This window comes from Diceros bicornis, chromosome 1, assembly GCF_020826845.1.
Source record: "Diceros bicornis minor isolate mBicDic1 chromosome 1, mDicBic1.mat.cur, whole genome shotgun sequence".
In the NCBI taxonomy this organism is placed as follows: Eukaryota; Metazoa; Chordata; class Mammalia; order Perissodactyla; family Rhinocerotidae; genus Diceros; species Diceros bicornis.
Genome location: NC_080740.1, coordinates 93,719,690 through 93,791,778, shown reverse-complemented (window position 1 = coordinate 93,791,778; position 72,089 = coordinate 93,719,690). Strand labels below are relative to the sequence as shown.

Sequence of the window (72,089 nt, the reverse complement as noted above, 5' to 3'; positions counted from 1 at the left end):
AGGCACATGAAAAGATGTTCGACATCACTAAATCATCAGGGAAAATGGAAATCAAAACTACATTGAGATATCACCTTACACCCGTTAGAATGGCTATAATCACCAAGACAAAAAATAACATATGTTGGAGAGGATGTGGAGAAAGGGAACTCTTATACACTGCTGGTGGGAATGCAAACTGGTGCAGCCACTATGGAAAATAGTATGGAGATTTCTCAAAAAATTACGAATAGAAATACCATATGACCCAGCTATCCCACTACTGGGTATTTATCCAAAGAACTTGAAATCAGCAATTCAAAGAGATTTATGCACCCCTATGTTCATTGCAGCATTATTCACAATAGCCAAGATGTGGAAGCAACCCAAGTGCCCATCGACTGTTGATTGGATAAAGAAGATTGTGGTATATATATACAATGGAATACTACTCAGCCATACAAAAAGATAAAATCGTCCCATTTGCAACAACATGAATGGACCTTGAGGGTATTATGTTAAGCAAAATAAGCCAGACAAAGACAAACACCACGTGATTTCACTCATATTTGGAGATAAACTAACACATGGACAAAGAGAACAGATTAGTGGTTACCAGAGGGGAAGGAGGTTGGGGGGTAGGCATAAGGGGTAAAGAGGCACGTTTATATGGTGACTGACTAATGATAGTGTACAACTGAAATTTCACAATGTTATAAACTATTATGATCTCAATAAAAAAAATTCAAATCTCAAAAAAAAGAAAGGGCCCTGCATATGTATATACTCTAAAGATAATAAACAACACAATCTAAAACAATCAATGGGTCAAAGAAGAACTCACAAGGGAAATAAGCAAATAACTTGAGACAAATGAAAATTAAAACACAACATACTGAAATTTATGGGATGCAGTCAAAGCAATGTTCAGAGAAAAAGTATAGCTGTAAATACCTACATTATAAAAGAAAAAAGATCTTGAATAAATAACCTAACCTTACGTCTTAAGAGTCTGGAACAAAAGAGCAAACTAAATCCAAATGTAATAGATGTCAGACAATAATAAAAATTACTGCATAGATCAGCCAAAGAGAGAATAGAAAAACAATACAGAAAAATAACAAATTAGAAAGTTGATTCTTTGAAAATATCAACAAAATTGAGAAACTTTTAGTTACACTATGTTGAAAATTACTAAATCAGACTTGAATTACTAAAATCAGAAATGAAAGTGGGGACATTACTATAAATCTTATTGAAATAAAAAGGATTATAAGAGGATATGATAAAAATTGTAGACAAATAAAGCAGGTAACCTAAATTAAATAAATAAATTTCTAGAAACATACAAACTACCAAAACTAACTCAAGAAGAAATAGAAAACCTAAATAGGCTTATAAGATGTAAAGAAACTGAATCAGTAATTCAAACAAAAGGAAAAAATCTCTAAAAAAGTCCAAGAAAAGCCCAGGACCAGATGGCCTCATTGGTGAAGTAATGGAGAAATTCTACAAAACATTTACGATAAATTAACGTTGATCTTTTTCAAACTCTTGCAAAAAAAAAATATCAAAAGCAGACTAAAACTTCCCAGAAAAACTATAGACCAATATCTCTTATGAATATAGATACAAAATACTCAACAAAACACTAGTAAACTGAATCCAGCAGCATCTTGAAAGGATTTTACACCATTACTTATTGAGATTTATCCTAGGATGGTTCAACTTGAAAAAATCAACCTGTGTAATACACCACATATATAAAATGAATGGAAAAAACACAGACATCTCAAATGTTGCAGAAAATGCCTTTGACAAAATACAAAATCCTTACAAGATATTCAACAAATTAGCACTTGAAAAGAGCATCCTCAACATGATAAAGGGGATTTACGAAAAACCCACAGCAAATACTGTAGTCAATGGTTAAAGATTGAAAGCTTTCCACTAAAATCATGAGAAGAGAAGAGTGCCCACTTTCACCACTGCCATTAAACATTATGCTGAAGGTTCTGGTTAGAGTAATCAGGCAAAAAATAAATAAACAGTGTCCAAACTGGAAAGGAGGATTTAATAAAACTATTTCTATTCATAGTTGACATAATCCTAGCTACACAAAATCCTAAATAATCCACACACCCAAAATAATCTGATTACCCTCATAAACAAATTCAGCAAAGTGGCAGGATACAAGATCAACTTTTAAAAAGTAGTATTTTTATACACTAGCAATCAACAATCCCAAAAGGGAATTAAGATAACAATTCCAAATACATAGCATAAACAAGAATTAAATACTTTGGAATATATTTAACCAATGAAGACTCGTACAACAAAACTACAAATATTGTTGAAATAAATCAAAGATCTAAATAAATGGAAAGACATCCCGTGTTCATAAGCAGGAAGACAATATTAAGATGGCAATAATACCCAACATGATAAAAATCAACATAATCACTATCAAAGTTCAAAAACTATTTTTTGCAGAAATAGAAAAGCTGATCCTCAAATTTGTATGGAATTTCAAGGGGACCTCAATCCACAACAATCTTGAAAAAGAAGAAAAATATTGGAGGACTAATTCTTTTTTATTTCAAAACATACTACAAAGCAACAGCAATCCAGTCATTGTAGTTCTCACATAAACATAGACACATAGATAAATGGATCATAATTGAAAGTCAAGAAATAACCCTATACTTCTATGGTCAATTGATTTTAAATTTTTTAATTGTAGCAAAACTCAAGTAATGTAACATTTGTCATCTACACCATTTTTAAGTGTAGAATTCAGTAATGTTAAGTATATTTACACTGTTGTAAAACAGATCTCTAGAACTATTTATCTTGCAAAACTTAAACTCTACTCATTGAACAACAATCTCCCATTACTCCATGCCTCTAGCCCTGGCAATCACCATTCTACTTGCTGTTTCTATGAGTTTGACTACTTTAGATACGTCATATAAGTGAAATCATATGGTATTCATCTTTTATGACTGGTTTATTTCACATAGCATAACGTCCTTAAGGTTCATCCATGTTGTAGCATGTGACAGAATTTCCTTACTCTTGAAGGCTGAATAACGTTCCACTGATTGTATAGACCCCATTTTGTTTATCCATTCATCTATTGATGGAAGTTAAGGTTGCTTACACCTCTTGGCTTTTGTGAATAGTGCTGCTATGAATATGGGTGTGCAAATACTTCTTTGATATTCTGCTTTCAATTCTTTTAGATATATACCCAGAAGTGGGATTGCTGGATCATATGATAATTATATTTTAAATTTTTTTGAGGAACCTACATACTGTTTTCCATAGTGGCTACACCATTTTACATTCCCACCAACAGTGCAGAAGTGTTCCAATTTCTCCACATCCTCCCCCAACACTTGCTATTTTCTGTTTTTTTTGTTTAAATAATGAAAAAAATAATAATTAAATGTTTTTTAATAATGACTGGGCATAAGGTGATATCACATTGTGGTTTTGATCTCCATTTCTCTAATGATTGGTGATACTGAGCATCTTTTCGCATGCTGTTGGCCATTTGTGTTGGGTTATTTGTTTCTTTGTTGTTGAGTTTAGGAGTTCTTTAAATATTCTGGATATTAATTTCTTATCAGACTATGATTTGCAATTATCTCCTGATCAATTGGTTGCCTTTTCACTCTGATTGTATTCCTTGATACACAGAACTTTTCAGTTTGATGTAGTCCCATTTGTCTATTTTTGCTTTTGTTGCCTATGCTTTTGGTGTCATATCCAAAAATTCATTGCCAAATCCAATGTAATGAAGCTTCTCTCCTATATTTTCTTCTAGGAGTTTTATAGCTTTAGGTCATACATTTAGGTCTTTTTAAAACATTTTAATTTATTTTTTGTATATGATGGAAGGTAAGGGTCCAACTCATTCTTTGGCATGTAGATATAAAGTTTTCCCAACACCATTTGTTGAAGAGACTGATTTTTCCCTGTTGTGTGGTCTTGGCACCCTTATTGAAGGTAATTTGACCATATACATGAGGCCTTATTTCTAGGCTTGTTATTCTGTTCCATTGGTCTATACATCTGTCATTATTCTGGTACTCCACTGTTTTGATTACTGTAGCTTTGTAGTATGCTTTGAAATTAGAGTGTGAGGCTACAACTTTGTTCTTTCTCAAGATTGTTTTGACTCTTCAGGGCCACTTGTATTCCATATGAATCTTAGGATGGATCTCTATTCCTACAAAAAAAATACCATTGGGATTTTTTAACTTATTTTTTATATTGAAGTAACATTGGTTTATAACATTATATAAATTTCAGGTGTACATAATGATATTTTGATTTCTGTGTAGACTACATCATGTTCACCACCCAAAGACTAATTACCATCCATCACCACACATATATGCCCTGACACCCCATTCCCCCTCTTCCATCCCCCCTTCCCCTCTGGTAACCACCAATCTAATTTCTGTATCTATGTGTTTGTTTGTTGTTGTTGTTGTTGTTGTTTTTAACTTCTACTTATGAGTGAGATCATACAGTATTTGACTTTCTCCATCTGACTTATTTTACTTAGCATAATACCCTCAAGGTCCATCCATGTTGTCACAAATGGCTGGATTTCATCCCTTTTTAGAGCTGAGTAGTACTCCGTTGTGTATATATATATACACCATATCTTCTTTATCTATGCATCCCTTGATGGGCACTTAGGTTGTTTCCAAATCTTGGCTATTGTGAATAATGCTGCAGTGAACACAGGGGTGCACGTATCTTTACACATTCATGTTTTCATGTTCTTTGAATAAATACCCAGCAGTGAAATAGCTGGATCATATGGTAATTCTATTCTTAATTTTTTGAGGAATCTCCATACTGTTTTCCATAGTGGCTGCACCAGTTTGCACTCCCACCAGCGGTGTATGACAGTTCCCTTTTCTCCATATCCTCTCCAATACCTATTTCTTGTCTTGTTAGTTATAGCCATTCTGACAGACATGAGGTGATATCTCATTGTACTTTTCATTTGCGTTTCCCTAATAATTAGTGATGTTGAACATATTTTCATGTGTCTGTTGGCGATCTGTATACCTTCTTTGGAAAAATGTCTGTTCGGATCTTTTGCCCATTTTTTAATTGGGTTGTTTGTTTCTTTGTTGTTGAGAAGTATGAGTTTTTAATATATTTTGGATATTAGCCCCTTATTGGATACATGATTTGCAAATATCTTCTCCCAATCAGTAGGTTGTCTTTTCATTTTGTTGATGGTTTCCTTTACCTTGCAGAAGCCTTTTAGTCTGATGTAGTCCCATTTATTTTTTCTTTTGTTTCCCTTGCCTGAGGAGACATATCCAAAAAGATATTGCTAAGACTGATGTCAAAGAGCATACTGCCTATATTTTCTTCTAGTTTTATGGTTTCAGGTCTTACATTCAAGTCTTTAATCCATTTTGAGTTAATTTTTCTGTATGGCGTAAGATAGTGGTCTACTTTCATTCTTTCGCATGTGGCTGTTCAGTTTTCCCAGCACCATTTATTGAAGAGATTTTCCATTGTCCATTGTATGTTCTTGGCCTCTTTGTCAAAAATTAGCTGTCCGTAAATGTGTGGGTTTATTTCTGGGCTCTCAATTCTGTCCCATTGACCTATGTGTCTGTTTTTCTGCCAGTATCATGCTATTTTCATTACTATAGCTTTCTAATATACTTTGAAATCAGGGAATGTGATACCTCTCGCTTTGTTCTTTTTTCTCAGGATGACTTTGACTATTTGGGGTCTTTTGTTCTTTTTTTTTTTTTTGGTGAGGAGGACCAGCCCTGAACTAACATCCAATGCCAATCCTCCTCTTTTTTGCTGAGGAAGACTGGTCCTGGGCTAACATCCGTGCCCATCTTCCTCTACTTTATATGGGACTCCGCCACAGCATGGCTTAACAAGAGGTGCGTCGGTGAGCGCCCAGGATCCAAACTGGTGAACCCCGGGCCACCACAGCAGAGTGCGCGCACTTAACTGCTTGCGCCACCGTGCCGGCCCCTGGAGTCTTTTGTTCTTCATACAAATTTTAGGATCCTTTGTTCTATTTCTATGAAAAATGTTGTTGAGATTTTTCATAGTGATGACATTGAAACTGTAGATTGCTTTAAATAATAGACATTTTAACTGTTAATTTATCCATCTATGAGCACAAAACATCTTTCCATTTTTTGTGTGTCTTCTTCAATATTTTTCAACAATGTCTTATAGTTTTCAGTGTACAGGTCTTTCATCTCCTTGGTTAAATTTATTCCCAGGTACTTTATTCTTTTTGTTGAAATTGTAAATGGGATTATATTCTTAATTTCCCTTTCTGCTAGGTCATTATTAGTGTATAGAAATGCAACTGATTTTTGTATGCTGATTTTGTACCCTGAAACTTTACTGTATTTGTTTATAATTTTGAGTAGGTTTTTTTTGGTAGATTCTTAAGGTTTTCTGTATATAAAATCATGTCATCTGCAAATAGTGACAGTTTTACTTCTTCCTTTCCAATTTGAATACCTTTTATTTCTTGTTCTTGCCTACTTGCTTTAGCTAAGACTTCTGATACTATGTTGAGTAAGATACTCAACATAGTCTGATACTATGTTGGCAAGAGTGGGCATCCTTATCTTGTTCCTGTTCTTAAAGAGATAGCTTTTAGTTTTTCAGTATTGTGTATGTTAGCTGTGTGTTTGTCATATATGGCCTTTATTACATTGAGGTACTTTCCTTATATATCTATTTTATTCCGAGTTTTTAACATAAATGAATGCTGAATTTTGTCAAATGCTTTCTCTGCATCTATTGAGATGATCATATGATTTTTCTTCTTCATTTTTTTACTGTGGTGTATCATCTGATTGATTTGTGGAGGTTAAACCACCCCTGTATCCTTGGAATAAATCCCACTTGATCATGGTGTATTTTTTTTAACATATTGCTGTATTCTGTTTGCCAATATTTTGTTGAAGATTTTTGCATCTATGTTCATCAGCAATATTTGCCTGTAATTTTTGTTTTTTTGCATTGTCCTTGTCTTGTTTTGGTATCAGGGTAATATTGGCCTCACACAATGAATTAGGAAGTGTTCCCTCCTTTTCAATTTTTTGGAAGAATTTGAGAAGGGTAGGTACTAAATTTTTTTTGAATATTTGGTAGAATTCACCAGAGAAGCTGTCTGGTCCAGGACTTTTGTTTTAGGGGAGGTTTTGGATTACTGTTTTGATCTCCTTACTAGTGATTGGTCTATCAGATTCTCTATTTCTTCTTGATTCAGTTTTGTAAGATTGAATAATTATGAATTTATGCATTTCTTCTGGGTTATCCAATTTTCTGGCATATAGCTTTTCACAGTATTCTCTTATAATCCTTTGTATTTCTGTGGTATCCATTGTAATTTCTCCTCTTTCATTTCTGATTTCATTTTTTTCACCCTTCTCTTTTTCTTAGTGTGTCTAGCTAAAGGTTCATCAATTTTGTTGATCTTTTCAAAGAACCAGTTCTTAGTTTCATTGATCTTTTCTATTGTGTTTTTAGTCTCTATTTTATTTACTTTTGCTCTGATTTTTATTATTTCCTTCCTCTACTGACTTTGGGCTTTGTTCTTCCTTTTTCTAATTCTTTTAGGTATAAAGTTAGTTTGTTTATTTGAGATTTTTCTTGTTTCTTCAGGTAGTGCTATATTGCTATAAACTTCCCTCCTAGTACCACTTTTGCTGCATCCCATAAATTTTGGTATGTTGTGTTTTCATTTTCATCTTCATTTGTCTCCAAGTATTTTTTTATTTCTCCTTTGATTTCTTCATTGATCCAACAGTTGTTTAGTAGCATGTTGTTTAGTCTCCACATATTTGTGACTTTTTCTGATTTCTTCTTGTAGTTGATTTCTAGTTCCATAGCATTGTGACTGAAAAAGATGTTCGATATTATTTCAGTCTTCTTAAATTTATATAGACTTCTTTTGTTTCCCAACATATGGTCTATCTTTGAGACTGTTCCACGTGCACTTGTGAAGAATGTGTATTCTGCTGCTTTTGTATGGAATATTCTACATATATCTATTAAGTCCATCTGGTCTAATGTTTCTTTTAAGAACTGATGTTTCCTTGTTGCCTTTCTGTGTGGATCATCCATCCATTGATGTAAGTGGGGTTTTTAAGTCCCCTACTGTTATTGTGTTTCTGTCAATTTCTCCCTTTTGGTCTGCTAATAGTTGCTTTATAGATTTTGGTGTTCCCATGTTAGGTGTAGATATATTAATAAATGTTATGTCTTCTTGATGGATTGTTCCCTTTATCATTATATAATGCCCATCTTTGTCTCTTGTTATCTTTTTTTGCTTGAAGTCTATTTTATCTGATATAAGTATGGCTACACCTGATTTCTTTTGGTTGTCATTTGCTTGGAGTATCGTCTTCCATCCTTTCACTCTGAGCCTATGTTTATCTTTAGAACTGAGATGCTGCCCCGGAGGCAGCATATAGTTGGGTCTTGTTCTTTAATCCATCCAGCCACTCTGTGTCCTTTGGTGAATTCAATCCATTTACATTTACGGTGATTATTGATATATGAGGACTTAATGCTGCCATTTTATCGTTTGTTTTCTGGTTATTTCCATTGTTTCTATTTCTTTGTGTTTCTTTCTGCCATTTCAGCTTGGTAGTTTTCTGTGATGTGTTTCTCAGTTTCCTCTTTTTTATCTTTTTCTTTTACATGTCTCTTTTATGTGTCATGAATTTTTGTTTCGTGGTTAGCATGATGTTTGTATAAAAGGTCTTACAGATAGTCCTTTTTTCTGCTCATACTATCTTATGTTCATTTGCCTATTTGACTTTCATCCTTTTCTTCTCCTTATATGTTTTTGTTGTCACAAATCATCCCTTTATGTATTATAAGTTTGTGACCAAATCAAAATGGTTACAGTTACTTTTAATGCTTCCTTTCCCTTTAACTTTTATGTTATAATTAATTGTCTACTAACCTAGCCTGATAGAGTTGCAATTTTCTGATTCTGTCTATTTATTACCTTACTGAAAGCTTTGTATATCTTTGCCTTTTCATTTCTGCTCCTTTCAACATTTTCAACATATCTTCTAAGGCGGGTCTGGTGGCAATGAATTCCCTCAGCTTTTGTTTATCTCAGAAAGCCTTTAATTCTCCTTCATATCTGAAGGATAACTTTGCTTGATAGAGTATTCTTGGCTAACTCTTTTTTTGTCTTTGAATATTTTTAACATATCATTTCACTCTCTCCTGGCCTGTAGAGTTTCTGCTGAGAAATCTTCTAATAGACTAATGGGGATTCCCTTGCAGGTTATTGTTTTTTTCCCCTGGATGCCTTTAACATTCTTTCTTTGTCATTGACTTTTGAAAGTTTTATTATCATATGTCTTGGAGAAGGTCTTTTTGCATTGAGGTAATTGGGTATTCTATTAGATTCATGGATTTGTATATCCAGTTCCTTCCCCAGGTTTGGGAAGTTCTCAGCTATTATTTATTTAAATAAGCTCTCAGCTCCCTTCTTTTTGTCTTCTCCTTCTGGGATACCCATTATCCTTATGTTGCCTTTTCCAAGGGGGTTGGATAATTCTCATAGAATTTCTACATTTTTTAAAAATCTTAGTTCTCTCTCCTCTTCTGCCTGAATCATATCTAAGTTTCTATCTTTGAGGTCTCCAATTCTCTCTTCCACGTGGTCTGCTCTATTTCCAATGCATTCTAATGCATTCTTCATCTCATTTATTGAGTTCTTTAGTCCCAGAATTTTGGAGGGATTCTTTTTTTTAGAGGGTTAATCTCTTTTGTAAAGTATTTCCTCTGTTCACTGATTTTATTCCTGACCTCAATGAACTGCATTTCTGAGTTTTCTCGTATCTTGTTGAGTTTCTTCATGACCTCTATTTTGAGTTGTTTATCAATTAGATCAGAGTCTTCTATGACTTTATGTTTGGTTTCTGGAGAATTGTTATTTTCTTTGTGTGATGCCGTGTTACTGTGGCTTTTCATGGTACTTGCTGACTTATTCCTCTTCTGGTGCATTTGTTGTAGTAAACACTTTTCTTATTTAGGTATAGCTTTGATTGTTTTGATTCAAACTATTCAACCAATTGGAGATTAGAGGTCTTTCTTTTGATTTTCAGTAGGTGGCACTATAGCACTAGTTTTTCGTTTCTTCTACATTAGCTGCCTCTGGCTATATTAGAGAACAGGCATGTTCAACCCTCTACTGCCTCTGTTCTGGGTTTTGCCAATACTCTCCTCATTTCCACCTGCACCTCTGGGGGTCACTGATGCCTTGCTGTTGCTGGTGTCACTGCAGTCGCTGGCTTTACCACTGGGGATACAGGGATGGCTGACACATTCACAGCATCCAGGATCACCTGGATGGGAAGCTCTGCTGCCTTGGCAGCGGAAGGGTTGGTGAAGAGGGAGCCGGATTTGTGTGGCACCACCTCCGTTGTTGCCTGTTACCTTGTGGCCACAGGTGCCACTGTGGTTGAGATGTCAGAGTCATGTGCAGGCCTCTGCTGTTGCTATCAGGCTCTGAGCCACAGTCAGGGACCGGGGATCATGGGGCTTCACATCTGCTGTTGCTCCAGTCTCAGTGGCCACAGGTGCTGCCATGGGTGGCTGGCCAGAGTCATACATATGCCTCTATCTGCTGCCCACCAGATTCTCTGGGGCTAGAGGCAGCTGGGTCAGTTGCTTCAGCCAGGGGCCCAGGGGCCCAAGCAGCACCTCTGCTGTTCCCCATTTTGCCTCCTGTATGTGCTCCAATCCACCCACCTTCATATACCAATGTGTGCATCTCTCTGGCATCTTGGTGTGTTGGGCAACGTAGCCTTTGTTAATTATGGATGTTTTACTCGCTGTAGGTTGAAGGGGAGAGAAAAAGGGATCCTTTCACACTGCCATGAGGATGATGTCTACAATGGGATTTTTTTTTTCTTTTTCAAATTTTTCATTGTTATTATATAGAAATGCAACTGATTTTTGAGTGCTGATTTTGTACTCTGCAACAATATTGAATTTGCTTATTAGTTCTAAGAGCTTTTTTTGTGTGGAATTTAGGCTTTTGTACCTATAACAAAATGTCATCTGCAAATAGAGATAATTTTACTACTTCCTTTACAATTTGGATGTCTTTCATTTATTTTTGTTGCCTAGTTGCACTGGCTTGGACTTCCAGTACTATGTTGAATAGATTGAACAAGAGTAGGCATTCTTGCCTTCTTCCTGATTTTAGAGGAAAATTTTTCTGTTTTTTTCCCATTTAGTATGATGTTAGCTGTGGGATTTTCTTTTCATTTTTAATTTATTTCTAATTTATTTGTATCGAGATATAATTGATATATTACACTGTGTAAGTTTAAGGTGTACAACATGTTGATTTGATACATTTATATATTTCAATACCATTGTAGTATCACCTAACACCTCTATCACATATGGCCTTTATTATGTTGAGGTAGTTTTCTTCTAATCCTAGTTTTTTGAGTTTAGGGGTATTTTAATCAAAGGTTGTTGAAGTTTCTCAAATGCTTTTTCTGTATCAATTGAGATGATCACGTGGTTTCGTCCTTCATTCACTTGATATGATGTATTACATTGACTAATTTTTGTATGCTGAACAATTCTGGTGTGAAAACACCACCTCATGTTTTCCTCCACCCAAGAAGAAAGTCCTCCACCCAGGACCTAGGACAGTGGGAGCCCTCAGTTCTTCACTGAACCATTATGGAATGGAGTTTCCACCCTGCTGAGCTGGGAGGAGAGGAAGAATGTGATCTTGGTTCAAATACCACAAACTCTCACTTCCCCCACCCCCAAATTTTTGTAGATTTTCTTGAATAGATGTTTCTTCATTTGTTGTTTACCCTTAAGATCATTTCAAGAAATTTTAAATGCTTGTTTTGTTTTGTGAGGAAGAATAGCCCTGAGCTAACATCCGATGCCAATCCTCCTCTCTTTTTTGCTGAGAAAGATTGGCCCTGGGCTAACATCCTTGCCCATCTTCCTCTACTTTATATGGGACGCCACCACAGCATGGCTTGACAAGCAGTGCGTCGGTGCGGGCCCGGGATCCGAGCCTGTGAACCCCGGGCCACCAAAGAAGCCGAGCATGCAGACGTAACTGCTACACCACCAGGCCAGCCCTTAAATGCTTGTTTTTTTAAGAAATAATTTTCACCAGTTTCACTGGGGAGTGAGTAAACAGAGCTCTTCACACTGTCATGTCAAAGGTTGATTCTCCTTATCAGTTGTTTCTTATCTGCAGTTATACACATTTATTGAGTTTTTAAACCTGTTTAATGTGCTTTTTAATAATAGAATTTTAATTTGATCTTTCTTATCATTTTGATTTTTTTCCAAAGTTCATACTATGGACTTTTAAATTCTCCTCCATTTATTCAATGGTGTTATTTTGAACTCTGTGAATGACATGTGCGTTACCTTGTTCCCCCACCTCTGTTTTTTCTTTATTTCATAGATGACCTTGCCCTGTCTTCTAGGTTATGTTCCCTTGAGGGCTGAACATAGTGAATAAAATGCCATGAAGGTTATCTGAGGCCTAGGCTGATGTTATATCTGCTTTACATTTGCTCCTGGAAGATGGCAAGAGATTTTAGTAATCTTGCTGTGATGGTTAAATTTTATGTGTCAACTTGGCCGAACTGTTTGCTCAAACACTAGTCTAGATGTTGCTGTGATAGTATTATATAGATGTGCTTATCATTTACCACTAGTTGACTTTAAGCAAAGAAGTTTCCCTCAATATTGTGGGCAGGCCTCATCTAATCAGTTGAAGGCTTTAAGAGCAAAACTAAAATTTCTTGACAAAAAAGGAATTCTGTCTCAAGGCTGTAACATAGAAATCCTGCCTGAGTTTCCAGCCACTAGGTGAGCTCTGTGGAATTTAGACTCAGGACTGTGACATCAAATCTTACCTTAATTTCAAGCCTGCCACTTGCCCTACAGATATCAGACATGCTGGCTCCCACAATCACATGAGGAAATTCCTTAAAATGAACCTCTTTATATATATATACACAGGTATAGGTATTGGGGTCTATGTTTCTATCCTATTGGTTCTGTCTCTCTGGAGAACTCTGACTGATACTCAACATAATCCTGTTTAGGAGAATGAGATGAATCAGTGCTTGACATCAGTGCCTGGGAGGGCTGGTTCGTATCCAGTTTGCGTGGTTGACCAGGGCCTGCACACCCTGCATGAGCCCTGAACTCTGCTTTTGGTTCCTTGGTTTTGTGAGGTTGTTAAGAGATCTACAAAGCTTCTTGGCCTCCTAGCATCTCTGTAGCAACTAGACAACATCTCCGGGAGAAACACAGCACAAAACATGGGCACACTCCTCGGGCTTTACTTCTCCCACATCTTGGCCCTTCATCTTTTCCTGCCTTAAAGCAGGTTTTTCTATAGTTATCCAACTTTTGTAGTGTTACAAGTGGGAAGGCTGTCTAAATGACACCTTCCAACATTACCAGAAGCAGAAATCCATGTGTGTAGCTTTTTTAACTGCTGATTTGATGACTTTACTTACTCAGGAATTCTCTTTTCTGTCTCTGTTTTGTTTAATGTCTATTTTTACTTGCACCATCTTAGAATCACTTATTCTATATTATTAGTCAAAGTAAACCCTTTAGACGTTCTTCTTTCTCTTTTCCATAATTTTTTTCTCTGATGTTATTTATTCACTTTCGCACTTTTTTAAGCATTTTTATTTCTTAAATTGCTTTAATTTGGATGCCTATTTTATTAACTTTTCAAACTTCTCTCGTACTATACGCTTTTCGGGTAATAAATTGTCTTCCACTTATGCATCGAGCTGCATTTCTCAATTTTGCTAGGTAGTCTTTCATTATTATTTAAGAATGAATAATGTATCATTTCTCATATATTTTATTTTACCAATAAGGTATTTTAAAATGTATTTTCCGGGCCGGCCTATGGCTTAGTGGTTAAGTGCACGTGCTCTGCTGCCTGCGGCCCAAGTTCGCATCCCGGGCTTGCACTGACGCACCGCTTCTCCAGCCATGCCCACATACAGCAACTAGAAGGATGTGCAACTATCACATACAACTATCTACTAGGGATTTGGGGAAAAAAAAGGAGGAGGATTGGCAATAGATGTTATCTCAGAGCCGGTCTTCATCAGCAAATAGAGGAGGATTAGCATGGATGTTAGCTCAGGGCTGATCTGCCTCAGAAAATAAATAAATAAATAAATAAAATGTATTTTCCAATTTTGTAAAAAGTTGCAGCTTTTCATGTTTTGTTTTAAATTGCTACTTTATTTTCATAAATGCCAGAGAATGTAATCTGTGTGACAACACTTCTGATTATTTCTTTAGAATTGTTTATGTCCTCCGTCACTCAGGGCAATTTTCTAAATGTTCTAAATGTCCACATGAACAAGTGTGCATTCTCTAATTTTGGGTTGAAAATAATTTTTAATATGTACTTTAAAATTTTTAGTTGTATTGTTCTTTGGTATAGATACTATTGTGCATATTTTTTTTTCTGATTGATGCATCAATTATTGAGAGAATTGTGGATAATGTCCCATTAAAATCATGAATACACTCACTTCTGTTTATAATTTCCCCACTTGTATATTTGGGGTTATTTTAATTTTACAAAATTTTAGGGCAGATACTTCTCAGTTAACTTAAACTTTTATCATTATTGTAGTACCCTCTCCATCACAAGTACAAGTTTTTCTCTGACCTTATACATATACTTAACAACTTTTTAATTAGTATTTCCCTATTGTAACTTTTTCTCTTTAGTTTCAACCTTTGAGTGCCCTCACATTAGTTGTTTCTATTATAAAAGAATGTAGCTGAATTTTGTTACCTCACCAGTCAATCTTTGTTCTCTGGTTCCAATATCCATCCAGTTTTCTCTTTCCCAAGGAGCTACGACACACAAGGTCTGCGCTGTAAGATGTGCACACGTTCTGAGAGCAGCTGCCCTTTCAGCATTAAGCTTACTCCCTTTTTATTCATCAGAAATTCACCTTACACTAGATTGAGCATCGTTCTTAATGAAAAAATATTTTTAAATATTTTATTGAGAATTGTAGCTGTTTTCTAGCACAATTTTTCAGGTTTTCTAACATATCATACTGTGATATATGAGAATTGTGAAATATTCTTTATGAAAGCACAAAACTACAAAGATAAAAATATTTTGCTATTGACACAAAAAATATACCTTCAAAAACGGAATGGAAATTGAAGAAATAACTCTAACGATGCAAATAGACATGAAGCTGCACATATAGAAAGTCAAGTGTGGGTTTCATGAAGTAGATGAGGATGCCTGATACACTTGTGGTTGGGAGTCCTGATTATTGTTCATGGGATGAGGGAAGCATGGTTAGATTCACACTTTCACCACCCACCACCAGATATAATTACACACAGAGTAAACTCAGGTATTGACCTCAAGGTCTGAAGTATACAACAGTGCAGATATAGATCTTTTGGTCTAATGAAGGATCTTCTAGCACAATCCCTGGCAAGTGTAGTTGCTGTAATTGAACTGATGGATATATCACATTAGGAAGATCTCTTAAAATAGGGCCATCCAAATAATCATACTGAATTTTTGAGAGTTTTTTTTGAGAATATTTTGGGAATTGCGTATGAACTTTTTTTTGTTTAATTTTTTGTTTATTGCAGTAACATTGGTTTATAACATTGTATAAGTTCCAGGTGTACATCATTATACTTCTATTTCTGCATAGATTACATCATGTTCACCACCCAAATACTAATTACAAACCATCACCACACACTTGTGCCGAATTATCCCTTTTGCCCTCCTCCCTCTCCCCTTCCCCTCTGGTAACCACCAATCCAATCTCTGTCTCTATGTGTTTGTTTGTTGTTGTTATTATCTACTACTTAATGATGGAAATCATATGGTATTTGACCTTCTCCCTCTGACTTGTTTCACTTTGCATAATACCCTCAATGTCCATCCATATGTTCACAAATGGCTGGATTTCATCATTTCTTATGGCTGAATAGTATTCCATTGTGTATATATACCACATCTTCTTTATCCATTCATCCCTGGATGGGCACTTAGGTTGCTTCCAAGTCTTGGCTATTGTGAATAACACTGCAATGAACACAGGGGTGCATGTATCTCTACACATTGGTGTTTTCAAGTTCTTTGGTTAAATACCCAGCAGTGGAATAGCTGGATCATATGGTAGTTCTATTCTTAATTTTTTGAGGAATCTCCATACTGTTTTCCATAGTGGCTGCACCAGATTGCACTCCCACCAGCAGTGTGTGAGAGTTCCCTTACCTTACACCATACGCAAAAATTAACTCAAAATGGATTAAAGACTTGAATGTAAGACCTGAAACTATGAAACTTTTAGAAGAAAACATAGGCAGTACACTCTTCGACATCGGTCTTAGCAGCATCTTTTCAAGCACCATGTCTGACCGGGCAAGGGAAACAATAGAAAAAATAAACAAATGGGACTACATCAAACTAAAAAGCTTCTGCACAGTGAAGGAAACCATCAACAAAATGAAAAGAGTATGAACTTTTGAGAATCATTGTAGGAAAGGTAAAAGAGTGCCACATCTAGGACAACTGTCTTGAACACATTTTACTCCATAAGCCTGGTCATTTATCTCAGTATGTTCACTAAGCTGGATGGTTTGAAGAAATGTCCAAAGTAAAAATTATTAATGCTCTTTCAAAATTTTACCTCATTAAAATTATGAGGTAGGAAATTCTAATCACATGCCCTTTGTGTCAGAGCAATATGTGAAGGCATTCAAGCCTTTGTGGAAAATAGTGTGTGGAGAGGACTTTCTCATCTTTGCAAAGGCACAGTTGGGAAACATCATCTGTTATTATTTTTGATCAGCACAAAAGGACAGATTGCTGGATAACAAGAGGAGAGAAAAATAGTGATGTTCTCCAACCCTAGTACATCATGTCTGTAACTTATATAAATGTTAAGGCAGCAGTTGGCCCAGTAAAAGAAAACAAAGCGGCTCACCAGTGCCAGGATTGTGTGGGTGGCCTTGGTGTAAAGGGAGGGTTGTGGGCAGAGGCTGGTCCTGTGGACATGCTGGACTGTCTTGCAACGTGTGAAGAGGAGCGTTACCCTGTACATGCAGGTCCAGATCATGAGGAACACACAGAGGAAATCTTGTGCAACCATGCCCCCTAGAGAGGCAGCTACCTGAAGCTTATCAGTTTCTTATGCTACAGTATGTCAGAGAATACTTGTTCAACTTCAGTGGTGTTGTAGGGGGCCACAATGGTTATGACGACCTGGATGTAAATCAGCATGTCGGTGATCCAGAAAAAAAAGGCAGGAAAAATGTATTTGGAGATTTTGGGTTTGAGCCATGCCCACCTAGAGTTGCTGGGAGTGATAATCATGGCCTGAAACACACTCAGGAAAAAAGTTGTACAGAGGGAAAGACCCCGGGAGACTCTGTACATGTACAACACTGCCTTACAAGCAATGTCATCCAGAAAATTTCTGATATGAAAGGAATTTATAATTTCTGGAATCTCACTGAGAAGAATTGTCATGACATGAGCTAAAGTTAAATGGATGAATATCAAGTCTATAGGCTTCTTTGTGTGGGGCTGAAATAAGAAGGTATTGATGTATAACACGTGTAGCAATGTATTCCCAAGAAAACCAAATTGAGAGAGAAAAAATAGTCCCAAAATAGTATCATTTGAAGCTATTGTTTTCATTGACTTATACTTTGGATAGACTCCTGCACAGCCTGAAAAGGAACACAACATAGTCTGTAAGCCTGACAGAAACAATGGGACTTTATAGAGCACACACGAGTTCTGATCATTCTCATCAATAGAGTGTGCAAACGCTCTGTAACAATACTCAGAAAATTCAGACTTAGTTCTAGAGGCATATGTCGAGGATTACTGAAGTCACTTTAGAGGAATCTTGGTGTTGTCGGGGGAAGAGGGAGAATCTCCCTCTGCCCTTTCCCTTAAGGTTCTTCTGGCTGGCCAAATAATCAACAAGACAGGTTAGCAGGAGAAAATAATACCAAGTTTAATAACATGTATACATGGGAGAAAGCAGGGACACTGCGTTTCTCAACACAATAGCAGAAATTTTCATCTTAAATACCATCTTCTTCTAAAGACAAAGGAGGATGTTGGGGGTGGGGGGTGTCAGTTACAGGAGATTACCACTAAAGCACTGTAAACAAGGGTAAGGTTATTATGCAGATTTAAGACCTCACCTTCCACATTGATAAGTTTCTAGAAATGAGGTCATCCCCCCTCTTCCCAAGACAGAGAGGGAGATACCTTTACAAATGGAGATTTCCCTTATAAATGTAAATGTTTGTCTGGCAACTCCTCGCAGGGCCATCCAGAGAATGTGGCCAGAGAGACAGAATTTCTGATAAGATGGGCTTGTTGGTGCCTTTCCTATTGTAACATCTATTTTACATTATATTACAGCCATCAGATGGAAGATCTGTTCCAGGAAGGAGCCACCATGTCAAATTCTTTAGGCAGTTAGTGGGGGAGGTCAAATGTCCTTCAGAGAAAACAATCAAGGTAAAGAGATATATTTCAGGGTGGCCAAATTTTGATCTCCCACAATATACTTGAATATTATTAAAATAGAAAAGTTTTCAAAATATTTTTAGACTGAAAAAAATTAATAGGTGACTGAAGAAAAGTAGTTAATTTGGAAAGAAGAGCAAAGGTATCTAAATACTGGAAGGTGGCAAGACAAAAAACTGAATAAATGATTTAGAATTGAAAGAATTGAATAAGAATAAGGCAATAAAATATTAAGGTGATAGAGGAGACAAAAATACACATATTAGGGATGAAGAGAAGAGGAAAACATGAATTAAAAACCTATTTGTGAAGGCAGAACCAATCCAAATAAAAGATACATGAGTCTAAGAGCAGAAGAGGTAGAGAAAACAATGATAGCGTGTTTAACGTTACATTAATAAGGTGAATAAAATGAGCAGTAGGAAACTAACAATGATTAACACAAAATATAAGAAATAAAACAATAGTAGGAATTTCACAGGTGTAAGAGTTTACACTGAAGAGAGGAAACTGACTGGGCCAGAGAAGGATGACATGAAAGGAAACAAAGTATATAAAACAAGGAGAGAAACAAAAGTATCCCCCACCCTGGGTAAAGCTAGAGCTCCCTGGGCTGAGCTACCAGCCATTAGCAAAGCCCCCAGGTCTTCAAGCTTTTCTGCTTACTCCCAGCAACTTCTGGAACTACCTGGACCTTAATTCTCCCCAGTTCCTGACCCCAAAGCTGGGGACTGTGTCCACAGCCCTCTGAGGGCAGCTGGCTCTCTTCACCACTTCACACAGGCGGCCCTGGAGCCCCGGGAGAGCTCTCTTCTGCTGTGCTTGCCATTTCCAAGCCAGTGTCTGCCTCCCGAAGGTGATGTCACAAGACCCTTCAGGGGACCTCATGTTTACATGCAATGCTTTCAAAGAAATGACCCCTCCCGGGTCTTAGATTGACATAAATGCTTTATCATTATTTTAAATAGCTGTAAAGAATGTTAACTCGGACATGGTGTGATTATTCACCTGCTACATAAAATATTTTTATGTCTCTCATAATTCAAGCTTGTGAAATATGAAATAAATACTTTATATCATTCCTTTCAGTCGTTGAACACAGTTCCATTCTATATTTCCCATTAAAGGTTGACCTAACGGAATATATTTTATACCAGACAGTCATTATTGATCACTCTATATTGCTCTTCTGCAGACGATATATATACTATTTATATAGACTTTTATATATGTATAAAATCCAATTTTTATATAATTATATATTATGTAATTTTAAAATATACTTGTAATTTTATATATACATATATTATGTAATTTTATATATATGTAATTTTTATTTGTCTATGACACTGAATTAAACTGTTGCTTTTGAAATGACTCCTCATTAATATTGTTTGTAGCACACACTTGATAAACACAATATAAATTTATACAAACTTGTATAAATAAGAATCATAGAAGCAAATTTTATTAGAAATGCACCTTAAAGAAAAACTGTTTATTTTTAAGATTAGTTTATGAACCTGAACTTGAAAATACTACATTGTATAGAAAATATTATATATATATGAAGTTTGAAATGAATTGAAATTTTTACAGCAAATTTTCTTGATTTTTTAACAGTTTCTAATTGTATGCCAGACAATATTGGTCCATAAAATTATTTTTAATGATTTATTAATGTGATCATCCAAAGAGATTTAGAAGAATTGTACATAAAAGGAAAAATATACAGGAAAGAATCAGAGTGAAAATAAACTTACCAAAATTTTTTTATTTTAGAAATTAGAACATATGCCACAGGAAACAATACATATGAATGACACTAAAAGATGGTTAGTAATATGTGAAAAGGCATTTTGGCATTTTGGAAGAATGAAAAAATGTTACAGAAAACTATGTTAAAGAATGTAAAGAAATGATAGAAGAGAATAAAATATAGACATTTAAGATAATGGAATGGAGGAACAGAAGAAAGAAAAGAAGAGTCAAAAGTGGAGGACAAGAGGAAAAGCAGGAAAGAATTCAAGAGGAAATTAGAAATAAGAGTTTCAAAAGCAATAAAAATTTAATGGCAGAGAAATGAGAACAATCAGAGAAGGTGGAAGATTAGTAAGGATATAAACAATTATAAAAAGGTTAATAAATTAAAAATAAAACAAATGTCAATATAAGAAGTGAAGTTGAAGATTGTAAAGTGAAAGAAAAATTAAATAATTTTAATGAGAGCAATGAGAATTATAGATGAAGTGAAATAAAAGGGAGAAGACAGCAGAACAAAAGGAGCAACAGAAGAGAGGAGAGACACGGAATAGAAAATAAATGATAAGAAAAAAAAGGATAGATGAGTGTGGATGTAGGAACAGGGAGAGAGGAGATTTACATTTAAGTAGAAGCAAAGTGTTTAGCATAAAAAGAATTTGAAAGAAAAAAGGATTGGGAAAAGTAAATTCTTGCCAAGAATGGCCAGTTCTCTCCCTTCATGCAAGAGCTGCAGACAGGGAGGGGACTAACTGGGTCTCAGCCGGGGTGTTCAGGGGACTCCTTGGACGAGCCTCAGCTGGATGCTAGTGCCTGGATGCCGTGTTATAGGAGGGGTGGGTTGCTTCATCTCCTTGAACTGCAAACCAGTTTGTGCACACAGAACTTTCTGATTTGTCCAGAGGAATAACAAATTACTCTCTTAGTTGTAGAGGGTTCTTTTAATAAATTTAGAAATATTTTTAATTAAAGTCACCACCTGAGATCATGAACAACTCTTCCTAAATTGTGTAAGAAGTGATTCTACAGAGTTCTACTACAGTGGAGGAGAAAGTAAACTTAGAGTATTAATTGTTTTCAGTTACTAGAAAACAAAAGAGGTTTTTATTGTTTTAGTCAGAGTACACCCATCCAGAGAGTAATTTCTTTCTTCTAAGGCTTCTGTCAATCCATAATTTATGTTGGAGCGTCCATGTCTCTGTTGATTTAATTAAAAAGGAATATAAATACTAGATCTGGGGGTAGTAAACCAAAGTTGAATTTTTAATTGAATACCTAATACATAGTAAGTACTGTAACAAATACAACTTGATAATTTAAGCTATTTTATCTATGGTTTTTGTTTGTTTTCAGATTTATTTCAGTTGTCAAAATATCATATTTTGTAATAAACCAATCAGCCAGAAAAACAAAACAAAGCTGTACCACATGTAGTGTCCAGGCCAATGAGATAAGTGCTGACTTCAGATTTTTTTGTACGAAAATCTCAGCAGCACTGGGGCCGGCCCCATGGCATAGCAGTTAAGTGCACATGCTCCGCTGCTGGCAGCCTGGGTTCAGATCCTGGGCGCGCACCGTTGCACCACTTGTCAGGCCATGCTGTGGCGGCGTCCCACATAAAGTAGAGGAAGATCCACACAGATGTTAGCTCAGGGTCAGTCTTCTTCAGCAAAAAAAAAAAGAGGAGGATTGGCATGGATGTTAGCTCAGGGCAGATCTTCCTCACACACACACAAAAAAACTCAGCAGAACCAATGAGTTCCCACTGAGGGTGTCAGCTGGCCAAGTTTCGGCCCCATGCTAATGCTATGACTTACGGGGAAAGGAGACGTTCTTTCCTACTCTATCCCTCCAGTATAACCACTTCTTTATAGACACAGGCACTGACCCCCAATACATCGGACCTGAAGGTACTATCTCTTACCTCAATCATTTGACAAGTATCTACCAAGTGTCCAGTTTTCAATGTCCAAGTTGTGAAAGTCATCAATAATTCACATGGCTAAATACCATCCAAAAGCTGGCACCCTTCAGCTTTTGGCCATGCATCAGTGAAAAAAGAGATGCCAATAATGCTTTAATTGAGCTCATATTTTCCAGTGAAATAAGCATAATATTTAGCATGTTAGAAAATAAGTGTAGGATAAAAAGGTTTGGTAGTGGAGGCAAGAGGATTTGTATTTTTAATGGAGTGGTCAGGAAGGGTCGAGATTTGAGCAACGACTTGAAGGAGATAAGGGAATGGGCCTCAGGCAATCTGGCAAGGAGAATTCCAGGCAGAAGGAAGGGACACATTAGCTGTTGTGGGAAAAGGGAAGGGCTCAGCAGGCCAGCTCATGCCGGTTTAGTAAGCTATTAAAAGGTTTGACTTTTATTCTGAGAGAAATTGGTGGGTATTAGGTAATTTTTGCAGATTGTGACATGATGTAACTTCTAATTTCACACAATTACTTTGGCTGCTACGTTGACAGACTGAGTTGGAACGAAGGTTTATGCAGGGGACCCATTTAAGAGGTTGTTGGAATAATCCACATGAGAGATGATGGAGTTTGAGACCGGACAGTAAGACTGGTGATGATAACAATTATTTGGATTCTGGATAATTTTTAAAATGCAGCCACCAGGTTTTCCTGACGGATTAGATGTGGAGTGTGAGTGATGAGAGAATCAAGGATGGCTCCAGGATTTTGCCTCAGTGACTTGAAGGCAGGAATCGCTGCTCTCTCAGAGGAGAAGACTGAGAAGAGCAGGTTAGGGTGGGAGATCAAGAGTGCAGGTTTGGACATGTTAAGTTTAAGATTTCTATTATAGATCCAGTGGAGCTGTCAAGTAGGCAGCTGGATATATAATTCTGGAGTTGGATGAAGAGTTTGGGCAAAGGGATTTAAATGTGGGCATAAGAGCTTGTAGTTGCTATTTAAAACTGGATGAAAGTGCCAATGAGTGACTGCGGATAGAGTTGACAAGGGATACAATGTCAAGAGGTTAGCAGAAGAGGAGGATCCAGGACAGGAGCCTGAGAAGCTGTGGCCTGTGAAGTTGGAGGAAAATAAGACATATGTCAATTCAGATGGCCAATGAATAATGTTTTTCCAAAGGAAGAAATGAGCAACAGTACATAAAAGTATGGGAATAAATACACAAATGAGAATTACATTGGGTTTAGCAACATGGAGGTTAGAGTGATTACAAGGACAGTTTTGTAATGTTGCTGAAATCCTGCGATGATGGGCTTAAAGAATGGAAGGTGAAAAATAGAGACCTGGAGCAGAGACAACCAGTCGGAGAGCTTTCCTGTATCTGTAAAGGGAAGCAGACATGTGGTATGACATCTGGAGATGATGGGGAATCCAGATAGTACATTGTGTAAGAAAGAAAAATAGCATAAATAAAATAATGTTTATAATCACATGCCAAAGGTGAAGTATAGAGAGAAATGATGACAAGCTGAGAGAGTGGAGAATTGTTATAACTCTGTCCCGAGTAGAAGAAGGTGGATTAGAACAAGTCATGGCTGAAGGGATTGGCCTGTAATGCATTATTATCTCCATGCAGCAATGTTCCTCAGTGCCTTGTTTCTACTAGATTTCCTGTGTATGCTCCCCTTAACTTAGACCAGTGTCTACATGGCGATTCTCCTCTACAGACATCACAAGTCAGTCCAGCATGTCCACAGGACCAGCCTCTGTCCACAACCTCACGCAAAACCAAGGTGACCCACATGATCCTGGCAATGGTGACCTGTCTTGTTTTCTTTGATTGGCCAGAGTGATGGCTGCATTTCCATGTGTTTAGCTGATGTATATGAGACAATCCCAAGCCTGGAGAACATCCCTGGGGTTCTTTCATTTTGCTACCCAACCATCTGGGCTTGCTTGTTGATACTGAGAGAAGAATTTTCAAATGGCCTGTATCTTTTTTTTTCTTTTATAATTTTATTTATTTATTTTTTCCCCCAAAGCCCCAGTAGATAGTTGTATGTCATAGCTGCACATCTTTCTAGTTGCTGTACGTGGGATGCAGCCTCAGCATGGCCGGAGAAGCGGTGTGTTGGTGCACGCCCGGGATCTGAACCCGGGCCGCCAGCAGCAGAGCACGTGCACTTAACCGCTAAGCCACAGGGCCGGTCCTGGCCTGTACCTTTTTTTTTTTTTTTTTTTTTTTTTTTTTGTGAGGAGATCAGCCCTGAGCTAACATCCGCCAATCCTCCTCTTTTTTTCGCTGAGGAAGACGGCCCTGGGCTAACGTCGGTGCCTATCTTCCTCCACTTTATATGGGACGCCGCCACAGCATGGCTTACCAAGCAGTGCGTCGGTGCGCGCCCGGGATCCGAACCAGCGAACCCCGGGCCGCCGCAGCGGAGCGCGCGCACTTAACCGCTTGCGCCACCGGGCCGGCCCCCTGGCCTGTACCTTTTTAAAGTTGAGAATTTTCCATTCTGAAAAACAGTTCCTTAATGGGCTGAGTACCCATCAAGGCAGCCTTCTGCTGCCTTTAGGGAGTCTTTGTAGTGGTTTATTTGAGAATAAAGGAGCATATTATAGGAAATGTTTACTGCTTATTTCTATCCAACATGTACTAAAGTCAAATTCTGATAAATCATCACCAATTTACTAAAAATTCATGAAATTTACTTAAGGTGTTAAAAACAAGTTTCTATACCACAGTATTATCCTACATATTAACCACATTATGATACCATATATCATTTTTATTTACTAATAAGTATTTGTAGTGGGGTATAAGGAAATGTGTACAAGAATGTTCCTATCAATATTGTTGGAAATAACAAAAATCTGCAAGCAGCCCAAATGCCTGTCATGGGTCAACAAGATAGACTTTGTAAGAGAGTCACGTATTGGAATATTATATGCACCAGCAAAAATGAATGAACATCAACTGGATCTTACTATACTATTGAGTGGATAATTAAAAACAAGAAGAATATGCAACGAAGACTATTTTATAATATTCAAAAAAGTGACTAAATATTTAAACTAAATAATATCTTAATGGTAAAGGTATAAAAAGCAATGGAATAAAATACTGCATTCAAGAAAAACATTACCTCTAGGGTGATGTGGGAGATCAGAACTGGCCACCTCAAAATATGTCTCTTTACCTTGATTATTGTCTCTGAAAGACACTTTGACGCCCCCCCCCCCCCACTAACTGCCTAAAAGAATTTAACTCTTGGCATGGATAAACTGGGAGGGTCCTTGCTAAGCCCGTTCCAAGTAAAAGTAGAAGTTATCCTTTGTAAGAGACATTTACATTTGTAAGGGAAATCTCCATTTGTAAAAGTATCTACCTCTCTGTATCAGGAAGAAGAGGGGATCACCTCATCTCTAGAAACTTATCAATGTGGAAGGCGAGGCTGCATAATAACCTTACTACACTTTTCTGGTAATCTCCCATAACTGACTCTCCCCACCCCCAACATCCTCCTTTGTCTTTACCTAAATCTATTTAAGAAGAGGACCTCCACCATTTTGTTGAGATACTCAGTTTCCGTGAGTCTCTCCCATGTATACGTGATATAAAGCTTTGTTTGATTTTCTCCTGCTATTCAGTCTCATGTCAATTTAATTTATAGCCCAGCCAGAAAGGACCCAGAGTGGGTAGAGAACAGCCTTCCTCCTCTTCAGTGAGGTGGGAGAAAGTATGATCACAGGAGTTCCCTGGGTGATATACGATATTCTTAATGTTCTCCTTATTTGGTAGTTCATACATTTTATATATAAAATATGGATAAAGGATAAAGAATTTTAGTGTACAAAATTGTCTGCATATGAAGTCTTTCCTTTTAAAAAGGCAAAAAAAGCAGAAAGCAAAATATATGACCATTTTCAGTAATTAAATTAAAAATAAGTGTGCTAATGTTCTAATTAAAATAAAATAGATGGATAAAATGAGAAAAAACTTAATTTTTAAATTTTCTATAAGAAGCACATCTAAAAGATACTAATACAGATAGAATGAAAGAAAAATATGGAAAAAGATTACCATGAAATTTATAATAAGATCTAAACCTCAAAATAAATAAATAGTGTAACAACAGAAAAAGGGTATATTCATGAAAATGATATATAAAATTTTGTATCACTCTATAATATGCCTTCTAATAAAAATTACTCTTTAGTTTGGCTGCACTCATTCCACTAATAGTTTTCAGTATCTACTCCATACTCAGCACTGTATTAAAATTTTTTTCTTTTGGTGAGGAAGATCAGCCCTGAGCTAACATCTGTGCCAATCCTCCTCTTTTTGCTGAGGAAGACTGGCCCTAAGTTAACATCCATGCCAGTCTTCCTCCACTTTATATGGGACACCGCCACAGCATGGCCTGACAAGCGGTGCATCGGTGTGCACCCGGGATCTGAACCCAGGCCGCCAGCAGTGGAGCATGCGCACTTAACTGCTACACCATGGACCGACCCCTCAGCACTGTTTTAGATACTTGTAATATATTAGGAGAAAACAGAATTCCACTCCTCATGTAATTTATATTCTAGTGGAGTGAGAAAGTTCATAAGCAATAAGCAGGATAAATGAAAAAATATATAGTATACTAGAAAAGATAAGTTCTATAGAGAAAGTAGCACCACATAAAAGGGATCAAGAGTACTGGGGAATGGGCCCGCCTGGTGGCACAAGCAGTTAAGTGGGCACACTCTGCTGCGGTGGCCCGGGCTTTGCCAGTTCAGATCCCGGGCGCGCACCAACGCACCGCTTGACAAGCCATGCTGTGGTGGCGTCCCATATAAAGTGGAGGAAGATGGGCACGGATGTTAGCCCACGGCCAGTCTTCCTCAGCAAAAAGAGGAGGATTGGCAGATGTTAGCTCAGGGCCGATCTTCCTCACAAAAAAAAAAAAGAGTACTGGGGGATGCAGTATTAATTATGGTGTTCCACAGAGGCCTCAGTAAGAAGGTGAGTTTGAACAAAAACTTGAAGGGGTGAAGGGAATGAGCCATGTGGATATAGGACTTGCAGAGCACAGCCAAACAAAGGCTGTAAGGTAGCAGTGGCCCAGAATGTCTGTGGACAGAAAGGAAGTCAGTGGGGTTGGGAAGAGTCATTAGAAGTAAAGTCCAGAGAGGCAAGGGAATTTCCACTTCACCAACAATGGACTATTTGACCCTCTCAAGGCTGATTTCTGTTGCCCCAACTTCCCTGATAGATAGTCCCATTATATTGCTCTTTGCAAGGTCACCAATTATCTCATTGTTGCCAACACCAGTTGGACTTCTCAGTCTTTTTGTTGTTATCTCTGCAATATATGACATAGTTGACTTCTCCATCCTACTTACAAACTTCTCCTCTCTTGGATTTAGTGCAACAGTTAGACAACTGAGAAGTTTTGAAGCATGAGACCACACAAGGCCAGACAAAACTTCACTTCTGACACCAATTGTAAGTTTGAGGGGCTTGATAATTTAAGCACACAAAGAACAAACTAAAAGCTGTATACTCACGGTTATAATTTATTACAGCTAAAGGATACAGATTAAAACTAGTAAAGGGAAGAAGGACATAGGAGAGAGTCCAAGAAAGTACCAAACGTGGAGCTTCCAATTTTCCTGTCGCCATTGTGTAAGGACAGCATTATTTTCTTGGCATTGATAGGTAATAATATGCAGAGTATTACCAACCAGCGAAGCTTACCCAAGCTTCAGTGTTCAGTTTTATTGAAGTTCCATCACATAGCCTTGATTGATTGTCCATGCAATTAATCTCCATCTCTAGTCTCAGCCCCTCCAGAGGTTCACTAATACCATATGACCCAAAGCCCCCACCCTAAATCACATTGTCACTACCTGGTGTAATCAGCCCCCACCCTGAAACAATGCAATGTAGCCAGCCTCCACCCTAAATCATACTGTTAGACTGTCCAGTGTAATCCAAGTCCCCCAGGCAAACAAAGACACTCCTGTCAGGCATGACATACCAAGGGTTTAGACATTACTTCCCAGAAGCCAAGGGCAAGATCAGGCCTATTTTGGGACAAGGTTAAATTTGTACTACACACCAGGTAACACCCCATTCCTCAGTCTCCTTTCCTGACTCCTTTCTTTTACTTGAGCTCAAAATGTTGGAGATGCTAAAAGCAGAGTCCCAGCCCTCTTTCTCTTCTCTATATATACTCTTTCCCTTGGTGATTTCAAGCAGTCTCAGGTTATTTAATACAATCGCTTGTTGATAATGCCAGTTTCCTTGCTTCTAAGTCAAGACTTCCATTGAGACTTGCTTTATGGCCTGGGATATGATCAGTCTTGGAAAATGTCTCATTTGTGCTTGAAAAGAAGATGTATTCTGCTGTCGTCAGGTCAAGTTAGTTGATAATGTTCATCTTTTTTTATCCTTGTTGATTTTCTGTCTAGTTGTTCTATCCATTACTGAAAGCAGGTTATCAAAATCTCCAATATTATGGTTGAATTTTCCATTTTTCTCTTTAATTTTGTTAAGTTTTTCTTTCATATATTGTGGGTCTCTGCTAATAAATGCTTATACATTTATAATTATTATAGCTTCATGATGAACTGACCCTTACATAATTATAAAATGTCTCCTTTATCTTTCGTAGCATGTTCTTTGTCTTAAGTCTATTTTGTCTGCTATTAGGATAGTTACTGTTTGCACAGTAAATATTCCACCCTTTTACTTTCAACCAATTTGTGACTTTGAATCTAAAATGGGATTCTTGTTGACAACACATAAGGATCATTTTTATCTCCATTCTGCCCATATTTGTCTTTTAATTGGAAAGTTTAATCCATTAATATGTAATATAATTATTGATATGGTAGGATTTACATCAGTCATAATTTTTCTGTTTGTTTTCTGTATGTCTCATATCTTTGTGTTCCTCTGTTCCTTCTTTTTAGCTTTGTTTGGTGTGAACTAGATATTTTTTACTGTTATCATTATTTACTATATACATTTTTAGTCTTTTCATTGTGGTTCCTCTAAGGATTACAATATGCATCTAAATTTATGACAATCAGATTCAAATTAATACTAATGTAATTCTACTAAACTAGAGAAACCCCATTATAGCTCCACTTCTCTCCTCCTCTGTGCAATTATTGTCATAGACGTTACTTCTGTATATATTATAATCCAAACAATATAGTTTTATAATTATTATTGTATGAAATTATCTTTCAAATAAGTTAAGGGAAGAAAAGAGAAAAAATATATTTATACTTTCATTTATATTTAACCATGTAATTACCTTACCAGTGCTCTATTCTTACTGTAGATTTTATTTACCATTTCATGCTATTTCCATTTACCCTGAAGGACTTCCTTTAGTATTTCTGGTAAGGCATGTTAGTTACCACCAAAGTTTCTCAGTTTTTATCTGGGAATATCTTTATTTCACTCACATTCCTGATGATACTTTTGTTGGATATAGAATAATTAGCTGAAAGTTTTCTCTTCAGCACTTGGACTATGTCATTCCACTGACTTCTAGCCTCAAATCGCTTCAGAGATGTCCATCCTTAATCTCATTGCAACACTCGTAAGAGTTGTCTTTTCTTACGATTTGCAATATTTTCTCTTTGTCTTTGGTTTTCAACCAAAGCTTGATTATGATGTGTCTAGTTGCACAGTCTTTGTAAATACTATTTAGAATTTCTTAAGCTCTTAGATAGGTATATTAATGTTTCTCATCAAATTTGAACAATTTTGGCCATCATTTCTTAAAATATTTTACTGACGCTTTCTCTCCTTCCGGAACTCTCACTATACACGTATTAATGCACCTGGCGGTGTCCCACAGGTCTCTCTTTCTCTTTCTTCCATTTTTCTTTTTTATTCTTCAGAACAGCTAATCTGTATTGATCTATCTTCTAATTTCCTTATTCTTTTCTCTGCTAGTTGAAATATACAATTGAACCATTCTACTAAATTTTTCACTTCAGTTATTGTGCATCTCACCTTCAGAATTTCCATGTGGTTCTTTTTTATACTTTCTCTTTCTTTATTAATATTCTCTATTTGATGATTCATTGTCATCATATATTCCTTTAATTCTCCAACCATGGTTTCCTTTAGGTCTTTGAAGATATTTATAACAGCTGCTTTTAGTCAAACATCTGGGTCTCCTCAGAGATGCTTTGTATTGAGTGAATTAACTTAATCAAGGAGGTGAAAGATTTGTACGCTGAAAACTACAAGCCATTGCTGAAAGACATTAAAGAAGACACAAATAAATGGAAACATATCCTGTGTGTATGGATTGGAAGACTTAATATTGTTAAAATGTCTATACTACCCCAAGTAGTATACAGATTTAATGCAATCCCTATCAAAATACCAATGACATTCTTTGGCAAAAATAGAAAACTCCATCCTAAAATTCATATGGAATCTGCAGGGACCCTGAATAGCCAAAACAATTTTGAAAAAGAACAAAGTTGTAAGCCTCACACTTACTGATTCAAAAACATATTACAGGGGGCCAGTCCCGTGGCATAGCGGTTAAGTGCACACACTCCGCTGCTGGCGGCCTGGGTTCGGATCCCAGGCGCGCACTGATGCACCGCTTGTCAGGCCATGCTGTGGCGGCATCCCACATACAGTGGAGGAAGACGGGCATGGATGTTAGCTCAGGGCCAGTCTTCCTCAACAAAAAGAGGGAGATTGGCATGGATGTTAGCTCAGGGCTGATTTTCCTCACAAAAAAAAAAAAACTTATTTCAAAGTTACAGTAATCAAAACAGTGTGGTACAAAAAAACGGTAAATATGTGAGGAGAAAATACATTAATAGCTTGACTGTAGTAATAATTTTACTATGTATATGTATTACCATGTTGTACACATTAAGTATATCCAATTTTTATTTCAAAAAATTTTTAAGGGCCGGCCCGGTGGCTTAGCAGTTGGGTGTGCGCGCTCCGCTGCTGGCGGCCCGGGTTCGGATCCCGGGTGCACACCGACGCACCGCTTCTCCGGCCATGCTGAGGCTGCGTCCCACATGCAGCAGCTGGAAGGATGTGCAGCTGTGACATACAACAATCTACTGGGGCTTTGGGGGGAAAAAATAAATAAATAAAATCTTAAAAAAAAAAAAATTTTTTTAAAGAAAACAAGAAAAAAACAGTGTGGTACTAGCATAAAGACAGACATATAGACCAATGGAACAGAATAGAAAGCTCAGAAATAAACCTTCATGTATACAGTCAAATGATCTTTGATAAGGGTACCAAGACCACGCAATGGGGAAAGGACAGTCTCTTCACCAAATGGGGCTGAGGAAACTGGATATCCATATGCAAATGAATTATTTTACACCATATACAAAAATTAACACAAAATGGATTAAAGATCTAAACATAAGACCTAAAACTATAAAATTCCTAGAAGAAAGTGGAGGAATGGCTTCAGGACATTGGATTTGGCAATAATTTCTTGGATATGACACGAAAAGCACAGGCAACAAAAGCAAAAATAGACAAATGGGACTACATCAAACTTAACAACTTCTGTGCATCAGAGGACACAATCAATAGAGTGAAAAGGCAACCTATCGAATGGGATAAAATATTTGCCAATCATATATCTGATAGAGGTTAATACCTGGAATACATAATGTACTCCTACAACTCAACAATGGAAACAAAAATAACAAAATTTTTAAAAGGGCAAAGGACTTGATTAGACATTTCTCCAAAAATGATATACAAATGGCCACCAAGCATAAGAAAAGATGCTTTACATCACTAATCATTAGAGAAATGCAAATCAAAACAACAATGAGATATCACCTCACTCCCATTAGGATGGCTACTATTAAAACAACAGAAAATACAAAGTGTTGGTGAGGAACCTTGTGCACTCTTTGGTGAGAATGTGAAATGTGCCACCACTATGGGAAACAGTATGGTTTTCCTCAAAAAATTAAAAATAGAATTACTATTTAATCCAGGAATTCCACTTCTCGGTATATATCCAACAGAATTAAAAGCAGCATCTCAAAGAGATATTTGCACACCCATGTTCATTGCAGCATTATTTACAATAGCCAAAAGGTGGAAGCAATCAAAATGTCCATGGATGAATGAACAGATAAAGAAAATCTGGTAAATACATACAGTGGAGTATTATTCTGCGTTAGAAAAGAAGGAAATACTGCCATTTGAGACAACAACATGGATGAACCTGGAGGACATTATGCTAAGTGAAATAAGCCAGTCACAAAGGAAAAATACTATATGACTCCACTTATATGAGGTCCCTAAAATAGTCAAACTCCTAGAAGCAGAGAAGAGCACAGTTATTATCAGGGGTTGGGGGGTGGTGTATCAAATGGGGAGTTGTTCGTCAATGGGCATAGAGTTTTAGTTTTGCAAAATGAAAAAGTTCTAGAGATCTGTTGAACCACAATGTGAATACAGTTAACACTACTGTATTGTACACTTAAAAATGGTAAAGATGGTATATTTTATGTTACATGCTTTTTTTACCACAATTAAAAACGTAAAAATTAAGAAAAAAACCAAGATAATGTAACACTCAAAGTATAATTAAACACTCTATAAAATATCATGTTGAGAGAAAAATCAATGAATTTTCACATATGCAAAGAGTGATACAATTTACCTATGACAGATACATGAACTATTAAGAGATATCCTTTAAGACAAAAAAAGGACCCAAAGGGAAGGATTGAAATGAAATAATAAATGTGAAGCAAAGATATTGGTAATCTGCCTATAAATGTAAACCGACATTGAGTGTGTAAAATAATGATAAAGCTACTAATATGAATACTTTAAAACAAGGTGGGTATAAAATACTGGGAAATGATAATATGTAAAAATAAAAAGAGAATAATTAGAGTTAGAGCATTCTAAAGCTAGGGTTGGCAAATTTTTTCTTAAAGAGCCAAATAGTAAATATTTTATGCTTTTTCTTGTTGGTATAATTTCTAGGGTTATTGCATTGTGATCAGAGAATATGATCAGAAATATTTCTACTTGCAACAATCATTGAAATTTTCTTTGTGGTACAATAATTGATGATTTTTTAGAATGTTGCTGGATAATGGAAAAGTTTTATTCTCTGTTTTAATAAAATAAGAAGGTACGTATGTAAACATACAGATACAGATACATCAGAACTACTTCCTTTTTAATCAAAATATGAAGTACAATACAGTCTTATCTGTTGGCTTCTATGTACGTGGGCTTCAACTATCTTCTAATCAAATACAGAAATTTTGCCATATCAGACCATAAAAAAATGGTTTCTATTTCATTTTATTTTACTCATTGCTTAAGTTTTATTCTCCATTTATTCAAAACACTTAATAAACGAACTCTAGTCATCTAACTCTAGATACTTAATTTTTTCTTAGTTTCTACTTTGTATTAGGCACGTGGTAAGCATACCATTCTATGGCAGTAGTAAGTTGAATGCAGCTGGGGCCTGGAAAATGTCTGCTTATCTTCTCAATATTTACTTGAAATACTTGTCACACACCCATCACTTTTGGTAATCCTTTTCTTTTTTTTTTTTTTTTTAACAATTATAACCACTATTTATTGGACAAATATGATTCCATGCAGTAGATATTATTAACCCATTTTGTAGGCAAGGTACCGAAGACGCGGAGAATTAAACATGTTCAGGTTCGAGTGGCAGAACCAGGATTTGCACCCTGGTCTATCTAACAACAAAATGCATGGTCTTTCAACACACTATTACATTGCCTCGTCTTTTTTTTTTTTTTTTTTTTTAATTTTTTTTTTTTATTGATATTTTAATGGTTTCTAACATTGTGAAATTTTGGGTTGTACATTTTTGTTTGTCCATCACCCCATATATGACTCCCTTCACCCCTTGTGCCCACCCCCCACCCCCACTGCCCGGGTAACCACAGTCCAGTTTTCTCTGTCCATGTGTTGGTTTATATTCCACATATGAGTGAGATCATACAGTGTTTGTCTTTCTCTTTCTGGCTTATTTCACTTAACATAATACGCTCCAGGCCCATCCATGTTGTTGCAAATGGGACGATTTTGTCTTTTTTTATGGCTGAGTAGTATTCCATTGTATATATATACCACATTTTCTTAATCCAATCCAATCAACACTTAGGTTGCTTCCACTTCTTGGCTATGGTGAATAATGCTGCAATGAACATAGGGGTGCATAAGCCTCTTTGGATTGTTGATTTCAGGTGCGTTCGATAGATTCCCAGTAGTGGGATGGCTGGATCATAGGGCATCTCTATTTTTAATTCTTTGAGGAATCTCCATACCGTTTTCCATAGAGGCTGCACCAATTTGCATTCCCACCAGCTGTGTATGAGGGTTCCTGTTTCTCCACATCCTCTCCAACATTTGTTGTTTTTTGTCTTGGTGATTATAGCCATTCTAACGGGCGTGAGGTGGTATCTTAGTGTTGTTTTGATTTGCATTTCCCTGATGATTAGTGATGTTGAGCATCTTTTCATGTGCCTATTGGCCATCTGTATATCTTCCTTGGAGAAGTGTCTGTTCATTTCCTCTGCCCATTTTTTTGATTGGGTTGTTTGTTTTTTTGTTGTTCAATTGTGTGAGTTCTTTATATATTATGGAGATCAACCCCTTGTCAGATGTATGTTTTGCAAATATTCTCTCCCAGCTGGTTGGTTGTTTGTTCATCTTGATTCTGGTTTCATTTGTCTTATAAAAGCTCTTTAGTCTGATAAAGTCCCACTTGTTTATTTTTTCTTTAGTTTCCCTAGTCTGGGTAGGCATGTCATCCGAAAAGATTCCTTTAAACCCAATGTCAAATAGTGTGTTGCCTATATTTTCTTCTATGAGTTTTATAGTTTCAGGTCTCACCTTCAGGTCTTTGATCCATTTTGAGTTAATTTTTGTGAATGGCGATAGCACATGGTCCACTTTCATTCTTTTGCATGTGGCTGTCCAGTTTTCCCAACACCATTTATTGAAGAGACTTTCCTTTCTCCATTGCATGTCCTTAGCACCTTTGTCGAAAATTAGCTGTCCGTATATGTGTGGTTTTATTTCTGGGCTTTCAATTCTGTTCCATTGATCTGTGTGTCTGTTTTTGTACCAGTACCATGCTGTTTTGATTACTATTGCTTTGTAGTATGTTTTGAAGTCAGGAATTGTGATGCCTCCTGCTTTGTTCTTTTTCTTTAGGATTTCTTTAACTATTCGGGGTCTTTTGTTGCCCCATATAAATTTTAGTATTCTTTTTTCTATTTCTGTGAAGAATGTCATTGGGATTCTGATTGGGATTGCATTGAATCTGTAGATTGCTTTAGGTAATATAGACATTTTAACTATGTTTATTCTTCCAATCCACGTGCATGGGATATCTTTCCATTTCTTTATGTCATCGTAGATTTCCCTCAATAATGTCTTGTAGTTCTCATTGTATAGGTCCTTCACCTCCTTGGTAAGATTTATTCCTAGGTATTTTATTCTTTTTGATGCAATTGTAAATGGTATTATCTTTTTGAGCTCTCTTTCTGTTAGTTCATTATTAGCATATAGAAATGCAACTGATTTTTGTAGATTGATTTTGTACCCTGCAACTTTGCTGTAGTTGTTGATTGTTTCTAACAGTTTTCCAACAGATTCTTTAGGGTTTTCTATATATACAATCATGTCATCTGCAAATAGTGAGAGTTTCACTTCTTCGTTACCTATTTGGATTCCTTTTATTCCTTTTTCTTGCCTAATTGCTCTGGCCAAAACCTCCAGTACTATGTTGAACAGGAGTGGTGAGAGTGGGCAGCCCTGCCTCGTTCCTGTTCTCAGAGGAATGGCTTTCAGTCTTTCCCCGTTGAGTATGATGTTAGCTGTGGGTTTGTCATATATGGCCTTTATTATGTTGAGGTACTTTCCTTCTATTCCCATTTTATTGAGAGTTTTTATCATAAATGGATGTTGTATCTTGTCAAATGCCTTCTCTGCGTCTATTGAGACGATCATGTGGTTTTTATTCTTTGTTTTGTTGATGTGATGCATCACGTTGATTGATTTGCGGATGTTGAACCATCCCTGCGTCTCTGGTATAAATCCCACTTGATCATGGTGTATGATCTTTCTAATATATTGTTGTATTCGGTTTGCCAATATTTTGTTGAGGATTTTTGCATCAATGTTCATCAGCGATATTGGCCTGTAATTTTCTTTCTTTGTATTGTCTTTGTCTGGTTTTGGTATCAGGGTGATGTTGGCCTCATAGAATGATTCAGGAAGTGTTCCATCTTCCTCTATTTTTTGGAATAGTTTGAGGAGGATGGGTATCAAATCTTCTTTGAATGTTTGGTAAAATTCACCAGAGAAGCCATCTGGTCCTGGACTTTTATTTTTTGGGAGGTTTTTGATTACTATTTCAATCTCTTTACTTGTGATTGGTCTATTCAGATTCTCCATTTCTTCTTGGTTCAATTTTGGGAGGTTGTATAAGTCTAAGAATTTATCCATTTCTTCTAGATTGTCCAATTTGTTGGCATATAATTTCTCATAGTATTCTCTTATAATCCTCTGTATTTCCATGGTATCCGTTGTAATTTCTCCTCTTTCATTTCTAATTTTATTTACTTGAGCCTTTTCTCTTTTTTTCTTAGTTAGCCTGGCTAAGGGTTTGTCTATTTTGTTTATCTTCTCGAAGAACCAACTCTTTGTTTCATTAATCCTTTCTACTGTTTTTTTGGTCTCAATATCATTTATTTCTGCTCTGATTTTTATTATTTCTCTCCTTCTGCTGGCTTTGGGCTTTGTTTGTTCTTCTTTTTCTAGTTCTGTTAGGTGTAATTTAAGGTTGCCTATTAGGGCTTTTTCTTGTTTGTTAAGGTGGGCTTGTATCGCTATGAGTTTCCCTCTCAGGACCGCTTTTGCTGCGTCCCATATGGTTTGATATGGCATGTTATCATTTTTGTTTGTTTCCAGATAGTTTTTGATTTCTCCTTTAATTTCATCAATGATCCATTGGTTGTTCAGTAGCATGTTGTTTAAGCTCCACATTTTTGTCACTTTCCCAGTTTTTTTTTCATGGTTCATTTCCAGTTTCATAGCCTTATGGTCTGAAAAGATGCTTGTTATGATTTCAATCTTCTTAAATTTATTGAGGCTTTCTTTGTTTCCCAACATATGGTCTATCCTAGAGAATGTTCCATGCACGCTTGAGAAGAATGTGTAGTCAGCTGTTTTTGGGTGGAGTGCTCTGTATATGTCTACTAGGTCCATCTCGTCCAGTTTTTCATTTAAGTCTAATATTTCTTTATTAACTTTTTGTCTGGATGATCTATCCATTGCTGTAAGTGGGGTGTTAAGATCCCCTACTATTATTGTGTTGTTGTTGATTTCTCCTTTTAGGTTTGTTAATAGTTGTTTTATGTACATTGGTGCTCCTATGTTGGGTGCATATATATTTATAAGTGATATGTCTTCTTGATGGAGTGTCCCTTTTATCATTATATATTTCCCTTCTTTGTCTTTCTTAACCTGTTTTATCTTGAAGTCTACTTTGTCTGATATGAGTATGGCAACACCTGCTTTCTTTTGTTTGCCATTAGCTTGGAGTATTGTCTTCCATCCTTTCACTCTGAGCCTGTGCTTGTCTTTAGTGCTAAGATGTGTTTCCTGAAGGCAGCATATTGTTAGGTCTTGCTTTTTAATCCATCCTGTCACTCTGTATCTTTTGATTGGAGAGTTCAATCCATTTACATTTAGGGTAATTATTGAAATATGAGGGTTGAATGTTGCTGTTTTGTCACTTATTTTCTGGTTCTTTTGCATTTCCTTTGTTTCTTGTCCCATTTGTTTCGGACTGCCAATTCAGTTTGGTTGTTCTGTCTTATGATTCTTCTAGTTTTCTCTTTGTTTATCATATGTGGTTTTAATTTGATTATTTGTTTAGTGGTTACCTTGAGGTTTGGGCGAAAAATCTTCTGTATGAGATAGTCCATTATCTGATAGCCTCCTATTTCCTTATACTAAGTCAATTCAGTCACTTTCCTCTTCCCCTTCTAAGTTGCTCTTGTTATACCTTATTCTATCTTGTGTTGTGGCTGTGTGTTTACAGTGATGAGGTTAAATTTATTTTTGGTGAATTTCTTCCTTTGATCTTTGAGTTTAGTATTTAAGTGGTTGCTAACCTATTCCGGTAAAGATCTACTATTTCTCTGATTTTGTCTACCTACTTTTCTCCTTACTCCAAGCTTTGTGTTCCCTTTCTCTTCTTGTTTTCAGGCCTGAGGGCCTTCTTGAGTATTTCTTGTAGTGGGGGTCTCGTGGCCATGAACTCCCTTAGCTTTTGTTTATCTGGGAGAGTTACTATTTCTCCATCATATTTGAAGGATATTTTTGCTGGATAGAGTATTCTTGGCTGAAAGTTTTTGTCTTTTAGTATTTTGAATATATCATTCCAGTCTCTTCTAGCCTGAAAAGTTTCTGTTGAGAAATCCGCTGAGAGCCTGATGGGAGTTCCTTTGTACGTTATTTTTTGTTTTTGTCTAGCTGCCATTAATATTGTTTCTTTGTCGTTGACCCTGGCTAGCCTTACCACTAGGCGTCGTGGTGAAGGCCTTTGTCTGTTAATATATATAGGCGTCCTGTTGGCTTCGCTTACTGGTATTTCCTGCTCCTTCCCCAGATTTGGGAAATTTTCAGCTATTATTTCCTTGAATAGGCTCTCTGTTCTTCTTTCCCTCTCCTCTCCCTCAGGAATACCTATAATTCTTATGTTACATTTTCTAATAGAGTCCGATGTTTCTCGGAGTCTTTCTTCATTTCTTTTTAGTCTTAGTTCTCTCTCTTCTTCCATCTGGAGTATATCTGTATTCCTATCCTCTAAAGTACTAATTCTTTCCTCCATATTGTCAGCTCTGTTCTTTAAAGATTCCAGATTCTCCTTTATCTCCTCCATTGTGTTCTTCAGCTCCATCAGCACTGATAGGTTTTTCTTTATGATTTCAATCTCTTTTGTGAAGAAACTCCTAATCTCATTTAATTGTTTGTCTGTGTTGTGTCGTATTTCGTTGAGTGTTTTTATGATAGCTATTTTGAAATCTCTGTCATTTAGTTTATGGATTTCTGTGTCTTCGGGGTTGATTTCTGGGTGCTTGTCATTTTGTTTCTGGTCTGGTGATTTCATATATTTTTGCATTGTGGTTCCTGTGTTGGTTTTGATTTTCCTCATCCTGGAAGTCTCTGGTTGCAATTTCCACCTGCCGCCACTGTCTGGTGGTAAAGGGCTGTGTAGTCTAAGCCCCCTGCGCTCTGCCCCAGTTTTTCTGCTGCGATCCGCAGTTTTGTTTTGTTTTGTTTTGTTTTTTTTCCCCACTGCGATCCACGGGTCCAGTCCAGTTTATTCAGGTCTGCCTCGGACCGCTAGATCTAGTCGAGCTGCAGACTCCGGGTTGCGGGGAGGGGGGAGCTCTCTCTTTTGCCCTCTGGGTCCCTGACGTGGGAGGCTTCTCGTTTGCCCCTCTTTATCCGCTCTCTGGGTTGCTCAGATGTTGATGGTAGCCCTGTGGCTCCTCTGAGCCCTCTGTGCGGGAGTTTCCCACTGGCTGAGAGAGCCCGAAGAGCTACAGTTTCCCGCCGAGGGCCGCCCCTCCCCCCTCTCTGGGAGCCGCGCGGACCGGGATCGCTGATCTGATGGGGAGGGAGCGGAGTTCTCCTTACCTCTCCCCACTTCCTCCGGGGGCCCAGCACGTTCCGCTCTCAGATGTGCGGCAGTGTGGATCCCTCCGCTCTAGCTTTTCACTGTCTGGGATTCCGTTGTTGGTCTGTGGCTGTTACTTTTGTTGTAACTTGTGGGGTAAGAATTCACGGGAAAGCTCACTCCGCCATGATGCTGACGTCACTCCGGTAATCCTTTTCTTATATTTCACAGCCTGAAGTAAATAAAACCTTCATTCCAGATAAACATGTAAAATATATTTTAATTTGCATAACTTAGAAAATTAATACTATAATGATTACATTGTAATAATATAGAGAAAATATAAACTTGTTCACTTATTTCCATGGGGAAAATGTTAAGTTTCATGTTTTAGAAAGCCTATTTGACATAAAATTGGAGATGAATGGATTTGAAGTAGGAAGATTAGAGTCAGAAAGACCAATGAGAAATCTGGTTGATAGGTGACAAAAGGATGGAATAGCAATTAGTATGAGATTGCCATCTCTACCTATTGCGTTTTAAATTTTTCCAACTGAAGAATATAAATAATACTTCTCCTCAACCAATTGACTAAGCAGCAAGCAAGCCCCTATTTTCATAAACTTGTTTTACATAAATGTATAATACAATGAGTTTAAATAATATTCAAGACACATATCCATAATGATACATGTACCACTTACTTCACACTACAGGCATGACTACACTTGCTTTTCGTTGAGGCAGACAGTAAGAAAGGCAAATCACAACAGCAGGCCCCAGGGCCAGCAAATTATCTCTTACCATGCTGGTTGTCAGATTCTCTCCTCTTTTTTTTAAGTCCAGAAATTACGTAGGCGTCACTCTCTGCTGTACATTCTATGGATTTTGATAAATGTATAATGACATATATCTACCATTGTAGTATCATACAGAATAGTTTCACTGCCCTAAAAATCCCCTGTGTTCTACGTATTCATCCCTCCCTTTCTCTCCCTGAACCCCTGATGACCACTGATCTTTCTACTGGCTCCATATTCTGTTTTTTCTAGAAAGTCATATCATTGGACTCATATAGTATGTACCCTTTTAAAATTGGCTTCTTTACTTAGGAGTATTAATTTAAGGTTTCTCCATGTCTTTAATGGCTTGACAGCTCATTTCTTTTTATCGCTGAATAATAGCCTATTGTCTGGAAAATTCTATTGTCTGGATAAACAGTTTGTTTATCCATTCACCTGTTGAAGGACATTTTGGTTGCTTCCAAATCTGGTGTTGATATTAGGATAATATTGGTCTCATAGAGTGAGGTGGGAAGTATCCGCTCTGCTTCTATCTTCTGGAAGAGAATATAGAGAATTGGTATCATTTCTCCCTTAAATATTTGGTAGAATTTACCAGCAAAGCCATTCAGGCCTGGTGCTTTCTGATTGAAGGTCATTAATTATTGATTGAATTTCTTTAATAGATATAGGCCTCTTCAAATTGTCTATTTCTTCTTATGTGAGTATAGTAGTAGTGTCTTTCAAGAAATCAGTCCATTTCATCTAGGTTATCAAATTTTTGGGTATAGAGTTGTTCACAACATTCCTGTTTTATCCTTTTAATGTCCGTGGGATAAGTAGTGATGGCCCCTCCTTCTTTTTGGTGTTAGCAATTTGTATTTTTTCCTCTCTTTTTCTTAGTTAATCTGGCTAGAGGTTTATCAATTTTTTTGTTTTTTCCAAAGAAACAGCTTTTGGTCGCATTTTTCTCTACTGATTCTCTGTTTTCAATTTTATTGATTTCTGCTCTAATTTTTACTAGACTTTATTTTTAAGAGCAGTTTTAGGTTCATAGCAAAATTGAGTGGAAAGTAGAGGGCTACCATATACCCTTTGTGCCCCCCTCCACACACAACCTCCCCTGCTATCAACATCCAGCACCCGACTGGTACATTTATTACAATCAATGAACCTACATTGATATGTCATTATCACCCAAAGTCCATAGTATACTTTAGGGTTCACTTTTGGTGTACATTCTATGGTTTTTGATAAATGTGTAATGGCAAGTCTCCATCATTACAGTATCATACAGAATATTTTCAATGCCCTAATAACCTTCTTGCTCCCTCTATTCATCCCTCCATCGCCCCTAATCTCTGGCAACCATTGATTTTTGTACTGGCTGCATAATTTAGCCTTCTCCAGAACGTCATATAGTTGGAATCATACGGTATGTAGCCTTTTCAGATTGGCTTCTTTCACTCAGAAATATGCATTTAAGATTCCTCCATGTCTTTTCATGGCTTGATAGCTCATTTCTTTTTAGTGTTGAATAATATTCCATTGTCTGGATGGACCACAGTTTATTACTCTATTCACCTACTGAAGGATCTCTTGGTTGCTTCCAAGTCTTGACAATTATGAATAATTTACTCTAATTTTTATTATTTATTTTCTTTTGCTTAGTTTGGATTTTATTTGCTCTTCTTTCATTAATTTCCTAAGGTGGAAGCCTATATTAGTGATTTCAGATCTTTCTTCTATCCTATTATTTGCTTTCAATGCTATAAATTTCCCGGTAAGCACTGCTTTTGACCATCTCACAAATTTTGATAGTTATATTTTCATTTTCCCTTAGTTCAAAATACTTTTTTAATTTATAGTGAGACCTCTTCTTTCACCCATGTGTTATCTATAAGTGTGATGTTTAACTCAAAATATTTGGGGTATTTCCAGCTATCTTTCTGTTATTGATTTCTAGTTTAATTTTGTTGCGGTCTGAGAGCATAATTTGTATGACTGCTGTCTTTTAAATTTGTTAAGGAGTGTTTTATGGCCCAAAATATAACCTGTCTTGGTGAATGTTTTGTATAAGCTTGAGAATAATCTGCTGTTGTTGGATGAAGTATTCTATAGATATCAATTAAATCCAGTTGACTGATGGTTCTGCTCAGTTCAACTATATGCTTGCTGATTTTATGCCTGCTAAATCTGTCAGATACTGAAGGAGGGTGTTGAATTCTCCAGCTATAACAGTGGATTCTTCTATTCCTACTTCCAGTTCTATCATATTTTGCCTTACATATTTTGATGCTCTGTTATTAGGCACATACACATTAAGGATTGTTATGTCTTCTTGGAGAACTGATCCTTTTACCACTATGCAATGCCCCTCTTTATCCCCCATAATTTTCTTTGTTCTGAAGTCAGCTTGCCTCAAATTAATGTAACTACTCCAACTTTCTTTTGATTAGTGAGCATGGTATGTCTTTCTTCATCCCCTTACTTCTGATCTATCTGTGTCTTGATATTTAAAGTGGTTTCCTCGTAGATGACATATAGTTGGGTCTTGTGTTTTTATCCACTCTGACAGTCTCTGTCTTTTAATTAGTATATTTAGACCACTGATGTTTAAAGGGATTATTGATATACTTGGATTAGTATCTACCATATTTTCTACTTTCTATTCATTGCCTTGTTCTTTGTTTCTTTTTTGTCTTCCATTCTTCTTTTTGCCTTCTCTGCTTTTAGTTAAGCATATTATATGATTCCATTTTTTCTCCTCTCATAGTATTATCAATTCCTCTTCTTTTTCTACATTTTTTTAGTGGTTGACCTTAAGTTTGCAATATACATTTTCAAACCAATCCAAGTCCTCTTTCAAACAACACTGTACCACTCCACAGGTAGTGCAAGTACTCTATCACAGAGTATTTCCAATTCTTCCCTCCTGTCCTTTATAAAATTGCTCACATTCATTTCATCCACAAGCTATAATCACCAAATACATTATTGCTATTATTATTTTGAACAAACTGTTATCTGTTAGATTAATTAAGAATGAGAAAAATAATAGATTTTATTATACCTTCATTAGTCCCTCTCTAATATTCTTCCTTTATTTATGAAGTTCTCAGTTTCTGACCCATATCATCTTCCTTCTTTCTGAAAAATTTTTTTCAACATTTCTTGCAAGGCAGGTGAACAACAAATTCCCAAAATTTTTGTTTGTCTGAAAAAGTCTTTTTTCTCTTTAACTTTTGAAGAATAATTTTGTTGGATAAGAATTTGAGATTGGTGATTTTTTTGAACACTTGAAATATTTCACACGATTCTCTTCTTGCTCAAATGGTTTGTGAAGACAAGCCTGATGTAGTTATTATCCTAATTCCTCTGTAGGTAAGGGTTCTTTTTCCCTCTGATTCTTTCAAGATTTTTTCTTTGCCGTCAGTTTTCTGTTGTTTGAACATAATATGCCTAGGTGTATATTTTTTTGGTATTTATCCTGCTCAGTGTTCTCTAAGCTTCCTGAATCTGTGGTTTGGTGTTTATCATTAATTTGGGGGAAATTTTCAGTCATTATTGCTTCAAATATTTCTTCTTTTATGTTCTATTTTTCTTCCCCTTCTAGCACTCCCATTATGTATATGTTACACATTTTGTAATTGCTCCACAGTTCCTGGATGCCCTGCTCTTTTTCATTACTTTTTCTCTTTGCATTTCAGTGTTGAAAATTTCTGTTAACATTTCTTCAAGCTTAGTGATTCTTTCCTTGGCTGTGTCCAGTCTATTGATGAGCCTATCAAAGCCACTCTTTATTTTTGTTACAGTGTTTTTCATTCATAACATTTCCTTTGATCCTTTCTTAGAGTTTCCATCTCTCTGCTTATATTACCCATTTGTTCTTGCAAGTTGTCCACTTTTTCCATTAGATCCCTTAGCATATTAACAACAATTTTTTAAATTTCTGCTCTGATGATTTCATTGTTTCTGCCACATCTGAGCCTGGTCTTGATGCTTTCTCTGTCTCTCCAAACTGTGTTTTTCCTCTTTTAGTATGCCCTGTAATTTTTTCTTAAAATCTGGACATGATAAACAATAGTTCCCCCTTATCTGAAGTTTTGCTTTCTGTGGTTTCAGTTACCTGTGGTCAACTGCACTTAAAAATATTAAGTGGAAAATTTCAGAAATAAACAATTCATAAGTTTTAAATTACATACCAGTATGAGTAGCATGATGAAATCTCACATCATCCTGCTCTATCTCACTCAGAATGTAAATCATCCCTTTGTCCAGCGTAACCATGCTGTATACACTACCCACTCCTTAGTCACTTAGTGGCCATCTTGGTTACCAGATCGACTGCCATGCTATCACAGTGCTTGTGTTCAAGTAGCTCCTATTTTAGTTAATAATGTTCTATTTTATTATTAGTTATTGCTATTAATCTCTTACTGTACCTAATTTATAAATTAATCTTTAGCATAGGTATATATGTATAGAAAAAAACATAGTATATATAGGGTTCAGTACTATCTGCAGTTTCAGGCATCTTCTGGGGATCTTGTAACATATACCCCACAAGTAAAGGGGAGACTGCAGTATTGAATAAAAGTGACTGTGTTAAGTATGCCTTTAGTGTGAGATTTTATGTTTTATCTGGCTATGGCTTAGGCTGTGTTTACTGTGTACTGTAGCTGCAGGTGTCAGAGGCTATAATTTCCTCTGGTGTCCTTGGTTTTGCACCCACCTCTGTCTGTCTTTGGGTTCCCCTAGAGACTTCTTAAATAATGTCTGAGACACATAGTTTTTTCAGTTGTATTTTCCTGTTATTATACAGGAGCCCTATTGATATGGTGATAAGGTGTGGGGGAAGGAAAGCATTCTATAGTCCTATGATTAGGTCTCAATTCTTTAGTTGAGCCTACGCCCTTATGCTGTAACTTTCACAAATACTTCTAAGCTCCCCCCTCTCCCCTTAGGTGAGACAGCAAGGCTAGAGAAGGCTGGAGTTGGGTATTTCTCTTCCCCAAGGTTGGTTAGGATCTGCTAAAACCTCAGTTGGTTAGGCTTTGCTGAAATAGATTCTCTTGAGGGCAGGCCTTGTTAAGAACAGAGTGCTCTGTGTGCATTTCCAAATGTACTTCTCCTCTGTCTGCTTCCAGAAAGAGAGAATTTTTCTCTTATCTTCACTGTAAGGACCTTGTAGGACTCCTGGAGGTAAAACACAAAGGTGTGAGGGCTGCCCTAAGACTGGGCCCTCGTGGAGTTTTTAATTCTCAACTTGTCCACACTGGGCCTCCAGCAATTCACTGTTCAGAGTTTAGATTTTCCTACCCTGGCACTATTCCTGTGGAGACTTTGCTCCTGGGCTTCTGCTCTGGTGTATTGTGATTCTCCGTATCCACCTATATCTCCAATTTGGGGAGAAGCAGTTTTCCCTGTGACCTCAATTCTCTGATGATCTAAGGAGAGTTATTGATTTTCAAATTGTTCAGCTTTTGTCTTGTTTTGAAGAAGGGAGGCACAACTTTCAAGCTCCTTACATGCCAACAGGAAACAGTAAGTTTTATCCATTTTTGCCTTGGGGAATTCCCTTAATTTCCTGAAAGCTCAGCTATGCCTCAAAATTGAGGATTTTTAAAAAAAATTTTTATTCTTTCTAAAATAACAATAATAATAGCAAACACTTATCTAACACCTACCATAACACAAGCAATGTTATATATTTATAATGTTATATATTTATATATATAAATATATAATTTATATATAAATATACTATTAATTATTTATATATTTATACATATATTTAGTAATATAAACCTCACAGCAGTGCTCTGAGGAAGAGGAAGAAGACGACTATTACTTCTATTAATAGGAATAGGAAAGTATTATCACTTTACAGATTAAGAAAGTGAAGCACAGAGGTCTCTGACTTTTCCTTAAAAAGGTCTGCAGCTATTTCCCAGGGTGAGTATGCATGGGACAAAAGAAAATATGCAGATTTAAAGGACCAGTTTGGGAACTCCTAAAAGCCATTGTGATAGAGTTTGGGCCAAATCCATCTCACAGTGGGTCTAGTGTGTCCATAGACTACCTCTGTGGTTATTTCCCCTGGTCTTAAATATATAGTTGGAGTAAATATTCTTTCGGATGACCACACATTGGCTCCTATGGAAATGAAAGCTACTATAGTAAAAATGACCAAGTTGAAGCTCCTGGAAGCATTTCTCCACTGCTAAATCATGAATGAAAAAAATACTGCATCCCTGGGAAAAATTGCAGGGATTAGAGCCATCATCAAAGATGCAAGAAGGATCATCACTATCATATCTCCATTTAAGTAGCTTGTTTAGCTTATGCAGAAGCTACTGGGTCTTGTGGAACACATATAGATTATTGTAAAGTTAATCAGGAAGTTACAAAAATTGTAGCTTTCAGTTAAGATTTGGAACTTTGCTATAGCAAGTCAACATAGCCGCTTGCCTGGAAAAAGTGATTTTTCTTCATGTAAATCAGTAAGGATCATCAAAATTTCACTTGATAGGTATAGTATATCTTTATGGTCTTTCTTCAGGGCTATTTCAACTCTCCTGCTTTCTGTCATAATGTAATCCATAGGAACCTTGATTATATTATATAGAAATCTCACAGGGTTATCATACTGGTCCACTAAATTAATGTTATGCCAGTAGGAGCTGATGTGCACAAAATTGTGAGTATCACACGCCCTCATCAAGATACAGGCATACGACAGCTGGGATATAAAACCCATGAAATTGCAGGGAACTATCATGTGCAGCATTCACTCACGTAGAGCATGTAAAGATATCCCCTACATCTCCTCTAAAATGAAAAATAAGGTACTACATCTTGAACAGTTACCTGTAAGACATAGGCACGGTCACTGCAGAGCCACTTTGGATTTGGAATGCAACATACACTGTGTCAAGTTATGTTGCTCCAGCCCTTTTACCAGTTAATCCACAGGACTGTCTCAATGTTCCACAGCAAGTCCAAGTTGCAGTAAAAGCTACTCTGCCACTTGGGTTTTAACAACCAACAGCTCCAACTCCAATAATGTTTCATGTGTCAGGGCGAATAGGGATCCTGAACAGACCCTCTGAAAAGGCCCAAGAGGTAAATTGCACAAAAAGTCCTAGTCCAAAGCCACTTCCCCTTCTGCTGATAAATATTTTCCTTCTGAAAAACAAATCCCAGATTGCTAATGGGCCATGGTAGAGATTAAATGTATAATCATGGGACACCAACTAATTATGGCATCTGAGCTGCCTATCATAAACTGGGTGCTATCTTATCTACCAATCCATAAAGAACAAGAATTCTCTATCCACTAGAAGATTAAGATCAACTGTACAAGATTAAGCTCTAGCAGGTACAGATTCACAAGTAATTTGCATGAATATGAGGTGCAGTCTCTCACAACACCTACTCTTGCTGCACTGCTTCCCCACGGCAAGACACCCTATGGCCTAAAAGGAATTACCTAAGACCAGATGATGAAGAATGAAAAAACTTGAGCCTGGTTTACAAATGGGTCTGCATGAAATGCTGGAAGTGAACCATAATATAACCCAAGTGGACAGAGATTTGGAAAGTATATCTGAAAATACACTTTGTGTGAAAGGAGACATATTCAGATGTATGGCTATGTCATGATTTGCGATAAGTGGCTAATGGTTTTTCCAGTTGTTCAGAGACTTGGAAAGGTCTGGGGAAGGCATTTATGGAGGGACCTCTCAGAATGGCACAGGAGGTGAGACTGTTTGTGAAGATGTGGATGTCAGTAAGCCTCCTTCCTCAGCTACTCCAGAAATTACTCAATGGGCCTGTGTATAAATTGGCAATAGTGCCACAAACGGAGGCTATGTATAGGCTCAATGGCATGGACTTTTCCTTACCAAGCTGAGCAGCCTACCACTAGAATTGAGTGCCTTAACTGCCAAAACTAAAAGCCAACATAGAGCCCTTCCTACTCATCATTCCTTGAGGAGGCAAGCTATCTTCCTGGGGGCAGGTTTATTGGAACCCTTCCATCATAGATGGAGCACAGAGTTGTCGTCACTATAATAAGACTTATCCTACATATAAATTTGCCCTCCCTCTCTGCTATGCCTCTGCATCATTACCTGTGGACTTAAGGAATGCCTCATCCACTGTCATGGTATCCCACGCAGCACTCTCCCAACCAAGAATCTCATTTCAACAAAATAAAAATATGGCAAGGAGTTCATGTCCATAAAAGATATTGTTATTGTTCTTTCCATGTACCACAACATCTAGAAGTAGGTAGCTTGATAGACTATTTGGATGACCTACTGAAAAATGTTATCTCACCAGCTTGGAGACAACATCCTATGAGACCGGGGTATTGTATACCATGTAGAATATGCTTTATATGTCTAGTGTACTTTTGTTCCAAAGCCAGAATACCTGGGTCCAGGAACTAAGGAGCAGAAGTGGGTGTGAACCTTCTCACCACCTAATATCCCACTCAAATTTTTCTTCCCATCCCCACAACCTTGGTCTCTGCTGCTCTTGAGGTCTTAGTGCCCCAAAGACAAATGTGTCCACCAGAGGGTACAACAATGGTTATGACTTCATCAGGTATGGTGGATCCCTAGTGCCATGATCCCACTAAACTGACTAAGAACATTAATTTCTTGTCTGGGGTAAATAATCCCAATTATCAAGGGAAATATTGATGGGGTTCAGGGCAGGCCACCCCAAGATGTGCCATTCTGGTATGCAGATTATTTCAAGCTGAAGACAATAAAGGCTCAGAAGAATCATGAAGTACATTTGACCTTCCCCCAAACTGCCTAAAAGAATTTAAGATAAGAGGCCTGTCCCCAGGACAGGCCATCACCATAGATAACTCTGGGTATCCACAGACTGTGAGGGTCCCTGCTAAGCCCATTGTTATCGAAGTTCTGTTTACCAAACATTTACATTTGCAAGGGAAATCTCCATTTGTAAAGGTATCTCTCTTTCTGTAGTGGGAAGAGGGTGGGGGATGACCTCATCTCTAGAAACTTGTCAATGCGCAAGGCGAGGCCTTAAATCTGCATAACCTTACTCTTGTTTACTGTGCTTGTCTGGTAATCTCCCATAATTGACTCCCCCCACCCCTAACATCATCCTTACCTGAATCTATTTAAGAAGAAAATCTCTACCATTTTGTTGAGAAACCCAGGTTTTCCAGGTCTCTCCCATGTATACATGTTATAAAGCTTTGTTTGATTTTTTCCTGTTATTCTGTCTCATGTCAATTTAATTTATAGCCCAGCCAGAAGGGACCCAGTGTGGGTAGAGGATAGTCTTCCTCCACTTCAATAGGCTTGTTGCTACACAATGAGGATAAGGAAGACTACATTTGGAACCCATGGAATTCTCTGGGCTGAGTCTTAGTACTGCCATGTTTGATAGTTAACATCACTGGAAAACTATGACAGTCCAACAACGGTCTCATACCTTCTAGAAATGACAGTTTGGTTCAACTCACCAGGTAGCAGTTGTAAGCAAAGGTAACATGAACTGGGTCATTGAAAAATGATGTGATTGAAATCAATACCAGCAGTGGCCTCATGACTCCTTATAAGAAAGAAAACTGTGGCTACTATGGATATTTTAATGTATATATTAACCAATTATTTTCTATTTCATTCATAGGCCATCAGACCCTAAGAAGTTACTCTTAGACTAGGTGAAGAGAACAGTGTATTACTCAAACTTGTGGACTTGAGATGGACACGATGACTGGCAGGACTTGTAGCTCCTTGCTGGAGAGAGGCAAAATGCTGCCTCATGTAAGGTGAAAGCCTGAATTTTATGACAGAAATTTTCATAGAAGGTGACAATGTATGCTGAGTGTAATAAGGATGAATGGTGCCAGTCCTGAGCCAGTGGGTCTCCGGATACATTTATTGCCCTTCCCTGTCTGTTCAGTTTTGGGGTGAGATGGGCGGGGGGGGGGGAGCGAGGCATTGATGACTCTACAGGCTGCATTTCTTCGTTCTCATATCCACAGATGAGAGGAGAGAATAAAGGGATATGGCAGACTTGCGGTCCCTCCCACTCTGCTTCAGGTGGTACCTCAGGCAGTAGCAGCCGAAAGCAGCTCCAGTTCCTGCACGACTGGCCTGCCGTGCTGGCTGCAGTTTCTTCCAGGTGACCCTACCCCTTGGGTTCTAGTAACACCACCTCCTCCTTTTATCACTGAAGTCTAAGGATGTGACTTCATACTGTTGCTGATTTCAGGGTTTCCTCAACATCCCTGTTTGGATTCTCAGCCCTTTCGTCACTTGTATCCCAATTCCCTGCTTTAAACAGCCTCTGTTGTAAATACTTAAAGTTGTTTCTGTTTTCCAAGTTAGATCTTTTCTGACACAGAGTGCTCACTGACCTCATAAAACTTCAGATGCTATCATCTGACCCCACTGTCATGAATATCCTGCCTTCATAAATGTTATGCCTTTGATCAGAACATCTATGATATTTCTCTAATGCAGGGCTTCTCAACCTCAGTACTGTTGAAATTTTGGGCTGGTTAATTCTTTGCTGTGGGAGACTATCCTGTACATTCTACAACATTTAGCAGCACCCCTGGCCTCTACCTTAGATGCCAATGGTAACTCCCTCCTAGGTTGTGATAACCAAAAATGTCTCCAGACATTGCCAAATGTCCCTGTGGAGGTGGGAGTGGGGCAAAATTGCCTTCTGCTGAGAACCACTGTTCTAATTGAACAGCTGATAAAAACAGTTATTTCTTTTTCTCCTTTTAAGCAATGATTTATATTTGGACTAATCCCTACCTATTATGTTTCAACATGGTTATTATGGTAGTTCAAGAGAGATGGCTGCAACCAGTCGTACATACAATAATTTTATTTTTTCAATCTACACCTTCAGTCATTTGCCAATACAAAATGCCTATCCTATATGAATGAAATGTTGCATGTAACACCAAAAAGATGTTTCAGAGGTGTTCTAAAACATTTGCTGCCATATTGCATGGACTTCTTGCCATATTGATTTATTAATTCATCCCACATTTATGGCATTTTTACAGACTGTCAGGCTCCTTTCTAGCCACTTGGATTAGCAATTTAAGAACACCAGTGGTGCTTCCCGTCTATCATAACTGGACATGACAGCTTGACATCCAGACACGCATGAGAAAAGACTGTGCTCCTCTGGGAATGAGAGATGTTTTTCTCAAGTCCCATGTTAATCAATGGACATTTTCCCTTAAAAGGATATCTCACTATAAGCTCTGAACCATGCCTTAGGAAATAGGACGGACTTGGGTCCCATACTAGGCCACAGAGTGACTTAATGCCAGCATGGATTTGGAACCATGGGATCATTGTCATATGAAAACCATCTGGATTTGAAGTGCAAATCAGGCCACCTGACTCCCTTTGCTCTCATTTCCCTACTCAAAAAAGTGCTTTTTGATTTTCAAATTCTCGCCTTCCATGGAATTAAGTGATGAACTCTGTTTACAGACTCATTGAGATCAGTTTTCTCTACATAACTCACAATTCTCTTTATTCAATTATCATTTTTGTGATCTTGAAATTCATAAACTGTCATACCTCCAACAAATAAATGTTTATTCCTGTGATTCAAATAATATCTCCTTTAGAGCGACATTCTATGTTTTAAATCAGATGAAATTTGGCATATTCTACAGCCTTGCTTGAATGGTCATGGGATTGTTTTCAGTTCTAAAAAGCAGGAATAGCCTCCGTTTATTCATTGTTTTTTATTCTTTATTCTTGTTTTATGTATATTTATCCACAGTGGCTCAGTATTCTCTTACACATTACTGACGAAATCCTCTGTATTTCACTATTCCTGGCCATTTTGACAGTGGGGAGGTGAGGATGATGATGGAGAAGATGAAGAAGCTGCTGTGGCCATGAATCTGCTTCATAAATGTAGTAGAATTCTCCTCAGTGTTCATATAACATCTCAGTGTATATTTAGTGACGTTTGAGTAAGTTAGTAACTATTCATTGAGAACAGAAAGGCAGTAGCAGTGGGACACAGAATTACTTGTCAGTGAGAAATTCCTTGACCAAAGATTCCTTTCAGGGGTGGGTAAGTTTCCTTCTGGAGAGTTCCTGCCCTGTCAGGATCCCAGGAGTAGCTACAGGATATGATGTAGCAGACATTCCACTCCACTCCTAGAAAAGTGAAACAAATACACCCCAAATCATGTCTCCTTGGGTTGTCTCACCTGTTTTTCCAGCTCCTGATCCCCCTACACCTGTCCCTTTCCCACCACTTTCCTGACTGCTTTCCTCACATCCTTGTTCCTCAGTGTGTAGATCAGGGGGTTGAGGGTGGGTGTGAGGATCATGTAGAGCACTGCCAGTGCTTTGCTCTGGTCCTGGGAGTAGTCGTCCTTTGGCTGCAGATACAAAAACATAATGGTCCCATAGAAGAGTGAGACCACCATTAGGTGGGAGGTACAGGTCCCAAAGGCCTTTTTCCTTCCCTCTGCCAAGTGCATTTGTATTATTGGCCTGGCAATGCACACATAAGAGGTCAGGATGATGCAGACAGGCATGCCTAGGATGATTAGCCAGGCGATAAACATTTTGGACTCCGTCGGGCCAGTATCAATGCAGGAGAGTTTAACAATAATCAGCAGCTCACAGAAGAAATGATCCACGTGCCAGTTTCCACATCGAGGCAGCACCATGGCCATTGAGGACTGTAGAAAGGAGTTGGCAGAGCCAGAGGACCAGGAAGCTGCAGCCAGGAGGTGGCACAGCCTGGGGTGCACGATGGAGGCATAGCACAGAGGCCAGCAAACTGCAACATAGCGGTCAACTGCCATCACTGCAAGAAGCACGCACTCAGTGGAGCCAAGTGCCAAGGCCAGGGTACTGGACCATGCAGCCAGCATAGCTGATCTTCTTGTTGCCACCCCACATGTTCACCAGCATCTGGGGCACAATGCTGGTGGTGAAGCAGAGGTCGAGCACAGAGAGGTTTCTGAGGAAGAAGTACATGGGCGGGTGGAGTCAAGCATCCAGGATAGAGAGTAGGACGATGGTCACATTCCCCACAAGCGTTATGGTATAGAACATCAAGACAAAGAGGGAGAGGATCAGCTCCAACTCAGGCCACTCAGAGAAGCCCACTAAGTTGAAATCCCCACCTGTGAGGATTTCACAGCTTGGTTGTTTCCATCTCCTCTTCGGCACCTGTCATTGAGGGAGACCCCATACCATCTGGAGTGGGATTTAAGAGCAATAAGTGGGTAATTTATACTGGTAATGGATTTACTGGATAAGCATGGTCCCTGGATGTGACCTACATTCTACTTTCCTTTTGTTTCCTCTTGTCCTTTTTTTTTCCTTCTTTTTATTCTATTTTTTTTTAATTGCAGTAACATTTGTTTATAACATTGTATAAATTTCAGGTGTACATCATTATACTTCTATTTCTGCATAGATTACATCATGTTCACCACCCAAATACTAATTACAATCTATCACCACAACATGTGCCTAATCATCTCTTTCTCCCTCCTCCCTCCCTCTGGTAACCACCAATCCAATCTCTGTCTCTATGTGATTGTTTGTTGTTGCTTTTATCTTCTACTAATGAGTGAGATAATACTGCATTTGACCTTCTCCCTCTGACTTATTTTGCTTAGCATAGCCTCTTGTCCTTTCAAACTTATTTCCCCCTGTTGTATGAAAACTCCAGCAGGCTCATGACCTCCATGGTAATGAAGTATTACAACCACTTTCAGCCAGAAACAGAGTCTAAATTTACTAATTTGAAAACCCAATCCCATGCATATTAAAAACTCAGACCTCATTTAACACTCAGTCTTGTCCTCTCCCAGCTAGGGCTCCTTCTAGGCTAACCCTTGTGCTTGAGGGAGGGGCTGTGGGCAGCTTCTGTCTCTCTTGGCCCCTTCTCTGCCAGACGTCAGTAGTGGCCACAGGGCCTTCCTGTTTGGCCCATGCATAGAGAAAGGGAAAGAGTAGCAAGAAGGCTCTTACTGTCCCAAGATAATGTCATGCTCCCTGAGCCTGACTCTTTAAATTTTAAAGAGCTGACTCTTCTCTCAAGGGAAATGTGAAACCCCCTTAGAAACCCCCTCACTGGGACAGTGGATTCATAGGTCCTCAGCCTGGGCTGATGCATCTCCTTCTGAGGCAACTGACATCACCTTTTGTAGCCTCTGGAGATCCAGCATCCTCTCCCAGCATCATGCTACTCGATCCCTTTGTCCCCCTGGTGCCCGACCAGATGGGACTCAGGACAAGCTTGCACTAGCTCTTCCTTCACTGTCTCCCTTCTCTGACACACAGGAAAAGCCCTTTCATCTTTTACCTCAAACCACTGCAGCAGCCAAGACTTCCCTGGCTCCCCCACTATAGCAGTTGTTGGCTCTTTTCTCACCCACTAGAATTTCCAGCCTGGCTCACTCTGCCCCCTCCCAAATATAAAATGCATTTATTGAAGTCTCCAAGTGGCTCTGTTGAAGTCTCCCACCTGCAGGCCTCTTGAGGTGAAGGAGCAAGTACCTCAAAACGCTCTCTCTTGTTTGGAGGGGATGGTGTATACTCACACCCCCATTTACACCTAATGAATCTTCACAAATCGTTTCCACTCTCCACTCTCTTGATCCTGCCTAATTTTTCAAGTGGATGAAGCTACTGTGGGTGAGTAGTATGATAATAATAGAACCATTTTTAAAAATCATTTTCTTATAGACAAATGAAACCAGAATCAAGATGAACAGACAACCAACCAGCTGGGAGAGAATATTTGCAAAACATACATCTGACAAGGGGTTGATCTCCATAATATATAAAGAACTCACACAATTGAACAACAAAAAAACAAACAACCCGATCAAAAAATGGGCAGAGGAAATGAACAGACACTTCTCCAAGGAAGATATACAGATGGCCAATAGGCACATGAAAAGATGCTCAACATCACTAATCATCAGGGAAATGCAAATCAAAACAACACTAAGATACCAACTCACGCCTGTTAGAATGGCTATAATCACCAAGACAAAAAAACAACAAATGTTGGAGAGGATGTGGAGAAACAGGAACCCTCATACACAGCTGGTGGGAATGCAAATTCGTGCAGCCTCTATGGAAAACAGTATGGAGATTCCTCAAAGAATTAAAAATAGAGATGCCCTATGATCCAGCCATCCCACTACTGGGAATCTATCCAACGCACCTGAAATCAACAATCCAAAGAGGCTTATGCACCCCTATGTTCATTGCAGCATTATTCACCATAGCCAAGAAGTGGAAGCAACCTAAATGTCCCTTGACTGACGATTGGATTAAGCAAATGTGGTATATATATACAATGGAATACTACTCAGCCATAAAAAAACATAAAATCGTCCCATTTGCAACAACATGGATGGGCCTGGAGCGTATTATGTTAAGTGAAATAAGCCAGAAAGAGAAAGACAAACACTGTATGATCTCACTCATATGTGGAATATAAACCAACACATGGACAGAGAAAACTGGACTGTGGTTACCAGGGGCAGTGGGAGTGGGAGGAGGGGGGTGGGGGGTGGGCACAAGGGGTGAAGGGAGTCATATATATGGTGATGGACAAACAAAAATGTACAACCCAAAATTTCACAATGTTAGAAACCATTAAAACATCAATAAAAAAAAATCATTTTCTTATAATTCTACAAATGGTTGTCTCTCACACTCACCCTAAAGTTTGAGTCAAATATAAGGCAGAGAGATGCATTTTAAGGTATTGGTTCTTATGTACCAAAGGCAGTGGGACAGTCAATAAGAACCTTTTTTAGGGTACCTTCTGTCCAAGCCTCTGAATAAAATTGAGTGATAATAAGGCAGCAGATTTCAAATAAATTGGCAAAAAGATAAAGGAATTTAGACACTTATTTTCAATAGGAATTGCAAATAAAGGCACCAAGAAGAAAACTAAAATTAGGTAAAAAATTCACTTCACTTGGGTAGAAGTTGAAGAAATCAGGCAGCGAAAAAGATTACTTCTGTATGTGACATTAACAATTTCCACCTTGAGTTTTTCTGGGACTTGTCCAGTTGCCCCTTTGCTGTTAAAAAGAAATACTTCAGGGGCTGGCCCCATGGCATAGTGGTTAAGTTTGGTGCATTCCACTTCAGCAGCCCAGGTTTGCAGGTTTGGATCCCTAGTGCAGACCTACACCACTCATTAGCCATGCTGTGGTGGTGACCCATATCTAAGTAGAGGAAGATTGGCAAAGATGTTTGCTCAGGGCTAATCTTCCTCAGGAAAAAAGACAGAAAGAAAGAAATACTTTATAGAGTGATGTCAACAATGTGGCAAAATGAGCTGTTCCCTTTGTCTCTCCCCCTCTGAATTACAACTAAACAGACACTCATTGGCCAATGGAGGATACCACACAGCACAACAGGATGCCTGAGAGACTCATGCGGCTATACATCTGGAGGTGGATGGTCTGAGTCCCTGGGAAGCAGTGGAGTTGGTGAGCACTCCCCTAGCCCACCACAGCAGCAGTAAGCCAGGTGGCAGGTCCTCACACAACAGCCAGCACTACTCTAAGAGGAGGTGGGGACAACCCAGACTGTGGGCAAATGCTATCCCAGCCTATGGGAGTGCACACCATGCTGTGGCAGCCCCACCAGTGGGAACGCACCGTGGCATGACTGTAAGAATAGGTGGCAACTGCCCTGCATGTGCACACGAATGCTTTCCCGGCCAGCAGGAGTACCCACCACGCTGCTGTGGCCCCAAAAAGTGGCCCCAGCTCAGATCCTGGGAAGAAGCCCCACCCACCAAGCACACTGGCTGGTACAACTGTAAGCAGAGGCAGCAGCAGCCCCATGTGTCCATGAATGCTATCCCAGCCTGCAGGAGTGCCCAGGATACCTGCACAACTTCCAGCAGATGGGGTGGGCTCAGAAACACAGCTCCTGCTTCCCCCAGTTGGTTGCAGGTAGAATCTGCAACCTGATAGTACCACAAATGCGCCAGCAAAAGACTAGTTCATCAAACACCATGGAAAACAACAGTGACAATTCAGAGCAGAAGGAAAATGATAAGTCTCCGGAAACCAACTCTGAAGTCACAGAAATTTACAATCTAAAGGACAGAGAATTCAAAATAGCTGTCATAAAGAAACTCAATAAGTTACAAGAAAACTCAGAAAGACAGTTCAATGATTCAGGAATAAAATTAATGAGCAGAAGGAACACTTTATCAAATACATTGAAACTATAAAAAAAAAACAAACAGAAATTCTGGATATGAAGAACACAATTAATGAGATAAAACATAATCTAGAATTCTTAAAAAGTAGAGCTAATGTTATGGAGGACGGAGTTAGTGATTTAAGATAATAGAAATATGGAAATGCTTCAGTTGGAGGAGGAGAGAGAACTAATATTTAAAAAAAAAAATTAAGGAAGTCTGAAAAATATCTTATTAGATTAGGAAAAGCAACATAAGAATTGTAAGTATTCCAGAGGAAAAAGTGAAGGAGGAAGAAGCAGAGAGATTGTTCAAAGAAATAATAGCTGAGAACTTCCCAAACCTGGGGAAGGAGCTGGACTTAGAAGTATATGAAGCCAAGAGAACTCCTAATTACATCAGTGCAAAAAGACCTTCTCCATGGCATATAATAGTAAAATTGGCAAAAATCAATGACAAAGAAAAAATATTAAGGGCATCAAGGTAGAAGAAAGTAATCTACAAAGGAATCTCTGTCAGACTTTCAGCAGATTTCTCAGAAGAAACCTTACAGGCTAGGAGAGAATGGAATGATATATTCAAAATACTGTAAGACAAAAACTTTCAGCCAAGAATACTCTATTCAGCAAAACTATCCTTCAGATATGATGGAGAAATAAAAACTTTCCCAGATAAATACAAGCTGAGGGAGTTCGTCACCACTTGACCTCCCTTAAAAGAAATGATGAAGGAAGCCCTCATACCTGAAACAAAAAGGCAAAGGTCTAAAGCTTTGAGCAAGGAGATAAATAGACAGACAAAATCAGAACACTGCAGCTCTCTATCAGAACAGGTTAGCAAACACTTAATTATAACATAAGAGATAAAGGGAAGGAAAGCATCAAAAATAACTAGAAACACTTCATTTTAATCACAAACTCACAACACAAAACAGAATAATTCGTGAAAACAATAACTCAGAAGGGGAAGAGAAAAGGGATGGAACCTGCTTAGGCTAATGGAGATAAGAGGCTATCAGAAAACGGACTATCTCATCTATGAGATATTTTATACAAACCTCATGGTAACCACTAAACAAAAAATCAGAGCAGAGCCACAATTCATAAATCAAGAGAAAACTGAGAAAACCACCAAACTGAAATGGCAGTCAGAAATACAAGGGAAGAGAAACAAAGGAAATATAGAACAACCAGAAAACAAGGTATAAAATGGCAGTTTTAAGCCCTCATATATCAATAATCATTCTAAATGTAAATGGATTGAATTCTCCAATAAAAAGACACAGAGTGGCTAGATGGATTAAAAAACAAGACTCAACAATATGCTGCCTCCAGGAAACACATCTCAGTTCTAAAGACAAACAGGCTCAGAGTGAAGGGATGGAAGAGGACACTCCAAGAAAATGGCAAGCAAAAGAAAGCAGGTGTTGCCATACTTAGCTCAGACAAAACAGACTTTAAAATGAAAAAGACAATGAAAGACAAAGAGGGGCAATATATAATGATAAAAGAGACATTCCCCAAGAGGACATAACACTTATGAATATATATGCACTGAACACAGGAGCACCCAAGAATATAAAGCAACTATTAACAGAACTAAAGGGAGAAATTAACAGCAACACAATAATAGTAGGGGACCTCAACACCCCACTTACGTCATTGGAAAGATCATCCAGACAGAAAGTCAACAAGGAAATAGTGGATTTAAATGAAACACTTGATCAGATGGACTTAATAGATATATAGAGAGCATTCCATCCCGAAACAGCAGAATACACATTCTTCCCAAGTACACACAGATCATTCTCAAATATAGACCATATGTTGGTAAATAAGGCAAGACTCAATATATTTAAGAAGATTGAAATCACAACAAGCATCTTTTCTGACCACAATGCTATGAAACTAGAAATCAACTATAAGAAAAAAACTGGGAAAGTCATAAATATGTGGAGACTAAACAACATGCTACCACGACATGATCAACCACAAGATCAGTGAAGAAATCAAAGGAGAAACTAAAAACTACCTGGAGACAAATGAAAATGAAAATACAACGTACCAACTCTTATGAGATGCAGCAAAAGTGGTCCTAAGAGGGGAATTCATAGCATTAAAGCCCCACCTCAACAAAGAAGAAAAAAATCTCAAATAAGTAATCTTAAATCACACCCAAAAGAACTAGAAAAAGAAGAAGAAAGCCCAAAGTCAGAAGAAGGAGGGAAATAATAAAAATTAAAGCAGAAATAAATTAAATAGAGACTTAAAAAAACAGTAGAAAGGATCAATGAAATTAAGATCTGGTTCTTTGAGAACATAAACAAAACTGAAAAACCCTTAGCCAGACTCACTAAGAAAAAAAGGGAGAAGGCTCAGATAAAATCTGAAATGAAAGAGGAAAAATTACAACAGATACCACAGAAATACAAAGGATTATAAGAGAATACTATGAACAACTGTATGCCAACAAATTGGACAATCTAGAAGAAACGGATAAATTCTTTGACTCATACAACCTCCCAAAACTGAATCAAGATTTAGAGACTCTAAATAGACCAATCACAAGTAAAGAGATTGAAACAGTAGTCAAAACCTCCCAAAAAATAAAAGCCCAGAACCAGATGGCTTCTCTGGAGAATTTTACCAAACATTCAAAGAACATTTAATGCCTATCCTTCTCAAACTATTCCAAAAAATAGAGGAAGATGGAACACTTCCCAACACATTCTATGAGGCCAACATCACCCTGATACCAAAGCCAGACAAAGAAGGAAAACTACAGACCAATATCCTTGATGAACATAGATGCAAAAATCCTCAACAAAATATTGGCAAACTGAACACAGCCATACATTAAAATGATCATACACCCTGATCAAGTGGGATTTATACCAGGGACACAGGGATGGTTCAACATCCACAAATCAATCAATGTGATACACTACATTAACAAAATGAGGAATAAAAATCACATGATCATCTCAATAGATGCAGAGAAAGCATTTGACAAGACCCAACATCCATTTATGATAAAGACTCTCAATAAAATGGATATAGAAGGAAAGTATCTCAATGTAATAAAGGCCATATATGAAAAACCCACAGCCAACATCATACTTAATGGTGAAAAACTAAAAGCCATCCTTCTGAGAACAGGAACAAGACAAGGTTGCCCACTCTTGCCACTCCTATTCAAGATAGTACTGGAGGTTTTGACCAGAGAAATTAAGCACGAAAAAGAAATAAAAGGTATCCAAATTGGAAAGGAAGAAGTGAAACTCTCGCTGTTTGATTCTATATATAGAAAACCCTGAAGAATTCATCAGAAAACTATTAGAAATAATCAACAACTACAGCAAAGTTGCAGGGTACAAAATCAACTAACAAAAATCAGTTGCATTTCTATACACTAATAAGAAACCAGCAGAAAAAGAAGTCAAGCATACAACCACATTTATAATTGCAACAAAAAGAATAAAATACCTAGGAATAAATTTAACCAAAGAGGTGAAAGACCTACACACTGAAAACTATAAGACGTTATGGAAAGAAACTGAAGAATATATAAAGAAATGGAAAGATATCCCATGCACATAGATTGGAAGAATAAACACATTACAATGTCCATATTACCTAAAGCAATCTACAGGTTTAATGCAACCCCAATCAGAATCTCAATGACATTCTTCATGGAAATCGAACAAAGAATCCTAAAATTTTTGTGGAACAACAAAAGACCCCTAATAGCCAAAGCAATCCTGAGAAAAAAGAGCAAAGCTGGAGGCATCACAATCCCTGACTTCAAAATATACTATAAAGCTATAGTAATCAAAACAGCATAGTACTGGCATGAAAACAGACACACAGATCAATGGGACAGAATTAAGGACCTAGAAATAAACCCACACATCTATGGACAGCTAATTTTCAACAAAGGAGCCAAGAAGATACAATGGAGAAAGGACAGTCTCTTTGATAAATGATGCTGGGAAAACTGGTCAGCCACATGCAAAAGAATGAAAGCAGACCATTATCTTACACCATACACAAAATTAACTCAACATGGATTAAAGACCTGAATGTAAGACCTGAAAACATAAAACTCCTAGAAGAAAATACAGGCAGTTCACTCTTTGACATTAGTCTTAGCAGCATCTTTTCAAAGACATGTCTACTCAAGCAAGGGAAACAAAAGAAAAAATAAACAAATGGTACTACATTAGACAAAAAAGCTTCTGCAAGGCAACGGAAACCATGAACAAAACGAAAAGACAACCAACCAACTGGGAGAAAATATTTGCAAATCATGTATCTGACAAGGGGTTAATTTCCAAAATATATAAAAAACTCATACAACTTAAAAAAACAAACAATCCAATCAAAATGGGAAGAGGGTATGCACAGACATTTTTCCAAAGAAGATAGACAGATGGCCAACAGGCATATGAAAACATGTTCAACATTGCTAGGGAAATGCAAATCAAAAATACAATGAGATACCTTACACCAGTCAGAATGGCTATAATTAACAAGACAAAAAATTACAAATGTTGGAGAAATGTGAAGAAAAGGGAACCCTCATACACTGCTGGTGGGAATGCAAACTGGTGCAGCCACTATGGAAAATAGTATGGAGATTTCTCAAAAAATTAAAAATTGAAATACCATACCATCCAGCTATCCCACTACTGGGTATTTATCCAAAGAACTTGAAATCAACAATTCAAAGAGATTTATGCAACCCTATGTTCATTGCAGCATTATTCACAATAGCCAAGACATGGAAGCAACCCAAGTACCCTTCAACTGAAGAATGGATAAGGAAGATGTGGTATATACATACAGTGGAATACTACTCAGCCATAAAAACAGATAAAATGGTCCCATTTGCAACAAGAGGGATGGACTTTGAGGGTATTATGTTAAGCGAAATAAGCCAGAGAGAGAAAGACAAACACCACATGATTTCACTCATATGTGGAAGGTAAACAAACACATGGATAAAGAGAACAGATTAGTGGTTACCAGAGGGGAAGGGGGCTGGGGGGTGGGCAAAGGGGGTAAAGGAGCACATATGTATGGTGACGGATAAAAATTAGACTATTGGTGGTGAGCACAATGCAGTCTACAAAGAAACTGATAAATAACAATGTACACCTGAAATTACACAGTGTTATAAACCATTATGACCTCAAAAAAATAATTGGAAAAAAAAAGAAATATTTCATAATATTGCCTTCAAGATAGATAGCCATTGCCTTCAAGAAGCTCTGAGACATCCAGATCTTTCCAAATCTATTTTCTCCACTAATCATACTGAGTTTAAGAACGACTTTTTCTTAGTAAATACTAGCCTTCCTCCTTGCAACACTATCTTCTCTCTCCGTTGGGATGTAGGTTATTAGTTGTGCTCCTTCCTGCCTTTGGACTGAGCATACTGAGAAAGTAAGGATGGGGCACTGGTGTATAGTCAACGCCCTTCAGTGTCCTCGTCTACAATCAGTCTGCTTCATTAGAACTAATGTTAAATAAAATTGGCAGGGAACATTTTTACACACTGTAAGGGTGAGTAATTTTTTACTAATCCCTACCTGAATTTAAAAATTCATAAGGAAAATTTAAAAGAGGGGGTGAGGAAACAGGGAAAGAAAAATTGATGAGGAGTAATTTGGGATTGGACAGAAGCACGAGGGACACACAGCGGATGTAACGGGAGGTCCAGTATAAGTGGATCCAGTGAAGTGATTTCACTTCACATATAAGTGAAAGAATGGATTCCCAAACACTCCAGGAACGGAGCTCAGAGAAGCAACACCAGAAGGACAAGAGGTAGACTAGTAGTCTGAGATAGTGTTTATTTTGTTCATTATTAAATCTCCGTCAACTGCCAAATGTCTGGCAAGTGATAGGTGTATATTCAGTTAATACCTGTCCAAAGATCTCAAGGGTGTGATCTTTGAACCAAATCTGGAATGCTCATATTTTGTTTGACCCACATAAAACTTTAAAAATTGAGGAATTTTTTTTTAAATTAATATCTCTTAGTATCTGTGACTAGTACCACCAAGCCAATATTTACCCAAGACACTAATTCACTGCAGGTGAATTTTACAGACATTTCTCTCCAGTTCTGAGTCCCCACCACTACCTATCCCTCCAGCTCTGCCCACCTCACACATCCATCTTACATGTCTACTGTCTGCAGGCATTTGAGACTGAACCCCATACATCTGCTGCCTGATCCAAGGTCTTGCCATCATGTGATTCTGTGGCTCCATCAGCTCCAGACAGCCCCAGCCAGGCCCATGAAGACTCTTCAGGTTTCTATGCTTTTGATTGCAAACTATTTCATGTTCTTCTTGGAAGTAAACTTGGCATATATTATAAATCAGAATAATACATGCTTGGCACATGGAGGCATGGGACAACACCATAGAGCAGTCAAGAGGAGAACTCAATTCTTCATTTCTTTTGACCACTTTAAAGTCTTTAAATATTACAAGAACCAGCTGTAATAAAAATATCTAAAACTTTCTGTTTAATTTTTTCACATCATGATAATTAAACCTCAAAATGACACTATGAGGTAGTTAGAGAAAACATCAACATCCTCATAATGGACTGATTAGCTGGCATCACGTCAAACAGCACAGAAGTGGTGGAGGATCCAGGGCACCTTGCATCTTCTACCACACATTGTCTTCCCTAAAGAAATTGTTCAGATTCTCCACTGAGAGAATAAGAAGATAAGAGAAAAGTGGTAATGGTGAATAGAAAGGAATTAATTGAAATAAAAAGAGTAAATGCATCAGGGAGTTGGGAGAGGTTGCTGAAATTTGATAAAGCAAAGAATGAATGATGATGTTAAACTCATCATAACCAATGATAGATGACTTCACTAAATGCTTCTTGTTTGGATTAATTAACTCAGAGAACCTTGGTGAGGCTGTGATATAGGGTCTAGACTATTGAACATGAAATCAAGAACCCTCTGTTTAAATCCTGGCTCAGCCGCTTACTACATACAGAAACTTGGAAAGGTCTTGAACCTTTGGATCTTATGTATCTTAGTTTACTCCTCAGTAATATGAGAATAACAATATCATAATATTCTTTTCATAGCGTTATCCTGAAAATTATAAAAGATAATATACATGAAAGCAAATTTAAACTGTTACTCACTAGATAATTAATAATAATAATGGTAGTAGTAGGAATAATGGTAACATTTCTCATATGCACACTACAAGCTTGCAATGTACAAACTGCTATATGTACATTACTTCATTTTATGTTCATACATAATCTCTGAGGTTGTTAATATTACTGCCCCATTTTACAGAGTAGAAAACTGAAGCTTACGGTGACTTAGTCCTGAGGCCAATTCCACATCCCCAGCATGTGGTAGAACTAGGACTCAAAAGTCAATATTCACTGGTTCCAAAGCTCATGATCACCAAACTACCATACCAAACTGCCTGTGTTATTGTAGGCGGCTATGCATATAGTCCCTTTGTAGTTCATCTCTCCTAGTGCGTGACACACAACAGGCACTCAGGAAATGTTTGCTGAGTGAAGGGAAGAGGTGAACTGCCGGAGTCATTCAACAAAACCACTGCCAATCCTGACCACTCAGCATTGTACAAAGAGGGGAGGAAAGACCAGTGTTCATCCCCAGGGTCATCTTTATTTTCTCAGGGGTCTTATTAATTAAAAAAAAAAAACGAAAAAAAAAACTTCCTAGAGCCTTGAAAGCATTAATAATCCAGTTTTATGTCAATGTAGGGGTCTGAGTTGGGCACTCATGAGTAGAACCACATCCTGGCTTTTCAGACCCTTCCAGCTAAAACCTGGCATCGAGAGAGATCAAAAGCAAAGAAACACTACTCACCTTCACACATTCTTCAGTCTGACATGTTAAAAGTCATGTTCTTGTCAAGTTCTTTACTATCCACTTAAAGTCCTGGTGAGAGGTGAGAGATTTGAATTCTTGGGGAGAGGAGAAGGGAAGCTATGTTAGGCTCTGTAAGACACACAGGGCTCATCCCCCTGCTATAAACAAAATCACTGCCGAAGCAGCAAGATGCAGAAGTGTGTTTTCCCTTTGCCAAGACTATCAAGCCTTCAGACTGTGTAAAACTTACCTGCCACAGCAGCAAGGTAGGAACAGGAGCACAAACTGGGATTTGGTAAAACTGCCAGCGCCTTCCTTTGCTTCCTCTTCCTATTATCCTCCTGCTTCCGCCCACAAAACATTTGGCTTTGTCTCACTCTCAGAAATGTTTTTGAGCACCCAAATCGTGTTCTTATCCTCTTCTCTCATTCCCCCCCAGGGGTGGGGACAAGACATTATCCCGAGTCTTTAAAAAAAAGGGGGGGGGCGGGTCTGTAATGGGTCACAGAGTAATGTATATCTAGTACACCCAGGGTTTCTATTAGCTAAGTCAATTCTGGCACCTCTCAGCTGAGAGCCTGTCCGCTGTGCCCAAAGACCCAGAAGACGTTGACCTAACCAAGTGACTGAGAGTTCTTTCTGGCTGTCCAAAAGACCTAGTTTGTGGTTTCAGGCAGCTTTTATACTAAGTTCCTAGGGATCTATGAGAAATTTGACACCCCACATGTCAAATCCACAGGCAATCTTTGTGTGTTTACTCTGCAGAATTCTCTCTGAAGGAAGTGCCCGAAAGTGATCAATTAGCATAGAAAAGTAAGGTGCCCTGGGGAGAAGAGGTAGGTAGCAAGGAGGATGAAGTAACCGAGGCACTAAAGCCTGCTTCTCCACACTTCCTTTGAACTTTAAAAATTTCTAGGTGAATAAGTGTTTTATTAAATGCTTGGTAGTATTTAAATGGTCACCAGCATTTTATTAGTTCAAACATAAGTAAGAATTGTACACTAGATACTGCTGGGGAACAGAGGAAAGGAAGAACCAAAAATCAAGTAAGGCAGGTTCCTTACTGTAGTTTTTTTGTTAATAATAATAATAATAATAATAATATATGGTATTTCTAGCAGTTGATTTTTGGGTAAATTTACACAAATAAGATACTTTGGGAGAAAAAAACTAAAATAAAGCTAGGTTGCAAAATTTTATACATTTTCTAGTACATTCTTCAATTTATCCAATAAAAAATTAGCATAGTTTTCATTCTCATACAATCAAATTCTCTGGATTAAGACTAGGGAGATAATACTCATTCACCATGCAGACACCTAGATTTTAAAAAATCAGTTGGATTCAGTCAATTAATATTTTCAGTTTAAAAAATAAAAAGCCCAGCTAAACATAGTCTTAACATTTGACCCAGCAATCCCACTACTAGGTATTTACCCAGCTGATTTGAAAACTTACAGCTACACAGAAACCTGCATGTGAATGTTTATACCAGCTTTATTGATAATCACCAAAAACTAGAAGCAACCAAGATGTCTTTCAACAGGTGAATGGATAACTAAACTGTACATCCACACAGTGGAATACCATTCAGTGATTCAGAACAAAGAGCTATCAAGCCAGGCAAAGACATGGATGAATCTTAAGTGAAAGAATTGCTTAGTAAAAGAAGCCAGTTTTTATTAAATTCCACAAGCAGGCTCTTGTCTTGAAATGGAAGTCTTCTCCTCCTGGAATCTTTAGGTGCAACACAAGGTCTTGGTGTTTGTCCATCACTTAGCTACTTTGGAGGCTGAGAGCTTCGAATCCTAGTAAGAGCAGCTCAGAGTTTGGGAATACTGCTGTCACTGTTGATCAGCATCAAAGGGCAGAAAGTTGGGTAACAGACAGAGAAAAAGACACTGATGCCCTGTCGAGTAAGATTTTTCTCATGTAAATGGCAAGAAGAAAGAATTGCCTAAATGAATAAAAACAAAACATGCCATGAGGGAGAGGATAGTTTGTAAGGTTTGCCTCTTTGGGGAGGATGTTTGTGTGTGCTTGCTCCTGTGCATGTCTTGGGCATTCTTTCGGTGTCTGCACCAGAGACTACAGACACTGGCCCAGCCCATAAAGAACACAAAGAGGAGATCACAAATAACTATGCTTCTTATAAATTCAACTCTATTCTCTGCTGATAAATAATACTTCAGAGATAACTATGCCGAATAAGAGATTTTTTATAGCCACCTATTTTGTATGTCTGGGATAGTAATTAGCTATAATAAAAAAATGGAAAGTAACAAGTGTTGGAGAGGATGTGGGGAAATTGGAACCCTTGTATATTGCTAGTGGGAATGTAAAATGGAGCAGCCACAGTTTGAACCAAGAAAAGTATGGCAGTTCCTCAAAAAAGTAAACATAGAATTACCATACACCCCAGCAATTCCACTCCTAAGTATATATCCAAGATTTGAAAACAGAAACTCCAACAGATACTTTTACACCAATGTTCCTAGCAGCATTATTTACAAAAGCCAAAACCTGAACGTGTGTGTGTGCAGGCACGTGCATGAGTGAGTGTGTACATGTGTGTGTGTGTGTCTGAGAAGATGGATGGGTTCCATGGCTGGCAGTACACAGTTTTCCAAGACAAGGCGTCCTCAGACACCTGGCAGATCTTCGTAGGGTAAGTCCACCAAGAAGAACAAGGCCCCTGCATTTAGAAGGAGTCCTGCCCTGGCATGTTGGAAAAGCTGAAACCAAAGCCTGAAACTGGTTGAGCTGCTTCCCTTCTCCTCTCCAATCCTCTTGGTACACCCTCAGATACTACAGATCTGTATCACTACACTAATGGCACACTCAAACTGTTCTTGTGAATTCTCCCTAACCACTCTGGCTTAATGCATTTCTGACTCTGTCCTGATGGCACTACTCTTCCCTGCTGTGTTCTTCCTCACACTGCCTGCACTAGAAGGCCAGGACTTACAGTAGGCATCTTTCTCCTTCCTCATGGCCACTTTGAAAATTTCTTCTCATATATCTTTTAAAATTCCCAGCTCCTTAGAAGTTTGTGACATTACACGATACACAAAACTATGCTTCATTCTGTGATAACCTGAAATCTCCCTCTCCCTTATTTGTAGAAGATAAGTTCCTGTCCTCTTGTCTTCTTGTCCATACTTTCTCCTATCATCTTTTTTTTTTTTTTGCGAGGAAGATCAGCCCCAAGCTAACATCCATACCAATCCTCCTCTTTTTTTCTGAGTAAGACTGGTCCTGGGCTAACATCTGTGCCCATCTTCCTCCACTTTTTATATGTGACGCCACCACAGCATGGCCTGACAAGCAGAGCATCAGTGCACGCCCGGGATCTGAACCCGGGCTGCCAGCAGCAGAGCACGCGCACTTAACCACTACGCCACGGGACCAGCCCTTCTCCTATCATCTTTATTTATTTTTTTTTTGTGAGGAAGATCAGCCCTGAGCTAACACCCCATGCCAATCCTCCTCTTTTTGCTGAGAAAGATTGGCCTTGGGCTAACATCCGGGCCCACCTTCCTCTACTTTATGTGGGACGCCACCACAGCATGGCTTGACAAGCAGTGCGTTGGTGCGCACCCGGGATCCGAACCTGCAAACCCCGGGCCGCTGAAGCAGCGTGTGCGCACTTAACCACTTGCACTACCGGGCTGTCTCCTATCATCTTTAATGATCTGAACTTCCTGTCAGATTCTTGACCTCCTCTCCTCTAATTTTTCCTCCAAATTAAATCAGACACCCACTACCCAAAATGGTAATGATGGTTTTGTCATCATCAGAATTTTCACCACCTCCAAAATCTCAACTTCTAGTACCGCATTCTCAGACCTTCTACTCCTGACCTCAGTGGTTCCACACCTGTCAAGGTCTGGTTATCTGCACGTGCATGAAGGCTTCAGATGCACTGATTCCAACACTGGCCTGCACCTCCTGTGCGTCTTCACCTCCTTCTTGATTCAGGTGAGACTCCATCGTCCATTTTTATAAATAATCCATTGAAAGCACACTTACGGACTCCCCTTCTCTTGCTACAGAGTCCTCACTCTCGCCTGTTCAACCTATTGCCTGGGATCTACTGAGCCCAGGGCTGCTGAAGATATCATACAAACCACTGTTTCCACTTGAAATTCATGATTGTAGACCCCAAATAGGCACTCTGATCACCTAGAAATCCTACTAAGATTTCACATTTGTACATGAATAAGTTCACCTTCTCATGTCTGAGGTGGTTATTTCATTCTTTCTTTCTCCCTAAAACTTTCACACAAATGCTCCCCCCTGCTCATCCTCAGTCAAAGTGCATCTCTCTCACTTCATGGAGGAATAAGAAGGTAGTGCTCGTTATTTTTCTATTATGTGGTATAATTTGCAATGCTTATTGAATTGCTTTTCTCAGAAACCTCCAGAGGCCTCTGATTTCACTCATATTCGTTTACAAAGTCCTTAAAATGAACTGAATTCATCTTCTACTGCTCCCCCACCTCAATCTCACTGCTCTGGCCAGGCTGGTCTCCTTGCTGTGCTGTGGACTTATCATGTGACCTCTCACCAAGATTCTGCACTTTCTGTTTCCTGAGCCTCCCTATCTGACGCTGGATCCTTCACCTTCTCCAAGTCTTTCCTTACTCAAATGGCAACCTCTCTGAGAAGTCTGTTCCTAACCACCCTACTGAATATTATAAATCTCCCACCCTCCCTACCCCACCTCAACTCTGTTTTTCCATCGTATTTAGTACCAACTAACACACTATGGGATTAATGCCCTATAGAGTGTAAGGTCCATGAAAGGGGGGGAATTCTTTCTATTTGGTTGACTACTCTATTCCCAGTACCTTGAGTCATCCATGGCTCACAGTTCCACGAATATTTGTTGCATAAATAATTTGACCTCCTTACTGAACTCACATTAATATTCTAACGGCTGTTTACTCCAATTATTTGGATATTCTCCAGTTATTTAGATAATCAGATCATGTGCAAATAATCAGAGTTTTGTTTCTTTCCTTCTAATATTCATAACTATTATTACTTATTTTATTGTTTTGCAGCAGTAAGGCTCTCCAGAATAGTTAACAGTGATACTGCACCCCCATAGTTTCATTCCCAGATTTATTCCCTAAAATATTCTTCTTTACTTGCATGAGGAGACATATACCAAAGTGATCATTGGAGAAATGTTTATAAAACAAAAAGTGAGGGGATGGGGACTTAAAAGTATTCAAGAGTGTAAATGAAATAATTACAATTACACAAAACAGCAGGTATATATATAATATTTTGAGTGAAAAATGAAATTGAGAAAAATATACACAAGTGACATCAGCATCATGGTGGTGTGAGACACTCCCCTTCAATCTACAACTAGTGGGTGAGCCCACAACTCAACAAAGCTTCCTCTGCTCAACACACCAGGGTGCCAGAGAGATCCCCACATCTGTATATCTGAAGGTGCGTGGATTGGAGCACACCAAGGAAGCGGAACCAGGGAACAGCAGAGGCAGTGCCTGCAATCCTGGCTCCCCAGCCACAGTGGCTGAGCCCATAGCCCCAGCAAACCCAGTAGCAGCGGTGGAGGTGGGGCCCATGACCCCAGCTCCCCCACCACAGCCCCAGTGGAAAAAAAATAATAATAAAAAAAGCAGCAGTGGCATCAGCACCCACAACTCCACCCCCGCCCCCACTGCAGTGGTGCCCAAAGCCACAGGAAACAGAGCAGCAGGGGCAGTGGGGCCCACAACCCCAGTGCCCCCACCTGTGGCAGTGCCTGTGAACCCAACAACCCCAGAAGTGGCTCAGGCACCACGACCCTGACTCCCTCCCACCACAGCAGCAGTGCCCACAACCCAGGTGACCTCAAATGCAGTGGAGGCACCTGCTATCCCAGTGACTCCAGTGGTGATCCCCGAGACTGCAGTGACACTGGCAGCAGCAGGGCACCAGTGACACAGAGGGAGCGCAGGCAGCAATGACAAAGGCATCAGTGACACCGCTGGCAGAAGTGTGGAAGGTGGAAAGTACTGGCTCTCAAATATAACCAGAAGTAACTCAGGTAAGAGAAACCAAGAACTGTGCTATAGCGCCATCTACTGAAAAACAAGAAAAAGAA

The 72,089-nt window shown here is 38.2% G+C and overlaps 1 pseudogene; it reads right to left on the bottom strand.

Annotated features, from left to right (window-relative positions):
- Positions 1-53,072: 53,072 nt before the first annotated feature.
- On the bottom strand, positions 53,073-69,955 carry LOC131412579 (putative olfactory receptor 2W6; annotated as a pseudogene).
- Positions 69,956-72,089: the final 2,134 nt, after the last annotated feature.